General features: G+C 39.5%; 2 protein-coding genes across 3 annotated transcripts; both read right to left on the minus strand.

The window, feature by feature from the left end:
* Window positions 1-9,215: 9,215 nt before the first annotated feature.
* Window positions 9,216-34,469, minus strand: FAM161A (FAM161 centrosomal protein A). 2 transcript variants are annotated; one of them, XM_043603471.1, is made up of 7 exons: window positions 34,204-34,469; window positions 24,031-24,269; window positions 20,903-22,060; window positions 20,380-20,547; window positions 18,265-18,364; window positions 10,233-10,387; window positions 9,216-9,793 (listed from the first exon to the last, which is right to left on the minus strand). In XM_043603471.1, exons 1-7 carry the CDS (start codon window positions 34,387-34,389, stop codon window positions 9,655-9,657), a joined length of 2,145 nt encoding a protein of 714 aa, XP_043459406.1. In that variant the 5' UTR covers window positions 34,390-34,469; the 3' UTR covers window positions 9,216-9,654. The 2 variants fall into 2 exon arrangements, with proteins under 2 accessions (XP_043459406.1, XP_043459407.1); XM_043603472.1 differs by lacking the exon at window positions 20,380-20,547.
* Window positions 34,470-45,382: 10,913 nt separating this feature from the next.
* Window positions 45,383-60,514, minus strand: CCT4 (chaperonin containing TCP1 subunit 4). Its single transcript, XM_043603473.1, has 14 exons — window positions 60,190-60,514; window positions 57,448-57,500; window positions 56,584-56,673; window positions 55,583-55,691; window positions 54,334-54,476; window positions 52,565-52,686; window positions 51,747-51,879; window positions 50,374-50,513; window positions 48,511-48,607; window positions 48,317-48,427; window positions 48,095-48,225; window positions 47,727-47,961; window positions 46,189-46,302; window positions 45,383-45,953 (listed from the first exon to the last, which is right to left on the minus strand). The coding sequence occupies exons 1-14, from the start codon at window positions 60,314-60,316 to the stop codon at window positions 45,939-45,941; spliced, it is 1,620 nt and encodes a 539-aa protein (XP_043459408.1). The 5' UTR covers window positions 60,317-60,514; the 3' UTR covers window positions 45,383-45,938.
* Window positions 60,515-60,948: the final 434 nt, after the last annotated feature.

Consider the following 60,948-nt stretch of genomic DNA (forward strand, 5'->3'; position numbering starts at 1 on the left):
GTAGTCTAGTGTTTAAATCTTTCCATATCCACTCACAAACATTTTTTTTAATGTTTATTTATTTTTGAAAGAGAGAGACAGAGTGTGAGTGGGGGAGGGGCAGAGAGAGAGAGAGGCACAGACTCTGAAGCAGGCTCCAGGCTCTGAGCTGTCAGCACAGAGCCCGACGCGGGGCTAGAACTCACAAACCATGAGATCATGACCTGAGCCGAAGTCGGACGCTCAACCGACTGAGCCACCCAGGCGCCGCCCCCCCCCCCCCCCCACCGTATCCACCCATATAAACAGACAATGACAAAACCAAAAACCTTCAGCTAACATCTACAATAAAATCAGGTGATAAGATACAGTCACAGATTCCAAAATGGAAAAAGAACCTCGTGTTGTTAGGAAGACTGTAAAAGGAAGTAGAGAAGTCAAAGGCACTTTTGAAGGCACTGAGGATCTGAGAGTCCTAAAATTGCCATCAGGTACTTACCTGACAATTGAGCAGGCTGTTCTGAGAACAGCACAAGAAATGAGGACAGAATTTGCAGGCTCCCATATGAAGGTAAGTACGAAGATGACAGGAAGGTCTGAGAATGCTGGAGTGATTTGCGGGCCCGATATGACCAAAGGATCCTCCCAGGAAAAAGTCCCACGTTGAGGAGAAAACAATTTAAGTAAACGCTACCCTTGATGTGGGGCTTGAACTCACCACCCCGAGTCCTATGCTCTACCGACTCAGCCAGCCAGGAGCCCGAGGGGAAATTTTTATGAGCAGGGACAACGGGAGCAAAGGAAATAGAAGATCCAGATAGAAGCTCATGGGTAAGCAGAGTAGAAAATCTCAGAGAATTCAAGCCCTTATTTTATTTTAATAACATCATACAAACAACAGAGTTTAAATCTGTTGGAGGAGGCGATCTGCCCCGGGCCCTGAGTCCAAACACATTCTTGCTAGACATGCCAGAATGCAGCGTCCTGACCACTCTTTACCCGGGTCATTTTCTCAGGGTTTTGTTTGCAGTAAGCAACCTTGAGGGGTGAAGTAATGTCTCTCCCACCTCTACCTCCAGACAAATTACAGTCTTGTTTCCACCTACTAAAAAAGTTGCAACTCCCCCAATGTCAGTGTTTTTCTCTTATAACACGGGCTACCACAATGTGAAGGTACACAGAATGGTCCCTCTGCGTCTTCCCCGTGGAACTTGGGGACAAAGGGAGCCAGCTCAAATGAACATCATGCTGACACTTCAGCTATTGCTTGCACCATGAGTAACAGTCCATTGTCTTTGACCCAGGATTCTCATGTCTTCTGTCAACATCCGTGAAATTGTGACATGCTGACTCATTAACATATAAGAAGGGTAAAATCCTAGACCCTGCACAGTTCTTAACAGAAGCTAGAAAAGCTGTCCTGAGTTGCTTCTCTCTTCTAAGAGTATGGTATAACTCATGTCACTTAAAATATTAGCAAAGGAAAAGGATCACAATTGAATCCTATTCAAAGTTTTTTTTGTTTGTTTGTTTTGTTTCATTTTAAATAAAAGAACAAGAGAAGAATAATGTCTCTTTGGACGATAAAGGCACATGAGAAAAAAATACACATTTCATTTCCACAAAGGAAATGAAAACTATAGCCATCATATTTCAGAATGAGCTAAAAGAAAATGCTAAAAGCTATAAGAGAAAATATTAATTACAATGAGAAAAATTCTGAAATAAAGTGATATGAAAAAAGATTTTAAAAGAAAGGTTAAACACCCAGGAAAGATCAGAAGTAAATGAAAACAATCATTTCAAAAATGAAGACTAGAGAGAATAAATACAAAAAAATAATGTGTTAAGGGGCACCTGGCTAGCTCAGTCAGGAGAGCATGTGACTCTTGATCTTGAGGTTGTATGTTTGAGCCCTGTGTTGGGTGTAGAGGTTACTTAAAAATAAAATCTTGAAAAATGTATTAAAATAAATAGGAAATAAAAATGAGAAAAATGTTAAAAATAAACTGGAGAAAAAAAATAAAAAATTCATGAAGAAATGAAATCTTTAGAAGGTGTGCGCGCACACACACACACACACACACCCACACACCAACATATATAAAGAGGTTTTTTTCCCTTTCTTTTTGAGAGAGTGGGCAAGAGGGACACAGGGAGAGCGCATGAGAGAGAATCTTAAGCAAGTTCCATGCTCAGCATGGAGCCCAAAAGGGGGCTTGATCCCAAGGCCCTGGGATCACAAAATCAAGAGCAGGACACTCTACTGACTGAGCCATCCAGGCACCTGTATAAAGAGGTTCTTAAAGCAATGGAATAGAAAAAATATTAAAAACCATAATCCAAGAAAATTTCTCTGAGACAGAAGAAGACTTGAAACTAAATACTAAAAAGGTACACCACAGGGGCACCTGGCTGGGTCAGTCAGAAGAACATGTGACTCTTGAGTTGTTGTGAGTTTGAGCCCCAGGTTGGGTACAGAGGTTACTAAAAAAAATAAACTTAAAAAAAGAAAAAGGCACACCATATACCTGGGGAAACTGGGTCAGGAAGCCAACACTGAGACGCAGTATAGTAAAAGTACTGGACTTCAACGAAAACAAAAACTTTGGCTATCAGGCAAAAAGACTAAGTTATATGCAAGGGCAAGAAAATAAGATTTCTATCAGACCATATGATATTTTATTCCAGAAGACAACAGAGACATATTTAAGACACTTTATGAGATAAAGCTTTTATATCCAGCCAAATTGATTTTCAAATATGAACACCATAGACAAGCAGTTGCGAAAATGTTAAGGAATCAGAGAATATTCCCTCCATAAGCCCTCCCCTAAGGAATCTACCAGAGATGAGATCTTCAGATAACCAAAGCAAGTGAAGAGACAATGGCATGAGGAATTGTAGCAACAATCAGCAATGGTGGATCACATTGCCAAAGGAAAGATCATTAGTTATCACTACCACCTATGAAGTATTCTTGTCAAAAACATCAAATATGGGGCTTAGTCAGTAGAGCATCTAACTTTTGATTTTGGCTCAGGTCATGATCTCACAGTTCATGGGATGGAGCCCAGCATTGGGCTCTGCGCTGACAGCATGAAGCCTGCTTGGGATTCTCTCTCTCTCCCTCTTTCTCTGCCCATCCTTGCTCACGCACACATACTCTCTCTCAAATTAAATAAATAAACATCAAATACGAATCTGATCAAGCCTAGATGTAACTACTAATTTACAGGAAAGACAAAGAACAAAGGAGCAAGGGTGCCTGTGTCGCTCAGTCAGTTCAGTGTCCAACTTCATCTCAGGTCAGCATCTCACAGTCCACGAGTTCAAGCCCCGCACTGGGCTCTGTGCTGACAGCTTGGACCCTGGAGCCTGCTTGAGATTCTGTGTCTCCTTCTCTGTGTCCCTACCATGCCCATGCTCTCTCTTTTAAAAATAAATAAAAACATTAAAAAAATTTACAAAGAACAGAGGAACACATTAAATGACAAAATTCATAGTGGGATACTCTACAGGACAAAAAAGGACCTGGTCTTTTCACCAACAAAATTGTAAGTAAAAAAGAGATGTATTTAAAAGAGACTTCAGAGACTTATTAACCAACTGCAGTGTTTGGATCCTGATTCAAATAGACTATAAAATGTGTAAGACAATAGGTTAAATGTGAACACTAGTAGATAACTGGTATTAAGGAATTATGCATTTTGTATGTGTGTTAAGGCATGAAAATTATTTTACAGGGAGAGTTTTTACCTTTTCTTTTTAATTTTGAAAAAATGTTTATTTATTTTTGAGAGGGAGAGGGACACAGTGCAAGTGGGGGAGGGGCATAGAGAGAGGGAGACAAAGGATCTGAAGCAGGTTCCAGGCTCTGAGCTGTCAGCACACAGCCCGATGCGGGGCTCGAACCCACAAAGCTCAGATCATGATCTGAGCTGAAGTCAGATGCTTAACCGAATGAGCCACCCAGGTGCCCCGAGTTTTTACCTTTTCAAGATACATACTGGAATATGTACACATGAAATATGACTATGATTTGCTGCAAAACAATTAGGGAGTAGTGGATGGGAGTATAGAAGAAATAATTGTGAGTGGATAATTATTGACAATTGGCTGATGGGGATGTGGGGTTTGTGACCATTCACTCCACTTTTGTATATGCCCAAAATATTTTATAATAAAGTTTTTTTTTTTTTTTAGTACCAAGAAAAGATAGGTGTTTTACTCTTTTCTTGATACCAGGATACTCTAAATCTATGACTAGAAAATCCCTTCGAACAAGGATAAAGACTCATTTATATTTTTCTTCAACATATTTTGAAAAGGAAAACAAAACAAAACAAAAAAATAAGTCTTTCACTGCCCACACCCAGACTGTTTCCAGAGGCAAATTCTGCTACCACTTTTTGGTAATACCATCTTTTCAGAGTTAAATATAAACACGTATATTATTTCTTGACTCTTGACAGTTATATGTCAGATTTTATTATTTTTATTCTCAAACTTTTATCTCCTTCTCTTATTGAGATTTAGAACTTGGTAAACACCACAAAGTCTTGGTTTTTACAGAAAGGACAAAAGTAGATGGTGGGGGAACTGGAGAAAGCTGGTCAAAAGGTACAAAATTTCCAGGGGCACCTGGGTGGCTCGGTTGAGTGTCCAACTTCAGCTCAGGTCATGATCTCATGGCTCGTGGGTTCGAGCCTTGTGTTGGGCTCTCTGCTAACAGCTCAGAGCCTGCAGCCTGCTTCAGATCCTATGTCTCCCTCACTCTCTGCCTCTTCCCCACTCATGCTCTGTCTCTCTCTCTCTCAAAAATAAATAAATATTAAAAAAAAATTTTTAATGTACAAACTTCCAGCTATAAGTACTGGGGATATAATGCATATGGTGACTATAGTTAACAGTACTATATGGTATATTTGAATGTTGCTAAGAGGGTAAATCCTAAAAGTTCTCAACACAAAGAAAAAAAAACTTTTTTTTTTTTTTTGTATTCATATGAGATGAGTGTTAACTAAACTTATTGTGGTAGTTATTTCACAATATATGGAGGTCATTATGCTGTATACCTTAAACTTATACAGAGCTCAACATAGACCTTATTACAATAAAATAAGAAAGACTAAAAAAAATAACAAAATAACCAGAGAAGTAGATATTCTAAATATTAACATATCTGCTTTCAGTGTTAGGAAATCTTACAAACCATGGTTTTGTTCTTTCATTTATTCAATCTATATTAGTTGCTAAGCAGATTCTGGATATTGGGATTTTTGTTTAAAGTAGAATTAAAAGAACATACTGTATACTGCGACCCTGGATTATTTTCCTCTGTAGAAAGAAACAAAAAAATGTCTATGAAAGTTACCCTTTTAACTTTTCTAAAAGATGATACAGGTAAATTGGCCAACCACAGACCACATCAGGACAACTCATAAGCTGTAAAAATTGAGAATACCTAGAGCATTTAGGACAAGGTAATCACTTTCTTTAGACCTTAATATACTGATAAAATTTTGCTGACTAAAAGTTCATTTCATAAGACGTTGTTTCCTTCTGAAACAACCACTGAGAACACACATCTACAAATAGGCATATGATGGTGGAGAAGGGTAAAAAAAAAAAAAAATTTTTTTTTTAAGCAGTAAGGCAATATTTTAACACTTATGATTATAAAAAATTTTTTTTGTAATGTTTATTTATTTTTGAGACAGAAAGAGAGCATGAGCAGGGGAAGGGCAGAGAGAGAGGGAAACACAGAATCTGAAGCAGGCTCCAGACTCCGAGCTGTCAGCACAGAGCCCGACACAGGGCTCGAACTCACAAGCTGTGAGATCATGACCTGAGCTGAAGTTGGATGCTCAACCGACTGAGCCACCCAAGTACCCCAACACTTATGATTTTTATTGCCTAGGTCTAAATATTGAAATCTTTGCTACTCTCAAATTATTAGAGGTAACTTTAAAAATATTGTCCATGGATAGAATGCCTGGTATCCTTAAAGGTATGTGAATTTGTTTTATTGTATAGTCTAATAAAGGGAGTACAAGTAATTAAAAAATATATATTTTTGAGAGAGGAGAGCAAGCGCAAGTGGGAGAGGGGCAGAGAGAGAGGGGGACAGAGGATCCAAAGCAGGTTCCACACTGACAGCAGCCAGCCTGATGCAGGCCTTGAACTCATGAACTATGAGGTCAGGACTTGAGCTGAAGTGTGACATTCAACTGACTGAGCCACCAGGGGTGGCTAAAATTTCTCAATTTTTCTACATACATATACATCTACGTATGTGTGTGCCATGCAGTATACACAGTATAAATTTAAATATACTATATATTATATGAATATAAAAATTTAGTATGTATATTTAAGTATATTAATTATATTAAGTGTATATATATATATATATATATATATATACAGAGAGAGAGAATCACTTAATCCTCCGTTACCCAGATGATTTCTTCTGAAGAAATATGTGTTTGAGGTCAGTAGGTAACCCAGTAATATTCTTCTTATTTAAGGGGAAAAGATCACCTTGATGCTAGGCTAATCATGAATAACAGACAATACTATAAGTGAATAGAACTGTGGAGCAAATTCTGATGATCCAAATGCACAACATTTCCAGTTACCTACCACGTGAAAACTATATTTGACTTAATCATTAAGATTGACTCGTGGGGCACCTGGGTGGCTCAGTTGGTTAAGCGTCTGACTCTTGTTTTCAGCTCAGGTCATGATCTCACAGTTTCTGAGTTCAAGTCTCGCGTCAGACTCTGTGTTGGCAGCACAGAGTCTGCCAGAGATTGATTCTGTCTCCCTCTCTCTCTGCCCCTCCCCTGCTCTCTCTCAAAAATAAACAAACAAAATTTATATATATATATACTTTTAAAGACTGATTTGTGCCCATCACTGTGTAATGCCACACACTAAAGAAATCTTCCAGCAGCTATCAATTTGATGTCTTCTAAAAGAAAAATTGTGATTTTACAGACAGATTTGAAACTGTCAGTGTCTTTTAAGTTTGGCTCCATGTTTACCAGACTACTGTCTTTACAAAAATGGCTCAAACATTTTTTTTTCAAGTTTATTTGTTTTTAGTCATCTCCACACCCAACATGGGACTCAAACTCGTACCCTGAGATCAACAGTTGCACGTTCCACTGACTGAGCCAGACAGGCACCCCCAAACATCATTTCTAATACAATACTTAAATCATTTTGTAGCTAGTTGAAATAAAAGTATGGTTAGTTAAAGTTAAAAGTTTATTCAGGAATATTCTGTCTTCTGACATTATCATTTGAGTAGCCTGGTTTCCAAAGAGCTTTTTCCATACATGATTTCATCCAGTCCCTCCTACAGCTACCCAAATAGACATTATTCCCATTTTTAAAGAAAAGAAAGCTGAACATTGGTACTAAAACCAAGTCCCACAGTGTCCCCATGAAACTGAGAAGGGACAGAATGAGGAGAAAATCCTTGGAAGCAAGTCATGTTTTAAATATTACAACATGTGGATTGTGTTTCACAGGCTTTCAATAAATTAGAAGGGAGATGCTTTAAATCCCTTGTGTACTCATGCCAAAATAATTATAATTAAAAACCATATTCATCTACTTATTCAAGCCTTTATTAAGTGCTTACCATATGCACAATCCTGTACAAAATATTAAAGGAATACAAAATGAATTTTAAAATGGTGCCAACTCTCAAAGAGTTTACAATCTAATTATAGTGACAAATAGTTTTGGAACAAATGATAGGAAAGGGATTATAAGTAAACATGTGCCCTTGAGAAAAATCACTTTATTTCTTAATTAAAAGCATAAATTTCCAGTTGGGAATCACTGCTATTCTATACACCTTAATTAGTTCATCTTTAAAAAAAAATTTTTTTTTAATGTTTAATTTTGAAAGAGAGACAGACAGAGAGAGAGAGAGAGACAGAGAGACACAGCATGAGTCAGGGAGGGGCAGAGAGAGAAGGAGACAGAATTTGAAGCAGGCTCCAGGCTCTGAGCTGCCAGCGCAAAGCCTGACACAGGGCTTGAACTCACAGAGTGCAAGATCATGACCTGAGCCAAAGTCGGAAGCTTTACTCACTGAGCCATGCAGGCGCCCCTAGTTCATCCTCTTTAAAGGAGGTTGTTTTTAGAAAAGAAAATGTCTTATCCTATCACATCTTTATGTCTGGTTTGAAGTTTTAAAACAAAAATTTGCTTAGAGAGGAAAAATGATAGATTCATAAACTCAAGTTACCATAATTACAGAAAGACAAAATATGTCTGCAATTGTGTATATAAATTTGAGAACAACTGGGTCAAGTATTAGAGTTAAATCTGGGGGTACCTTGGGGCGCCTGGATGGCTCAGTTGGTTGAGCATTCGGCTTCGGCTCAGAACATGATCTTGCGATCTGTGAGTTCAAGCCCCACGTTGGGATCTGTGCTGACAGCTCAGAGCCTGGAGCCTGTTTCGGATTCTGTGTCTCCCTCTCTCTCTCTGCCCCTCCCCCACTCATGCTCTGTCTCTCTCTGTCTCAGAAATAAATAAACATTAAAAAATTTTTTTTTTTTAAAATCTGGGGTTACCTGGGTGGCTTAGTCAGTTGGGCGTCCTACTTCGGCTCAGGTCATGATCTCAAGGTTCGTGAGTTCAAGCCCCACATCTGGTTCGCTGCTGTCAGCACAGAGCCCACTTCAGATCCTCTGTCCCCTTGTCTCTGCCCCTCCCTGACTGTGCTCTCTCAAAAATAAATAAGACATTTAAAAAATTATTTTTTTAATAATAAAATAAAAAAGAGTTAAACATGAATTTCTTTGGAGATTTTCCTTGAACAAGTTATTATGCACAATTTCATCATATACACAACAGGGTTGATATTTACCTTCAATTAAGATTATAACTCAGAAGCTTACAATTATTTCCATCATAATACACAGAATTAAAAAAATACCTGATATAAAAACTTTTCCAATAATTTACACATCAAAAATAATTTGGAATAAGACTAGGGATAAAAATAAAAAGTAATGATATAGTGTGGATAATTTAACAGCAAACTCTCAGTGCAGAAATGTATGCAAATTTGCAAGTATGTATTTTTTCTGTATTTTATTATTTTAAAAAAAATGGCTCAGATAAGACTTAAAATACCCAGTAAAACAAGTGTGAGGATTCATTTTGTGAGATGTATTGCAGAGGAAAAGAATGGGCAAATAGTGTAATTTTAAGATATTTATTGATTCAGGCTTCCGAGAAAAATGTTTTCAAATCACCAAAAGCCAATACTTCTCTCTGCTCTCAATGCTAAGCCATTTTTTTCCACCCCATATAAGCAAGTAACATATATTTTTATAACTAATCAGTTTGTGACAGCTGTGATTCTCAAATGCTTTTTAAAAATACAAGTGAGATCAAAGTTACACACAGACTATATGTAGCGATTAAAAAACCTGAATAGCCAAAGCTTTACTCTAACTGACCCAAAAACCATTCATTTGGCTGGATTTGGCCTTTTCAGGCTATACATGACTTTGCTCAAGAGCCCTGTACATATCACAAGGTTCCCACTGATGTTCTGAACACCACGAGCATGGATGCTAATGCCCAAGACTGTAATTGACTGCAGGGGCTCAGACAGGAGACCCTACTGATTCCATGTTACTCCTTGACAGATTTCTCCTCTCCACTCTCTTCATCAGCTTCCTCTTTTTCCTTGTAAGAATCCTGGCTGTTGGTATCAATAAAATAATTTTCTTTCCCATTCTCTCCTTCTTCTATTTTTTCTTCTTCATTAAGGCTGGAGGAAGAAATGTATCAATCTTTCACAGGAAAAATGATTTGGTTTAAAGGTCAACAAACTCTTTGCAATGTATGCCATCAAGTAGTCAGTCTTCCTCAAGTGTACGAACTCCGATTTATCAAGAAAACTCTATAAAAGTGTCAACTGGGAACTAACTTATTTCAAACCTTGATTGACTCTCAAAACTCCATTTGAAAGCATCTTAACTATTTTCATTATTTATGTCAGTCAGAATTTAAATTATTCTGCTTTAAAAACAAGATACCTCATCACCATGTAATGTTCTGAATGTGTCAAATGTTAAAATATCCATGTTTTACAACAATTCACATATGTTAGGTTAAGAGATCTTTTAAAAATACAGAACAGTTTTATGCTTTCCAGTAGGTAAGAATTATTTCAAAGGTAAACCATTTAGACATCTTATATATGTTACCTTTCTTTATCTTCAGTGAAACTTTTCATCTCTTGATTGCTGAAGTACTCAAATATTTTTCTACTTTGGCCTTTCTTTGAAACAAACTCATCAGATAGTCCTACTGCTTTTAGGGTGTTAGAATAATGCTTTTCTGCTGCCATTCTTGCATTTTTCTATAGGAAAGACAAACCTTTTTAGATGAGAACAAAAGACTTTAAATTTCCATTAAAGATGTATGGGTTAAAAGCTCCAATGAAAATTAAATTCAATAATCACAGTTGGCTGGAAACAGGCAGACCCTCTGACGAGCAAACCCACTTGCAGGCATATTCCCAGAGAAAGTCCTACAGATGTGCCCCAAAAGACATGTACAAAAAACGTTCCAGATAATATAGTTTGTAACAACCCCAAACCAGAAACAACCCAAATACCTATCAATAACGGGATGGCTAAATAGTGGTCTATTCACACAACAGAGTAAAATAAAGCAATGACGATGAGTGAACTCTAGTTGTCCATGACAACATGGATTGATCTCACAAACATAATACTAAGCAAAAGAAGTAAGCCACTAGACAATACATACAGAACGTATGATTAATTTACATAAAGTTCCAAAACAGGCAAAACTAAACTATACTTGTAGGGATAGATACATAGGAAGGTAAAACTGCAAAAACAAACACAAAAACACAACAACAGTAATGACAAAAACAAGGAAATGCTTATCTCAGAAGTTACAATGGGTGGTTACCTCCAGGGGACTGGGGGAGGGTTTTGATCTGGGAAGGGCACACAAGGTTTCTGGGGTGCTGGCAACGTTCTATTTGTTAACCTGGGTGGTAGCCACATGAATTTTGACCTATAGTTATTCTTTACACTATACCTGTTTTATATATTTTTAAAAATAGGCTTTTATGTTCAAGGATATCTGGAAAAATCAGGAAGAAAAGAAGTTCATGATAGTTGTCAGAGGTTTCTTTCATTTTATGTACCTCCTGTAATTTCTACTCTTTACATGCCATATCTCTAATCCCTCAAAGATGATAAAATCATCACCGTTCTTGTCTTTACTCTGGAGGAAGCAATGGACACAGCAAGAAGGATAAGAATTCTGATCTGTGTTCAAATCTCCAGAATGTTGTTTCCTGGCTTTGGGACCCGTGGAGCTGAGCTAAGACGACCCTCTCATACCTGAAGCAAGTTAGGAAGCATCACAGTTCCTGAGACCACAGGCTTTCCAGGGTCACAAGATGATTGGGGTTCACACTAGTGCCTCAGTTTTAGTCAACTTTTACCTCCTATGAGCGGATATGAACTAGTATAGGGCCAAGAATTGCCATCTGGGGGGTGCCTGGGTGGTTCAGTCAGTTAAGCAACTGACTCTTGGTTTCAGCTCAGGTCATGATCTCACGGTTTGTGGGTTGGAGCCTTGTGTCAGGCTCTGGACTGAGAGCGTGGAGCCTACTTGAGATTCTCTCTCTGTTTCTCTCTCTCTCCCCCCTTACCCATGCTTTCTCTCAAGAAAAGAAAAGAAAAGAAAAGAAAAGAAAAGAAAAGAAAAGAAAAGAAAAGAAAAGAAAAGGAAAGGAAAGGAAAAAATTGCCATCTGGACCTCCAACTAAAGCAAGGTGACTAGGAATACACTAGTTCCAGTGGCCCAGTGGCATCCCATATTGGAAAGAGTGTGGGGGAGTACCCAGTCTTACCCCCAAATATAACAAACAAAGAAATTAAGACACTCCCTCCACCCCCACTAAGGTTAAGCAGTTTGCTTAAGGTCACAAGGATACTGAGTGATAGAACCAAGTCTCTTGACCAGTTCCTAGGTCTGTTTCACTCCACCATGCTGCTTTCTCTAAGTAATAGTGGTCATCCTGGAGTTTGAAGGTGGCTTAAACCTGACTTCAGCAATGCAGGTGTCAGTATTGATTTGCCTAATCTACGGACTCCAGCATAATGAGGGAACATGGCGTCTAGTGTTCCGTGGGAGAAACCAAAATAGCAAAGACCGATTACAATGGATAAACTACCACCAGTGATTTCCTGATGCTCTGAAAAACTGAAAAAGCACTACTAAATCCACCCACTATGATTAGCAACAATTTTTGGAAAAGTAAATAAAAATGCATTCAGAGGCTATGAATATCAACAGACAAGCCTCAAGGAACTGAAAGTCATGGCAAAGTGAGAAGATAAGAACTATGCCCCCAAGAATGTAAAGCAGAATAAGGAAACCCCAGACCTAACTTTAAATGCATTAAGAACAGTGTATGCTGATCTAAACAAATTAAATATAAGAGATATTAAAATGATACCAAAGTTAGTACTCATAAGTCTTCATTTGAATTTGGCTTAGAATTTAACATCTACTCAGTTAATAAACCCTGTGATTTCCAAGAAACAGGACAACACGGTTTGTTCTGTATTGGATCATAGGCTTACTCTGCTAGAGAATAACTCAACAGCAGCAAGACCACAATTAGCCCTAATAAGGGGATAATGCATAAAGTTGTGAGTGAATTTATGAAATAACAGCTGTTAATTAGCAGCAAAAGTCACAGCAAAACAGGCTGCGAGAAAAAAATTGTACTAATTTATGTTAACAAAACCAAAGCAATGGTGAGTCACTGCCAGTCACTCTATATATAGAATTAATTACCTTTTAATATTTTATATCATGGTGAATAGTGTATAATTATTCTTTAAAAAATTTTTTAAGTTTATTTACTTATTTTGAGAGACAGGGAGAGAGAGAGAACAGGGGAAAAGCAGAGAGAGGGAAAGAGAAAGAATCCCAAGCAGGGTCCACACCGCCAGCGTAGAGCCCAACGTGGGGCTCCAACTCATGAACCACGAGATCATGACCTGAGCTGAAACCAAGAGTCAATTAACCGACTGAGCCACCCAGGCACCCCTAGTGTATAATTATTCTTAATTGAAACAAACATTTCTGGGGCGCCTGGGTGGCTCAGTACATTGAGCGTCTGACTTCAGCTCGGTCATGATCTCGCAGTCTATGAGTTCGAGCCGCGTGTCGGGCTCTGCACCGACAGCTCAGAGCCTGGAGTCTGCTTCAGATTCTGTGTCTCCCTCTCTCTCTGCCCCTCCCCCTGCTCATGCTCTGTCTCTGTCTCAAAAATAAATAAAAACATTAAAAAAAATAAATTTTGAAATAAACATTTCTTCCTTGCATTTCACCATGCAAAAGAATTATAGACAATGAAATAAAAGGAGCAATTAAAATAACTATGATTATTTTATTTTACTACCAAATACTGCAAAAGAAAACTAGTGTTTCTTCTATAGGAAACCAAAATAACATGCAATGATGAGTTTGTCTACAAATCAGTGCCCTCATTTGAAGGGGGGAAAGTACTTATTTTTCATAACCATAAGTTTCATGTATATCAATTATGTCATTTTTTTAATTACTGAATACTTATTTTGTAACAAGTCCTCATGGAAGGTAGTGGGTATAGACACAGGAAAGTGTTTTGGACAAAGGGAACAGCATATGTTAGGGCCAGAAGCGGCGGAAGTAGCATCAGCTATGAAACTGACCTATGTTTTCAACATTTAAAACTTCTTCATGGGTTTAATTTCACATGACTACTTACTTTGCCTCATTTTCTCTGTGCTTAGAAACTGGGAATTCAAAGCATGGCAAAACGGCTTACTCACGCTGAGACTCATCACTAATAGGTCAGGGCAGTGCTCGCAGCCTGGGCTAATAATACCCCCGCCCCCCCCAAAATGAGTATTTGGCTAATTTGATCATGACAGTTCAGTTTTGGTTCAACAAATGCTTAACATCTCTGTGCCACATGTTCTCCTAGGTGCTGGGTGCTGGAAATACAAAGATTTGACCACAACCTTCAAAAGTAACTAGCTAGAAGGGAAGAGAGATCCTGAAACAGATAATTTCCCACACAATGTAGCAGGAGCAAAGACAGAGGTATGCTGAGGGTAATAAAAAAAAAAAAAAACAGAGGAAAGGGTACTCAATCCAACCTGGGAAACAATTCAAGAAGTTATTTTATAGGAAGACTTGAAAGATCAGGAGGAAAAATAGGAAGAAGCTCTAAGAGTGTTCAGAAACAGCATCAACAAAGATTTCAAGTTTGAAACTAGTAGTCTGGTATGATCTGAAAGAAAAGTTTCTGAAAGAAACTAGTTAACCTCTTTAGAGGTTAACAGGGATCAGAAAGTAGAGGATCCATACATGCTAAGATTCATGGGGTTATCTTCTGGGAGAAAGCAGGACAGCTTAGTGTTAAGTGCTTGGAAGGATTGACTTGGGTCCAACCCTAGTTCCATTACTAACTATGAATCTTACTACTTACATTCTTTGAACTTCAGCTTTTTCCTCTGTAATATAGGAATAGCCACTTTGGGAGGCCAAAGCCTCTGACTGGCTCAGGCCATGATCTCACAGTTTGTGAGTTCGAGCCCCACATCAGGTTCTGTGCTGACAGCGTGGAGCCTGCTTTGGATCTTGGGTCTCCCTCTCTCTCTCTCTGCCCCTCCCCTGCTTGCATCTCTCTCTCTCAAAAATAAATAAACTTTCCAAAAAGGAATACCCACTTTGTAATATTGTTTGAAGAAGTCAGTGACAAGATTTCTTTCTTTCTTTTTTTTTTTTAGTTTTTTAAAGTTTATTTTGAGAGGGGGAGAGGGCACAAGCAGGGGAAGGTCAGAGAGAGAGGGAAGAGAGAATCCCAAGCAGCCTCCACACTTAAGTGCAGAGCCTGATGCAGGGCTCAAACTCACAAACCAGGAGAACATGACCTGAGCCAAAACCAAGAGAGAGTTAGCCACTTAACCCACTGAACCACCAGGTGCCCCAAGATCTCTTGATACCATTCACTGAAAATGAGAACGAGTGGAATCAGTGAAAATGGATGATCATCATCGTTATCAGAGGTTATTTACTACATATTCAGGGTTAAGATTTGGCAAGGGAACGGGGATAGTAAAGTGAAGATATAATGGATGGCTTTGCAAAGAGCAAGGCAGGAAAATGAATCAAACCATTACAATAACTCACACAGGAGACAACAGAGATTTCACCTAGCATTTCACCATCGGGAATGGAGAAAGGCAGGTCCAAATATTATTTAGGAAGAAAACTTTCCAGGTCTCTCAGTAGCAACTGAAAGAGGGAGGCAAAGTGGTTCCCAATCACCAAAACTATGGTCCAATAAAAATAGGAAATCAAAGGGGAAGATCTACTTTCAGGCAAGATGAATGTAAGATACCTGTGGGAAATCTCTGTAGACAGAGCCACCAGACAAACAGACATAAAAACCTGCAGCTGGGAGCTGGAAATAACTATTTTAGGAGCTAAAAGTCAATCACTTTATGCTAAATAGAACAGCTTATGATGATTTTTCCAAGTTGAAACTAAGATTTAAAAAAAAAAAACCCACACCTTAAAATGAAAAGCATTACATAAAATTATATACAAATCTGTAAGTAAAGGGTTCCCATAACTTTGAGAGGCTGTAATGTGTAAATTCAGTTACAATACATGTCTCTGTCCTCAGTGAGTCACTGAGAAGAAGAGTCCTATAATGCTAACAGGAAGCTCCAAATGTAACAGGTTGAAATTCACGACACCTGTAACTTCCAGTGATTCTGTCTATTGTTAAGCTATGTCACCCATTAGAACACCTCCCTTTTGAGAGGGATGTGAAATTGACAAATATTTTTTAGGGAGAGATTATAAAACCGAGTACAAATTTAGTAAAATCAGGGTTCATTGTCCATACGATCTAATTATTTTTCCAGTGAAAAGGAAGTGCTTTCAGTAATTGTAGGTAAGAATGAAAATTACAGACTCACTTAAAAAAAAAATCAACAAAATGAAAAGGCAATGTACTGAATGGAAAAAATATCTGCATATCATTTATCTGAAAGGGGTTAACATTCAAAATATATAAAGAACTCATACAAGTCAACAGCAAAAAAACAAATAATCCAATTTAAAATGGGCAAATGATCCGAATATTGTTCCAAAGAAGATATTCAAATGGCCAACAGATATATGAAAAGATGCTCAACATCACTAGTCATCAGAGAAATACTAATCAAAACCACAATGAGATACTACCTCACACCTGTCCACAATGGCTATATCAAAAAGACAAGAGATAACAAATGCTAGTGAGGAGGTAGAGAAAAGGGAACCCTTGTGTACTGTTGGTAGGACTGTAAATGGAAAACAGTACAGAGGTTCCTGAAAAAATTAAAAATAGAAATATGAGGGGCACCTGGGTGGCTCAGTTCGCTGAATGTCCGATTCTTGACCTCAGCTCAGATCATGACCTTGTAGTTTGTGGGTTCAAGCCCCATGTCAGACTCTGCACTGACCATGCAGAGCTTGCTTGGGATTCTCTGTCTCCCTCTCTCTCTGCCCCTCCCCTGCTCTCTCTCACTCTCTCAAAAATACATAAATAAACATTAATAGATTATTTTTTTTTCAACGTTTATTTATTTTTTTTTGGGACAGAGAGAGACAGAGCATGAACAGGGGAGGGGCAGAGAGAGAGGGAGACACAGAATGGGAAACAGGCTCCAGGCTCTGAGCCATCAGCCCAGAGCCTGACGCGGGGCTCGAACTCACGGACCATGAGATCGTGACCTGGCTGAAGTTGGACGCTTAACCGACTGCCCACCCAGGCGCCCCATAAATAAACATTAAAATAAATAAGATAGAAATAGAAATATGATAGAATCCAGCAATGTCCAACTTCTGGGTATTTATTTGAAGGAAACAAAATCACCATGTTAAAGAGATTACCTGTGCCCTCACATTCAATGCATTACTATTTACAATAGCCAAGATATGGAAACAAAATAAGTGTCCATCAAAAGATTAATGGATAAAGAAAATGTGGTATATATGCAGTGGAATACTATTCAGCCACAAAAAGGGAAATCCTGCCATATGCAACGATATAGATGGACTTTGAGGACTTTATGCTAAATGAAATAAATCAGAGGAAGACAAATTCTGTATGATCTCACTATATGTGGAATCTAAAAGCGAAAACAGAAGAAACTCATAGAAAAACAGATCAGATCTGTGGTTACCAAGGGAGTTGGATAAAAGTGGTCAAAGGTATAAACCTCTAGTTTCAAGATAAATAAGTACTGGGAATGTAATGTACAACATGATGACTCTGTTAATACCACTGTATGGTATGTATGCTAAGGTATAAGATGCTAAGAGGGGCACCTGGGTGGTTCAATCTGTTAGGCTTCCAACTTCACCTCAGGTCAGGATTTCGCAGTTTGTGAGTTCGAGCCCTGCATCAGGCTCTCTGCTGTCATCACAGTGCCCACTTCGGATCCTCTGTCCCCGCCTCTCTCTCACCCTCTCCCCTGTTCACACACACTCTCTCACTCTCTCTCAAAAATAAATAAACTTTAAAAATATATATATTTTTTAAAAAGCTGCCAAGAGAGTAACCCCTAAAAGTTTAGATCTTAGTAAATCCTAAAAGTTTGGTGACTACATGAAGTGATGGTTATTAACTGAACTTGTGGTAGTAATCATTTTGCAATATATGTATACCAACTCACTACGTTGTACACCTTAAATTTATACAGTGCTCTAAGTCAATTATATCTCAATGAAACTGGAAAAGAAACTGGCAGAAATAAATCTGATTCCATTAGCATTTTGTTTCATTTTTTAATTCTTCAAAGACTTACAAATCGTATCATGAAGGCTCACCTTAATATCCGGCTAAGTTGGTATTAAAAAGAAAAGACCAGCCATGAAAAACAGGCTGTGAAACATTTTGAATACGACTGGATTAGCAGCATGTTATCAAGCTGACATGTCTTATCAACAAGATTCAATGCTCAGATTTGAGCAAAAACTTACTTGACTGATTTGATGAAGCTGTCACAGAAACAATATGTCTCAATAAATTGTATACAACATATAAAAAAAATGGACTGTAAATTAGGAGCTAGAGATGCTAAATTAAAAAAAAAAAAAGGCTGACAGTAGCTCTTAAATTCCAACAAACACAACCTGAGCAACTCTTTCAAATAGTAGCGGCCTGTTTTTTAATTTTTCTTCTCTCTCTTCTAGTTCTCGTTGGTATTCTCTCATCCTTTCCTTTTCACTCTTTCTAAAATCAAATAAAAGGAACAGCATTTTAAAAAGAAATAATAACTTGCACATATAACATTTAGCTTAGACGACAGATCAGAAGTTAAATTATGAGCACAGCTTACAGTTTACCACAATTCCTTTCCTAGACTGGTAAATTTTTATGGACTGCAGAATAAAAATCCTAGGTTGTGAGAACACACCTTTACATACTGGGAACAATCTGGATACTCTGATGTTTCTGAAATCTTCAAGATTTTTTAAAAATTATGTATTAAAATGCTTCAAACTGGCCTGAAGAGATGAATGAACACCCTCTTATCTCATTTGTAAGTGAAAAAGAACAAGAAAATTTAGTTCAAATTAGATATCTTTTCTTTAAGGAATTTCCTCTGAAAAACAAGACCTTGCTCCTTCTTTTTCCTCATAAGTGAGATCTCCTATAAATCGGTGGCAGAGTGAATTAAATGGGAGCAGGTCAGGGGAGAAATGGGGACTATGGGAATAGAACATATAGAAAAAAGGAAGCAAAATACATAAATCCACAATAAATGTACTTACTACTTGGATAAGATCCTATAATGAACTAAATTATGCTATTTCCTCTATGTAAAATATACTAACTTTACCAAGATAATAAGATTTCATGGATTAGAGAAAATAATTGTACTATAAAATGCTAATTATGCTTAATTATACACAAGATTGGTATTATGAAAAATCCAGTTTACTTTCTTAGGGTGAACAGTATATTTCTAAAAATTATTGCTCAAGTTTATCAAATTAAGCTCCCTCTATCACTGAATTACACTGATATATATTATAAGGGATATAAACATAATATACATTATAAAAGAATATAATTATTATTATAAATAAAAATTTACAATTAAAAAGGAATACTCATAATTAAAAGCAAATACAGGGGTGCCTGTATGGCTTAGTCGGTTGAGTGTCTGACTCTTGATTTAAGCTCAAGTCATGATCCCAGGGTTGTGGGATCGAGTCCTGCATTGGGCTCTGCGCTGAATCTGAAGCCTGCTTAGAATTCTTTCTCTCTGCCTCTCTTCCCCACTCCTGCACTCTCTCTCTAAAATAAAAATCATAAAATAAATAAAATATAAAAAATAAACGCAAATATAATTTGGGGGGTACTTATAAATCAGATTAAAAATTAATTAATCATATTACTTACCCAGACTAGGGGGAGATATTTTCCTACTTAAACATGAACATTTTTACATAAAAATGTTCCTCTGGAACACTGGTTTTCAAACTTTGTGCTGCAGAATTCCAGTGTTCGTGAAGGGGTTCTGCAAATATTTTTATTTATTTATATTCAAACTGCAACGGAATGCAATACACACCACTAAACATTTATACACACGTGTTAATTTGTGATATTAGATTTCACGCAGACCTCAGAACAAAGCTCTGTGACATATTTATTTATTGAAGAATATTCTTAGATTACATGGCAAGCTATTAAAAAAGAGCTTTGTGTGAATCAAAATTTTTCTATGTTTACTGAAATTAAAATTAAAAACTTAAAAAAAAGATTTTTCTCAATATTGTACTGTGCAATCAAAAATAGTATAAAGAAGGAGCACCTGGCTACCTCAATCAGTAGAGCATACGACCCTTGATCTCAGGGTTGTATCATGTTCAAGCCCAACAATGGACATGGAACCTACTTAAAAAAAAAAAAAAAAAAGTATAAAGTATAAAAAAAAGTATAAAAAAAGATTAGATACTAACATAAAATTATGTTAGTATCTATGAACTATGGCCACAATCAATATGAAATGTTTCAATTCATCAATATGGCTTTATGGTCCTTACCATGAGGTGAGTACATATGGTGGTTCTCACCATGAGGTGAGTGTGAATGAGAATGTGTGTACGTTGAATTTAAGTAACCGATGGCAACTTAATCCGGAAACTAAAATACTAATCAATCTGTTCATATATCGTATCCACTGAAAGAAAGTTTGAAAACCGGTGATCTGGAGGTTCAGGATTCTTTTATGATACCTGAGAGACATGACTCTGGATTTAGACATTTGAGCTAAACTTTGATGTGAGTCATAAGCCTTAGCCCGGGTCATCAGGAGTTTCTGCAATTCTTTCATCCTTTGCTTCTGCTTAGTTAGGATCCGACTTCTCTCTTCTTCCAACATTTTCTTTTCCTCAAGTGATCTCCTGAGGGCAACAAACTAAGGCTTAATTCACTTTAAGCCAGTGAGAATGCTGTTTAGCAAAAATTTAACACAGGAAAATTCAAAGGTTGAAAAAAGGCAACCTTTTGTGAAGGCTCTGACTTGCAAAACTAGAAATCAACAGGCTAACCTTTTCTATCCCCAAAGATTCATAAAATACAAAATACATTCATTTCTTAGCAGAACACCCTCTGGCAAAATACTCTATATTATACGGTAAAATATATCACCAAATATAATTTTTTCACATTTTCAAATTCACCAACATAAAATCAACAGAGTTGCAAACACGATTTTAGCAACCGCGAGTCAGCTGGTACGATATCCTAGTTATTTACCTTGTGGCTTGTTCTCTTCCTCTGGAAGACACTGTGGGCATTGGAGGGTTGCGGTTACAAGGCACAGGCTTTGCACTTGCACTTCTTGCTGGTGACTTGTGCCTTGGAGACAGATAAGCCCGTGTTTCTTTTAAATGTTCTTCATCTGCTGCAACGTCTGCCAAAATTTTCTCTCTCTGAGTGGATGCATTGGAGGCTGCGTGAAGATCAGATGGTTTACAGACAGTTAGGAATTTTGAAAACTTCTGTTTCGAGAGGTGTTTCTGATATCTCTCGGGAAGGTCTTCAAAATCAGCAGTTTGCCACCTAAAGTTGTGTTTACACTTCAACTTTTCAGCCTGCTCAGGACCCTTGAGCTTCCTTGCAGCACAACTTCTGTGACCTGATCTGCGAGGCAGAGGGGATGAATTCTGTAAAAGCTCTTGGGCTCTCAGTTGCATCCTAATGTTTCTATACGGCTCTTCTTCTAACTTTCCATTGGTAACCGAACCATAAGTAGACCGAGGTATAGGTCTGGCCTTAAATCGATTTGTTTTCTTTTTAGACTTAAACAAGTCTCTCATCTGCTTATCCCGGATTGCTTGCTTCTGTTCCTCCCTTGCGATAAACTTAAATGGCTTTTGTGAGGCCAAAAGAGCTTCTTTGTTTTTCTCCTTCATATATCTCCTGCGTTCTTCATTTTGCTTGACTATGTCATGATAAAGGGGGAAAAAGACAAATGCAGGAACTGGATTGGCTCGGAATTTTTTCTTACACTCTGATTCCTCCTCTTGTTTTTTGAGCAGTTGGTGTACCATTTCAATATCTGGCTTAGATTTCATGTTTGCTTCTTTTTTCCTCTGTTCCCTAATCATCATCTGAAAAGGTTCAGGTACTGTAACCTTTGGTACCCATTCTCTTGGTTTCTTCTTTGTTTTTTCAACTGGGAAGTCAGCATGTCCACACTGAATATAATCTTCAACAGAGAAGTTTGTCCACATGTTGTTGATCAGTTCTTTAGCATAGCTCATCACTCTCTTTTTCTCAGGACACTCTTTTTCTAAGTTGGGCAACTCATCTTCAGAGGAAGACATAATCAAGGAGGAACATTGCCCTAAATCAGGCTCTGAAAAGGATGTCATTAATGAGATATGGTGATAGTTCTTTTCTGATTCAGACCTAAATGAGAAGAATAATTAGATTATGCTCTCAGTTGCATGTGACCAAATATACAAATTAAGAACTAGATATTTTCTGTTTTTTAATTTAAAACAAAATTTTTTAAATGTTTAATTTTGAGAGAGAGAATATGAGTGGGAGAGAGGCAGAGAGAGAGGGAGACACGGAATCCGAAGCAGGCTCCAGGCTCTGAGCTGTCAGTACAGAGCCAGACGCAGGGCTCGAACTTGTGAACTGCAAGATCATGACCTGAGCTGAAGTCGGACGCTTAACCAACTGAGCCAGTCAGGCATCCTGTGCACTATATATTTTCTAAGATCAAGGTATAATCAGTTAGAAGATAAGAGCCTATAGATAAGGCTTCTAATTATCACTTTTATTTAGAATAGAGTTAAGAGATGCCTATAAATTATCTAAAATTCAACTCCCTCACATTACAGGGGAACCTGAGACAGCAGAGGCTCCTTGGGTGTAAACTTTATTCCATTCTCTACACGTTTTCCAGAGTCACCATCTTAAAACATACATATAATCATGTCACTCCGCTTCTTGAAACTTTTCTATGATTTGTCATTGTAACAAAGTCAAGTCTAGATTATAAAGCCCTTCAAGACTAGCCGCTGTCTGCCTTTCCGTTTCACCTCTTGCTTCTCTCTACTTCCAGTTTCCAAACATTTTTTCTTAATGTTTATTTTATTTTCCAGAGCGAGAGACAGAGTACAAGCAGGGGAGGGGCAGAGAGAGAGGGACACACAAAATCTGAAGGAGGCTCCAGGCTCTGAGCTGTCAGTACAGAGCCCGATGCAGGACTCCAACTCAGAAAGCGCGAGATCATGACCTGACCTGAAGCTGGACACAACCAACTGAGCCACCCAGGTGCCCCTCCAGTTTCTAATCTTAAGTTATATCCAATCACATGAAGTTCTTCACACACACCGTGATTTCTCATGCTGCCACGCCTCTGCACACATGGTTTCTGTTGCCTAGAAGCCCACTCCTGGCTTCCCGCATCTGCTACAGCTATGCCTCCTTTAAGACTGAACTTAGATATGACAGTTCTGTAGAAAATTCCTGCCTGCATCCCTCTACCAACACCATAACATAATCAATTGTTTCTTCTTCTGTCTCTATAACACTGTTACATCATGTTGTATTGTAATTTTTGGTTCTCAGCTAGTTCTTTGAGCGATTTTGGCTCCTCAGGGGCCAGGCAACGCCTGGCACACGGGAGATGCACAATTAGCACTGACCAACTGGATGAGTTAAGAGACTTGCCTCAAGTTTCAAAACAAGAGAGTTTACAGTAGAAATGGGTCCAGGAATTACAGACTATTTTGAAAACCTGAGTAAGATTTATATCTTAGATCTGAACACTTTGTACTTTATATTTATACACACACACACAGATATACACATACATATTATAAATATATATACATATATATGTGTGTGTATATATATATACATATATGTGTGTGTATATATATGTGTGTATATATATATATATATATATACATACATATATAACTTTTTTTAAGTACCAGAAGCTGGAAAGTTTATTAAAGTGAAAAGTATACTCTTGAGATATTAAGGGGAGGGGGATAAAGAGAGAGAGAGCAGAGTCGTACTTTGTATTTTTAATGATCTCATGTTAATCCACATACTGTAAACGGCTTTTAAAATTAAATTTTAATTTTTATCATTTAAAAATGGCCAGACTAAATATTTTGATACATAGCTACAGTTTTGTGAGTGGCAGGTCAGAGAGAAAAGACTAAATGACCACCAAATGACTCTCAAAACAAGAAGCCATTGGTGGATAAGCCATTACACATTTTGAATAAAATCCAACCTTTGTATATCATTAAAAGTACAAAGGGACAGTAGAGAGAAGATATTCTGAGATAGTTTTGTTCTGCACTTTTAAGTATACATTTTACAGCCCACAAATAATACATGTACAAACTTACCTGGAAGAGACACTAGAAGCTTCTTCCCTGATGATCACTGGCTGAACTTCCTTTAAATTTAATTTATTCTGGTACATTTTCTCTAATTTTGCCATAGTTTCCAAGTGGGCAGCTTTCAGCTCTTCTAGTTTCCTAAAATAGTCTTCATTAGAGTGGTAAACATCAGAGAAGTCCACAAAGTCCTCACCACTTATATGTGTTTGTCCATCCACCTCGGAAATGTTAGTGTTAATATTAGTCTGGTAGGAAGGAAAAAAAAAAAAACCTGTTACATGGTATTTCGAATTGAAAGACAAATTAAAATGACACCAATTCCCAATGCTGCTTCTTAAAGTGTACACTTAATTAGGTTATATGTTACTTGTGGGCTACATACATATAATGGATTCTAAGTTACTTGTGGGCTATGTACATTTTCCCCTAATGACATTTTATTAAGAATGAGAAAGAGGGGCACCTGGGTGGCTAAGTCAATTAAGCATCTGACCCTTGATCTCAGCTCAGGTCATAATCTCAGAGTCGTGGGATCTGGTCCTGAGTCAGGCTCTATGCTGACAGCGTGGAGCCTACTTGGGATTCTCTCTCTCCCTCTCTCTCTGCCCCTCCCCTGCTCATTCACACGCACTCTCTCTCTCAAAATAAATAATCATTAAAAAAAAAAAAGAATGAGATAGATAGATATCAAATTGCCAGAAAATAAATGCTATTTAATTCATTTTATAAATGATGGTTAGATTCCCAGGTCATGTACTAACTCATATACGATAATAGAATAGAACCAAACCATCCTTTATAAACAACCTCCTTCTGAATTATACTTTTTTTTTTCTCAAGGAAAGTCCTTTATTTATTTTTGTTTTTTAGAAAGAGAGAGAGCATGTGAGCAGGGGAGAGGAGCAGAGGGAGAAAGAGAGAGCATCCTAAGCAGGCTCCACGCTCAACACGGAACTGATGTGGGACTCGATCTCACAGGATCAGAAGCCTGGAAAGAGAGGTTAGGGTAAGCAGGAAATGGTTCATTCCCACTTCTCATGACCTGAGCCCAAATCAAGAGTCTGATGCTTAACCAACTAAATGAGATGAAGAAAAACAGTTCTTCCTGCTGCAAACCAGCCAAAACAGCCCCAAACCCTTCCCTAGCTGGGCTCCTACAGTGTTGGCCCTGAGGGTGTGCCTTTGGAGAAAAGATAGGGAAAGGGAAAAGTCAGGGAAATGAGAGAATGAGGACAGGGGAATGGAGGGAACTTCTCATTGGTTCACTAAGGAGCCAGAGAGAAGGACACCTATATGCCTCAGGACAAAACAGGAAGTGGGGGGCGGGTAGGAGAGACCATCAGAACAGCAACTTCTGTGGGCAACAAAAGCAATAGCTCCCATGGGTGACAGGGACTGTCAGAGTGACAAGAGAACAAGAGCAGTATAGTATCATAACTACACATAGCACAGCTATGCTATATACAGGTCATGCCTAGAAGGGTCTGACTGGTCTTCCTCCCTCACTCTTTTCACACACCTTCCAAAGTTCTTTAACTTCAACAACTAAAAAGGTAAAACCCCATTTTCTCTGTAAAGAAAATAATTTTAATATTTCTCAGTTGAGATACAGGTGAAATTATTTATGATGCTATGCATAAAAGACTGCTGATCATGGTTTTAAATTTAACCCAGAGCATGAAATAGACTGAAAGTGAAAAAAGCAGGTTTGCCATAGAAAACTATAGATCAAATCTGATAAGATTCTAGAAAAGCGAGTAGCTTCTCCCAACAGAAAAATTCATAAAATCAGCTGTCTACAAATAGTTATAGGTATGGGCTTTTTTTTAATGGACTAAAAACAGTATACAAGAGGCCAGTGCTGTACCACTTGGGGTAACCTAAAACAAATGAAGGAAAACAAGTTTTCTTTGAAAGAATTGGTAAGCAGAAATTCATTACCAACGAATTTATGACTCAGAGAATTGCTTTATATATGCCCTACAACTCAAGTAAGAGAGTTTTCTGATATCTTCTGCTGTTTCTGTATGTGCTCCTCACCATTACTTAGCTGTGGGGATGAGAACTTTGTTAATTTCCTCATTCATTAACTTTTTGGAGACAACCAGCATTCAGCTGGCTGCTAAAGATACAAATCAGATAAAAACTCTACCTTAGAGAAGCTTCTGGCTAGTTTACCAGAGGACATGTACACAAATCAATAGCAGACTGAATGAGACAGACAGAACTCTTGACTCCTGTTCAGTTGAACAGGGAGACAGAAGAGTCACCATGTATGTCACTCTATAAGACACCATGAAAGCTCACAGAAAGAATGCCTAATTCTGACTAGGGGGAAAGAAGAGGCAGAATTTGCAGAGGTGAGCCAGACTGGAGACATAAAGTTGGATGAGGACAAAGTGTGCCAGAGACCAAGGAAGCAGTGAAAGACAAAGAAATCTGAGGCACAGTGCTAGAACATTCATTGTATATTATTATACCCTGTGGCAATGCAACTAGCAGGTAGTATGATCTCAAGGAAACCAAGGCTCAGAGGTGTTAGGTGACCTGCCTGCAGTCACACAGCTAGGAAGTAGCAGAGCTGGTATTCAATCCCAAATCTGTGGACAGTGAAGGGGGAAAAAGGAAAGGGGAATTCCAGATGAAGTTAAATGACATTAGCCAAAGCAGCAGGGGTAGGTGACATGGTGGGGAGCAAAGTGCAGGATAAGAGGGGAGTAAAATGCATAAAGCAGTTTTGGGGACAAAGCCTGAAAACGGAGGTTAGGGTAAGCAGGAAATGGTTCCCACTTCTCATCTAACTACTGGCTCCTAAACCACTCACTGGTCACCTGGTTTCAGCCCCCCTATAATCCTTCAATAAGAAACAGTTGTATGGAAGTTAAATAACTTCAGTTTTATCATGCCTTGGGAGAAAGATTATAGGCACGGTGTCAGAATTCTCATCCAAGCCTAGGTTCTGCACTTCTGTGACATGGGCACTATCAGTTTTATGATACATAAAATAGATGTGCCAGGTGTTAAAACTATTGTTTCTTGGCTCCAATGCCACCCAGAATTCTATACCCTGTTATGTGATGCTGGGGATGGGACTCCACAAAGAATGTTTCTGCTTTGCCAGCTGTTCCCCAGTAGACTCTAAAAAAATAAATAAGTAAATAAGACTAGAGGGAAACTGCAAAGCTGGAGGAGGAAGAAGGGACTGTATCCCTTTCTGTTAGTTCTCTGTCTGCTGAGTCTCCCTACCAGCAGTTCATTCTAGCAGCGGTAACTGACTCCAGTTTGCAGTTTTTCCAATGTTCACAGAATCAGCAAAATCACCTCAGGACCTTTGCACTTGGTGTTCCTTCTCCCTGGGATGCTCTTCCTTCAGGTATTTGCACAGCCCACTTGCTCACACCTTCAGGTGTTAATGAAATGTCATCTTCTTAACAAGATTTCACTGACTACCCTATTTGAAATTACAACCTCTCCCCCCCACCCCATCCCCACTCATTGTCGGCCTCCCTTTTCTGCTTTATTTTTGTCATAAATATTCACCTCCAACTGACATCTACATGAAGTTGCTTATTTGAGTACCATATACCTTGCCTCCCTACCAAAAAATAAGTATCACAAAGGCAATGATTTATCTGTTTTGTTTGTGGCTGTGTTCCCAATGTCTAGAAAAGTATTTGGCCAATGGCAGATACTCAAGAAATATTTGTTGGATGAATGAATATAAGCTAAAAAAAAAGTTAAGTTTACACAGAGGGAAGACAGGTATTCCCTCACATAGGACTGAATCATTTGAAGAAATACTGGCTGCCCTAAAGAGTTATATTCTAATCCACATTAAGGAAAGGGCTTATTTTCCAAAGACTACAATCAATATTCCAAAGAACTATTTTTAGGCAAAAACATCCTTGTGCTCTTCATTCATTCTTTTAGAACGTGCCTTAAAAGGAGGCCTTATAAGAATCATTTTCACAAAAAGGATAAAATGTATTTGGACCTGGAAAAACTATTTGAAAAATTATAGAAGGATTAACTAGCTTCTAACAAGATGGAACCGTAATCTCTACAAAGTAATCTCTACAAAGTATACTTAGGCATTGACTTTGGCATACTATCCACTCCATTTCAGCTTAATACTTCAAACTTTTCAGATAAACTGATCTCAAAACATTTTATCTAAAACAGACAAATGGTGGGGCGACTGGGTGGTTCAGTAGGTTAAGCATCGGACTTTGGCTCAGACCACCATCTCACAGTCCATGAGTTTGAGCCCCGCATCGGGCTCTGTGCTGACAGCTCAGAGCCTGGAGCCTGCTTTGGATCTATGTCTCCTCTCTCCACCCCTTTCCCAGCTCACACTGTCTCTCTCTCTCTCTCAAAAATAAATAAACATTAAAAAAATTTTAAGACAAAAACAGATGAATGGTTAATAAGCAACTTCTAATCATCTCCATACAATATTTGGTATAGAGAAAATATTTAGTACGTCAAATAACCTAGGCCAAGGACATTATTTTCCAAGAACCTAAAATAGTACCCTTTCCCTTTAATTGTTCAGCTTTCTATGGAATGTTGTACATGCAGCAGCCACCAGATTAGAGGATAATCTTCCCTAGATTGGCTTGACCTATTTAGATGATGACTCCTTGTAGCACATGTTGCTTCATTAGTAACTAGCACTGTCAATTATTTTTGTGCTATAATTCTATCTAGTATCATCTGCAGTTCCGGAATTTTTACTTAAAAACTTTTTTGCACTGAAAAGATTTCTAAGGGATAAGGTAGATCTATATATGCTAACATGGATAAACCCCCCAGTAAATGTAAGAGAAAAAGCAAGCTGCAGAACAATATGTATAAATAAAACGTGACCATATAGGGGCGCCTGGGTGGCTCAGTTGGTTGAGCCTCCGACTTCAGCTCAGGTCAGGATCTCACCGTCTGTGAGCTTGAGCCCCGCGTCGGGCTCTGTGCTAACAGCTCACAGCCTGGAACCTGTTTTGGATGCTGTGTCTCCCTCTCTCTTTGACCCTCCCCCATTCATGCTCTGTCTCTCTCTGTCTCAAAAATAAATAAACATTAAAAACATTTTTTTTAAATGTGACCATATATTAAAATAATATGTACATAGGAGATAGGAGAAAGCCCAAAAGACTCTACATCCAGTTTTATTTTTTAATTTTTTTAATGTTTATTTTGACAGAGGGAGACAGAGCGTGAGCAAGGGAGGGCCAGAGAGAGGGAGACACAGAATCCAAAGCAGGCTCCAGGTTCTGAGCTGTCAGCACAGAGCCCGACCCAGGGCTCAAACCATGAACCGTGAGAACATGACCTAAGCTGAAGTCAGATGCCTGACTGAGCCACCCCAGGTGCCCCAACTATACATCAGTTTTAAAATAGTAGCTACTAATGGGGGTTGGGGTGGTCAGATTTTCTTTTTGGGGGGAGAGGTGTTAAAAGGGCCTACACCTTATTTGTAGCATTTGATAGACATATTTTTTAAGATATTATTTTGGGGGCACCTGGGTGGTTCAGTCAGTTAAGCATCCAACTTTTGGTTTCAGCTCAGGTCCAGATCTTGTGGTTCGTGGGTTCAAGCCCCACATTGGGCTCCCTGCTGCCACTGCCGATGTGAAGCCTGCTTGGGATTCTCTCACTCTTCAGTCTCTCTCTGCCCCTCCCCTGCTTGCATGTGCTCTCTCTCTCAAAATAAATAAATAAATAAATAAACCTGAAAAAAATTTTATTTTTAAGTAATCTCTACACCAAACATGGGGCTCGAACTCACAACCCTAAGATCAAGAGTTGGATGCTCCACCGAATGAGCCAACCTGGTGCCCCTGTAGCTGAAATTTTAAAAGGAGAACGTGTTCATGTATTACTTCCATAATTAAAATGTAACTTAAAAAAATAAAATGAAGGTTTTGTGAATACTAATACTAGAGTAAAAGTGGACAATTTCTAATGGATACTTGATGTGCCTGGCACCTCCACACATACTCCTGGAGCAATACTCCAGCAATTGTCCTCCCCCAGCAATACTGCTTACCTTTCTTTCCCTTGCTCTTCTACTACTCTCACACCCAGCCCCCAACTACCCATGATAAGTCTTCTATTTCTTTAAGAGGACAGAAACCATCAGAGGGAAGTTCACTCATCTTCCCACCTACAAAACTGCCCACTTTTGTGCCCTTTTTCTCCTTCGCTCCTGTTTCAGGGATGAAATTTCCCTTCCCTTAGCAGCATTTAACCCTTTCCCTCATCACCAAAGCCAATGAATAGGAAACTTGCACACCTTGTTGACCACTGTAGCTGGTCCTTAATCTCTTTTGCCCCCCTTTTCTCTACCTATCAAATGCTAAGTTCTTTTTTTTTTTTTTTAAGTTTATTTATTTATTTTGAGAGAGGCAGAGACAGCATGAGTCGGGGGAGGGGGAGAGAGAGGGGGAGAGAGAATCCCAAGCAGGCTCTATGCTGTCAGCGCAGAGCCCAGTGAGGGGCTCGAACTCACCAAACTGTGAGATTATGACCTGAATCCAAATCAAGAGAGTCGGAGGCTTAATCAACTGAGCCACCCAGGCACCCTTGTTTAAAAAAAAAAAAAAAAAAATATATATATATATATATATATACACACATATATTTTTGTTGTTGTTGTTGTTTTATACAAAGTCTGATTTATTTGAGAGAGAGAGAGCATGAGCAGGGAAGGGGCAGAGTGAGACAGTGAGAGAGAGAGAATCCCAAACAGGCTCTGCGCTGTCAGTGCGAATCGTTGAGATCATGACCTGAGCTGAAATGAAGAGTCAGATGCGTGACGGACTGAGCCACCCAGGTGCTCCTTAACATATATATATATATATTTTTTTTTTTTTTTAAGTAGGCTTGTGAGAAGGGAGATGATTCATTTTCAGAAATACCAAATAAAAGCTGAGCTGTCTAGTTAACAGTAGGTTTACAACCTATCGAAAATATGTGCGAACCCTCCCCCACAATGGAGTCCCAAACCTTCACTTCACTTCATGGTTCTTTTTCCCTTCTCCATTTCATGGGCTTATTTTCACAGGCTTTACAGTGAGTATGTGCCAAAGAACAAAGGGAGGAGGGACTGAAAGTCTCTGTGTCACCTTAGGGAACGTGCATTTGCCCCTCCCCTGGTGGCACTCTGTCCCTCTCTCTCTCTCTGAGGGGCAGAGAGAGAGGGAGACTTAGAATCCAAAACAGGCTCCAGGCTCTAGGCTGTCAGCACAGAGCCTGATGCAGGGCTCGAAGTCACAAACCGTAATATCATGACCTGAGCCACTTGGATGCTGAACTGACTGAGCCACCCAGACACCACTTAAATGCTAGGTTCTTAAGAGTTCTATACTAGGCCCCTTCTCTTCTTTCTCTGTACTCTCTGCTTTAGTGACTTCATCCATTCCCATTGTCTTTAAAATGCTGAAAACTCCCAGACAGAAATCTATAGTGCAGACCCCAGGACTATGGTTTCATAGGCCCAATTGCTTCCTACACATTTCCACTTGGTAGTTTCATAGGCATCTCAGAATCAAGGAAATCCCAGTTCCCACCCAGCCTGTACACCTATTCCTCTCCAGTTATCCCCAATTAAATAATGGCATTCCTTTTTATACACCTGGTCAAACCAGAAACCTGGGAATGAGCATTCTTGATTTCTTCCTCTTCCTTAGCTTTCACATCCGATCTAACACTAAATCCTATCCATTCTAGAGAAATCTGTCCACTTCTTGCCATGTCCCCTGGCCTAGGTCCAAGCTACCACCTTTGGCCCCTAAATCACTACAACAGCCTCCTAACCAATCCCTTACTTCTGTTTTGTCAAAGTCTCCAATCATTCTCCACAAAGCCACCAAGTCATCTTTTAAAAATGTAAAAAGAAACATGCCAGATCTCTTAAGTCTCATAGGACATCCTGCTGTACCAACAATAAACACTAAACTTATCTTGGTCTAAAAGGCCCTGAATGATCAGGCCCAGCTAAACTCTCCAACCTCATCTCTCCTTGCCTCTCCTCTCCTCTCAGCTCCCCTCCCGTCTCCCACTCTCTCTTTTCAGATCCTTAATCACACAAAGCTCTTTCTCTTTCAGTCTCAGGGCATCTGCACACGCTGTTCCCTCTGCCTGGAATGAGTGCTTTTTCTGCCCCTACTCTTCAAATCGTTGCTCTTTCTCATCTACCAGGCATCAACTTAAATGTTAACTCATTTAAGCAGAAGCAGGTGCCCGGCTACTTCTTTTTTTAATCATAGAAGCCTGTTCATTTCTTAGCTGGTATTTCTCATCTTATAATCATTTGACTATTCGTTTTGTATTTGTGACAATGTGATCTATGTCTGTTTCATTCACAACCAAGTAGTCAGTGACTAGCACTTAATAACTGCTTGATATTTTTTGAAAAAGGTTAAATGTGAATTAAAGAATATTGTTTTACCCATGTCATCATCAATCACATAACAGGGCCTATGAAGTGCTATCTCCAACTGAAGCTAGATTCAGAGAACTGGCCTCAGAGCCCAATATGGGCACAGGAAGTATACCTGCAACTACAGAAATGACTGATTCCTATACCACAGCAAGCCAAAGGAGAATTTAATCTTTGGGCAAGTTGTTCAAATGACAGTCTCACCGGCAGTTGTTATTATTAATACAAATTTACATAAATCATTCTTTAGCTATGACACACATTTTCTCATTTGGTTCTAATATCCTGGTGAGACAAAAGAGATATTATAGTTTTTTTACATACAAGAAAGTAAGTTACATCGTAATATCACTTAGCAAATGGCAGAGAATGGATCCTAATCCGACTCCCAATCCTTTTCCTCTATTCAAATCTTTTCCCTCCATCACTTTGCTCCCTTTGCTGGCTACTGAGATTTGTGTTGTGGGGAAACTTTATCATGAGTGAAACTGTTCCCAGGACTCTGACGCTGGTTCTTGTTCAGGGTCTTAATCTGCTTTACTTTACACCTCAAGTAGTTTATCTGTCGGTGAAATACTGACCATAAAAGATGTTGCTACAGATTTTCTTTTTTTTTTTTAAACATTTTATTTTTTATTATTTTTTTAACGTTTATTTATTTTTGAGACAGAGAGAGACAGAGCATGAACCGGGGAGGGTCAGAGAGAGGGAGACACAGAATCCAAAACAGGCTTCAGGCTCTGAGCTGTCAGCACAGAGCCCGACGCGGGGCTCAAACCCACGGACCACGAGATCATGACCTGAGCCGAAGTCAGCCGCCCAACTGACTGAGCCACCCAGGCGCCCCCAGATTTTCTTATTAACAGTTTTAGTGTAAAAAGGTTAGAATTCCAAAATATCCAGTGATTTTCATTAGTCATAGGCCATAATGTTTTGTATCTGAGAATCTTTAGACAAATAGTGCTAAGAATCATTAATTGGGGGTAAGGAAGTTAATATCTGCACATGAGAATTAAAATTCAATGTTCCAGTCTTTTAAGCGAAGAGAATAAATGGCAGACTCGGCCCTCTACCTGATGGGCAGGTTCAGGACACATGTGACGCTGAAAATTGGTCAGTGAAAAGCCTGTCTCACCCTGAGGAGTTGTTTAGGAAACTAGAACCTCGGTGTTCTCGGTGTGTTTGCTTCTCTGGATGCTTAACTTTAATCTGTATATGATCTGCCCACTGAACTCTTCAATGGTTTTAAACACCGCCTCTCATGGGCAGTGTTACAATGCACTAATAACCAAGGCTTTAAGGCGACAATTAAACACACCTGACAGCACAGCGGATTCACCTGAGTTATATGGGTTAACTGCTATTGCGGACATCAGTTTTCCCCAAGTTGAAAAGAAAAAGAAATAACTATGCCCAACAGATGCTGGAGCAAAAGGAATCAACTTCTGTACTTTGTACTCTCTAGAAATAAAGTAAATGCTCTCCAAGAAATTTTTACAACAACCTCTTCGGTGAAAATTAAAAGATTTCCCAACGCCTCAGTTTAGAGTATTTTCCGGGGGGGGGGGGGGGGGGGGGGAGGGGCAGAAAGAAGGTGGCGGGCCAGATTTACTGTGTAGGGAGGAGCTGGACAGGGCGCCGCGTTTCCCAGCTTGTCCTTCACCTTGCCCGAACGCCAACCAACCCCCACCTGCACCAGGCGGACGCCCAGCCCCCGCCACCTCCCGCCCCCGCATTACCCGCGCCCGCGCCGGTCGCACTGCCTTCTCCTCCTCTTCGTCTTTCTCCTCCTCCACGGCCTCCGCCCCCAGAGCCTCTAAAGGTTCTTCGCGTTCGTACTGGGCGACCTGCGCTCCGGTGCTGGGATTTACCGGGGTTTGGAGACTGGAGGCCGCCAGCTTCGCCGCTGGGTGTGAGGCGGCCATTCCCTCCCCGCTGAGGCCTGTGCGCCCGCGCGGGCCTGCAGTGGGGAAGCTGGCGCGGCCTCCGGCAACCGGGCGGCTCCTTGGGGCGGGCGGTTACTAAGGGCTCGGTAACTAGGGACGCTACAGGGACCGCCAGGGGCCAAAAGTCCTTCAAACTCCCCTCTGGCTGCGGGAAACCCGAGACGAGCGTCTCTGAATAGTGGGAGTGAGTAGTAAATCTTTGAAGGTTTAGAGGGTTGGCGGGCAGAACAGGGCACCTCTTCGCCAGCTTCGCGCTTCACCGCCTAAATGCACACTTCTCACATTACACCAGTGAACCAGCTCGTTTTGTAGGGAAAAAAAAAAGCGCATTTTCATTCATTGAAATAACACTTTAGGAGGAGACGGCGTCTGAAGGGGAAAGCAGAAGATGTTATTGTGTGGCAATCTCAGAACAGAGGCAAGGTTTGCATCTGTTAATCTAACATGGCTCCCCTGGGAGCCAGAGCCTGGGAAGGACTGAGGTATGTTCTACTTTGATTGACTTGAGCGCTAGCAACAATCAACCAATCCGAAGGAGGCTTCTAGTTATCACATGGGTTTTTTTCTTGGTCTGACCAATAAAAGTCCAGAGTTGGGTGGGGCCTGGCCCACCCAACAGTGAGTGGTAGTGTAGGTGTAGGAACCAGGTGTTCGCTGGTTGGTTCCATCCCCTTCATCGTGGTGGGGTTGAAGGGTGCAAACGCCGAACACTAACCACAAACACACCCCATCAACAGCTCCCACTTGGTATTTGGGCATTTCGAATGGTGACTTCCCTCTACGTCAGGTGGCTGTAAGAGAGGCCTAGCCTTAACATAGCAGGTGTGTTGAAGTCTAAGTCCCTACTACCTCAGTCTGAGGCTGCTCCTACCCTCACCTCCTATCCTTCAGCCTCCCTCAGCCCCAGCCCTACAACCAGCTATAGCCACCATGAAGTTAAGGTATAGTGATATCTAGAACCTACGTATCTCTAAGGTCTGAGCCCTGTTTTTTAATCTTTCTTTCCTTCATTCCTTCCTTTTTCTTTCTTTCCTCCTTCCTTCCTTTCTTTCTTTTTCTTTCTTTCTTTCTACCAAGCTTTACACCCATCGTGGGGCTTGAACTCATGACCCCAAGATCAAGAGTGGCAGGCTCTCCTTACTGAGCCAGTGCCCCTGAACCCTTTTTTACCAAGCCTTTCTTGTTGATGGGGCTGGAGTGTAAGCACCTGCAAAATCCCCCACTTTCCCACCTCCTTCAGGCTGTTCTTTGTTTTGGCGAAGACTTGCTTTGCACACTGGAACAGATGCTGGCTGGATTCTGAGTGGAAGCCTGAGCTAGAAGCTCATAAGGTATGGACGCCCCAAGTGACCAGAATAGGGACTTCTAGTCATTCGCATGCAGATGGTTCTATGGCCACAGGTGCCCCTTTCGGGATTTGGTGTAAGCCTGACCCCAAACAGCAAGACAAGACTCCATACCGAAGCACGGCAAGTGGAAGATTAGAATATAATAGAAGGAATGAGTGTGGAGGACACTATCATGTAGCTAAGTAGAAGAGCGGAAAAGTTTCCACTCACCAACAATATTCTAAATTTGAAGATATCTAATGATATAGCTGCAAAGTATATAGAGCAGAAATGGACAGACAGATCTACAAGAATAACAAATCTTACATCATCACAGGAAGAACTTTCATACTTTTGTATTGAGAGGTAACATACCTAGTGAAGAGAATAGATCTTAATGCATAGTTGGATGAATTTTGACAAATGCATACACTCATGAAATCATACCCCTATTAAGATATAGAACATTTCCATCATCCCAGAAAGCTCTCTTGTGCCCCTTCCCAGCCTATTGTCCATTCCATCCCCTTGACTGTTCTAGAACTTCATATAAATGGAATCATAAAGTATGTACTCTTTTGGGCTTTCAGAGTTTTTGCTCAGCATACTAATTTCTTTTTAAATTCATTCATGTTGTGTATGTGAGCAGTCTGTTCCTTTTAAAGTGCTGAATAGTATTTTTTACTGAAAGAGACAATAGTTTTCCAATACTGGAAGTATTTTCATTTTTAAATTTTTTTGTGCTGTCCATAATGTAATAGTTACAGATAAGGAATATTCTTAAATTTAATCTGCACTATTAGCATTGTCTTTTTTCACTTTTTAGGGGTTGTTTTTTGTTTTTTTAAAATAATTTGTATGCTTTTCTTTTTTTCCTAAATGTTTATTTTGAGAGAGAGAGCATGAGCAGGAGAGGGACAGAGGGAGAGAGAGAGGGAGAGAGAATCCCAAGCAGGCTCCTCGCTGTCAGCGCAGAGCCTGACTTGGGGCTTGATCCCCCAAACCATGAGATCATGACCTGAGCTGAAATCATTCAACAGTCAGACCCCCAACCATCTTAATCATCCAGGAACCCCTCTTTTTCACTTTTTAAAGTTTATCCATTTACCTGTTGATGGTTACTTGGGTTGTTTCTTTTTTTTCTCTCCTAGTTTGGTTCTTACAAGAAGCAGACACCAAAAAGGAGTTAGAAATGCAAGAGATTTATTTACTGGGAAAATTCCTATGAAAGATAAAAGAAGGAGTAGGAAAAGTCTTCAGGCCAAGATACAATCTGATAGGCCAAGATGCAATCTGATACTTTAGGAAAGAGCAGGAAAGGAGAATAATTATGTAGGAGGAGTTTAAAACTGCAGTGTAATGCTGAGAAAGTCTTAGCCAGATAAAAAGAGAGCTCCAGCATAAAGATTGTTCATGGAAGAGTTCTACAATGGTCAGAAATGACCAGACCCCACTAGTCCTGCCATCTCAATCATTGGCTAGAGCTCCCTGGAAAGTGCATGTTTTGGGATTGAACACTTTGGAGAATCGTTAAGTGCCTTGGCTGGCTCCAAGCTGTCAGGAGTGGAATGCTGATAAATGGTTAATGACTACCTGTCTGGGGGAAGGTGAGTAAGTGAATGAGTGTGTGTGTGTGTGTGTGTGTGTGTGTGTGTGTGTGTGTGTGTTTTACAACTTTTATAAATTACAGTCCTGCATTGAGCAAGTCTGTCAGCCATCTTCCAACAGCATTTGCTCACTTCCTATCTCTATGTGTCACATTTTGGTAGTTCTCACAATATGTCAAACTTTTAAAACTATTATATTTGTTATGGTGATCTGTGATCAGTGATTATAACTCCATGAAACCTCAGATGACGGTTAGCATTTTTTAGCAATAAAGTATTTTTTAATAAGGTATATACTTTTTAAAAGACATAATGCTATTGCATACTTAATAGACTACAGTATGGTGTAAATATAACTTTTATTTATTTATTTAAATAAAACTTTTATATGTACTAGGTAGGAAACCAAAAAATTCATATGACTTGCTTTATTTTATTTTATTAAAAAATTTTTTAACGTTTTTATTTATTTTTGAGACAGAGAGAGACAGAGCATGAATGGGGGAGGGACAGAGAGAGAGGGAGACACAGAATCAGAAGCAGGCTCCAGGCTCTGAGCCATCAGCCCAGAGCCCGACGCGGGGCTCGAACTCACGGACCGTGAGATCGTGACCTGAGTTGAAGTCGGACGCTCAACCGACTGAGCCACCCAGGCGCCCCGCTTCATTTTATTTTAATATTTGCTTTTTGCAGTGGTCTGGAACCAAACCCCCAATATCTCCAAGGTATGCCTGTATAAAGGGTTGTAGCCCATAACTTCTAAATAAAATACACTATACTCTTTAATATTACTTTCATTTTTTTTCATATTGAATTCTTTTTATTTATTATTATTAGCATTTTTAAATTTACATTCAAGTTAGTTATCATATAGTGCAACAATGATTTCAGGAGTAGATTCCATAATGCCCCTTACCCATTTAGCCCATGCCCCCTCCCACAACCCCTCCAGTAACCCTCTGTTTGTTCTCCATATTCAAGAGTCTCTTATGTTTTGTTCCCCTCCCTGTTTTTATATTCTTTTTGCTTCCCTTCCCTTGTGTTCATCTGTTTTGTATCCTAAAGTCCTCATATGAGTGAATTCATGTGATATTTATCTTTCTCTGACTAATTTCACTTAGCATAATACCCTCCAGTTCTATCCACGTAGTTGCAAATGGCAAGATTTCATTCTTTTTGATTGTTGTGTAATACTCCATTGTGTGTGTGTGTGTGTGTGTGTGTGTGTGTGTGTGTGTGTGTGTGTGTATACACCACATCTTCTTTATCCATTCATCCATTGATGGACATTTGGGCTCTTTCCATACTTTGGTTATTGTCTACAGTGCTGCTATAAACATTGGGGTGCATGTACCCCTTCGAAACAGCACACCTGTATCCCTTGGATAAATACCTAGTAGTGCAATTGCTGGGTTATAGGGTAGTTCTATTTTTAATTGAGGAACCTCTGTACTGTTTTCCAGAGTGGCTGCACCAGTTTGCATTCCCACCAGCAGTGCAAAAGGTATCCCGTCTCCCCGCATCCTTGTCAACATCTGTTCTTGCCTAAGTTGTTAATGTTAGCGATTCTGACAGGTGTGAGGTGGTATCTCATTGCGGTCTTGATTTGTATTTCCCTGATGAGTGATGTTGAGCATTTTTTCATGTGTCTGTTGGCCATCTGGATGTCTTCTTTGGAGATGTGTCTATTCATGTCTTTTGCCCATTTCTTCCCTGGATTATTTGGTTTTTGGGTGTTTGATAAGTTTTTAACAGATTTTGGATACTAACCCTTTATCTGATAGGTCGTTTGCAAATATCTGCTCCCATTCCGTCCGTTGCCTTTTAGTTTTGCTGATTGTTTCCTTAGCTGTGCAGAAGATTTTTTATTTAATGAGGTCCCAATAGATCATTTTTGCTTTTGTTTCCCTTGCCTCTGGAGACGTGTTGAGTAAGAAGTTGCTGAGGCAAAGGTCAAAGAGGTTTCACGTGCTTTCTCGTCAAGGATTTTGATGGCTTCCTGTCTTACGTTCAGGTCTTTCATCCGTTTTGAGTTTATTTTCGTGTATAGTGTAAGAAAGTGGTCCAGGTTCATTTTTCTGCATGTCGCTGTCCAGTTTTCCCAGCACCACCTGCTGAAGAGACTGTCTTTATTGCATTGGATATTCTTTCCTGCTTTGTCAAAGATTAGTTGGCCATACATTGTGTGTCCATTCCTGGGTTCTTTATTCTGTTCCATTGATCTGAGTGTCTGTTTTTGTGCCATATATTTAACTCTTCTATATATCTAACTCTTCTATCTGTAGCCTACCTACAGTTGCAATTGATCAACAGTGTAGTTCCAAAATGAATGTTGGTTGTGAGAACTTCTTTGCTGAAGTAGATTAAATACTTTTCTAATACTGGAAGAATTTTCCTTAATTTTGTTTGGGCTAATCACAATGTAATAGCTGCAGTCACCACAGACTTTTAAGTTTTTCTGCATTATTAGCATTTTCTCCATCACTTTAAGTTTAAAAGACCAATTCATAGGGGCACTTGGCTGGCTTAGTCAGTAGAGCATGCAACTCTTGATCTCTGGGTTGTAAGTTTGAACTCCACATTGGGTATAGAGATAGATGGGTGTAGATTACTTAAAAATACAATCTTAAAAAAATTAGGGGCACCTGGGTGCCTCAGTCGGTTAAACATCCAAATCTTGATTTTGGCTCAGATCATGATCTCATGGTTTTTGGGTTTGAGCCCCAACATTGGGCTCTGCACTGACAGTATGCAGCCTGCTTGAAATTCTCAATCTCTCTCTCTGCCCCTCCCCTGCTGATGCTGTTTCTCAAAATAAATAAACTTTAAACGAATTGTTTTTTAAAAAAAATTAAAATTGTTACCATAAAAATATGTTACTGTAAGTTAATATATAATTATATTAATATATTAAGTGGCTTTAAACCAATTAAAATATACACTAAATAAATAAAAATTATATATTAAGTATATAAAATAACTTCAAAAAGATCTAGCCTGGTGCACTTTGGAATAGGGGAGTGGTGTCAGAACAACATGACCCTGCAATTCTGCAGAACAAGTGCAAAGTAAGATCTTTGCTTCAGCAACAAACAGAAGCTACTAAAGTAGCTGAAATGTGCAATATGCCTAGAAAAATTGGCAGATATGAGCAAAATAAATTTGGAAGTTACAAAGGCTTGGAGAACAAAATGAGTAAAAGAAATCCTTGGGTTTGATGAGAATGTTGTAATTGAGTTGAGCCAATCGATTGGAAGTGAAGTACTGAACCAAAATGGAAGATATTCCTTGCACCTGAAGTACATAGTACCGTCACTTTATTAGGTTATAGCAGAGTGAGCATCCCATTGTGGCTCTGGCCCAACTCCCTTGGGTATATTTGGAGAATCCAGAACCCAGAATTATGAAAATCAACCTGATGGAGCTTTTGAATGGAAAATAAAGTGCTAGAGAGTTAAGTTTATGGGAGAACTGTGGCCCATCATCCTACAAGACCATCTGCTTTCCCAGACCTAAAGAAGAAATAAAAGAGACAGAATGAAAAACAGGCATCTATGAAAAAGCAAGATGAAAACAAAGATAAGAGAGCAAGATGAAAACAAAGATAAGAGATAAGGAAGAAAAAGCAGCTGAGGGACGCCTGGGTGGCTCAGTCGGTTAGGCACTCTACTTCAGCTCAGGTCACGATCTCACAGTTCACAAGTTCCAGCCCCACATTGGGCTCTGTGCTGACAGCTCAGAGCCTGGAGCCTGCTTTGGATTCTGTGTTTCCCTCTCTCTCTGCCCTTCCCTAACTCATGCGCGTGCACGCGCGCGCACACACACACTCTCTCTCTCTCTCTCTCCAAAATAAACATAAAAAATTAAAAAAAAAGAAAAAGCAGCAGAGAGAAAAGGGAGAGAATGCTTCTTGAAACCCAGAAAGACTCTAATCCATGTCTCCTTTCCCTAGAAGACAATCCTGCCCAGTCATGAGATAACGTGTAGTCATGTTCAATCTCCCCATCAGAACCAAGAGCCAAGGACCAAGAGTCCTTCCTTGCTCCAGGAAAATAGAAAACTCCAGCACTCTCAGAACCTTTAGGAACAATAAAAAGAACCTTCAGTACAAGTCACCACTTCTACTGGTGACATCCTAAAGTTCCCCTGCCGAAACCTGTACCAGAGCCTATGAAACTTTTCAGAGGGGTGGGGGAGGAAAGGAAAAGGAAAAAAAGACGACTTGACCAAGATCTCACTCTCCTCATACTCCACCTAGAGGGTGCACAGATCCCATCACGATTATATTCATCTAGAAGACCGCCATGCCTGAGGAGGTGGCAATCTATTTCCTTGAAGAACTCCACCAAGGCTTAGAAGGGAAAGCTCTCCAGTGAGACACAAAAAAGGATTCATCAGCATCCTTGTCTAGGAGTAGCTCATTGTCCACTTTGTCTTGTCCAATCAGAAAGAAGCCTCCCAAGAGAGCATCCAGGTCTCTCAAAAACTTGTAGGTTATATCCTTCAGCAAGCCCTCCAACGTGAAGACACCGGCCAACACCTCCAGCAACTCCACCACCAAAAATTCATCATTCTCCAACACCCCAGCAGCCAGCCTATATCAGAAAAACTCGTGTTTCTGTATCTCCAAGGAGAACTTTAGGTAAAGTGACAAAATATAAAGGTAATAAGCAAAGAGGCCCTCTCGCCAGCCCCGAAGTGGAGAAAAGTAAAATTTTCTGAATCTAAACACCGTAACCGTGGCGAAACGGCTGCTGCAGATTCTGTGCAGTAGAGACACCAAACCAGATGACAAAACCAGCAGTCTTCATCTGACTCTGTTCCTCCTCTTCAGAAAATAATGAGTTACTTACTGAAGAGGTCCCATTTGAGAAATGGTGAGGTAGGTAACTTCGAGGAAGGCCTTTCTCACCACGAAAGCAAAAGGGGAAGAGGGTTTCCTTGAAGTAGAGGAAGTCCCTCCTCATCACCCAGTAAAGGAATCCATTTTCCTTCTCTCTCTCCTCCTCCTCAGAGGTGCTGGTCTTCATAACACTACCAAGGGAAGCACCCCCTTCTCCTACCCCACATCAGTATTCAACATTCCCAAGAATGGTCTCCTCTAAAGCACAGGAGATACCCTTCTTCTCCACATCTTAAAAAAGGGCATCACTATGTCCGCCCAAAGCACAGGGGCTCCCATTCTTCACCTCTCAAAGAAGTCACCACGAGACTTTGCATTGGTAACAAAGCATAGGAAAAGGTCTTCCCTGAGCCAATCTACCTGGGAACAGCATTCCATCTCCTGGTGGTCTCCAGCTCTGCAGACCTCAAGTCCTTACCCCCATTTGGCTCAGTCTCCTGAACCAGTAGCTAAAAACCCCAAGCACCTCCATTCCCTGTCCAGTCTTAGTCACCCTGTCTAAGCACGTCACCTTTGTTACGGATCAAAAAGACTAAAAGCCTACCATCGGACCCATCACTGGCAAGGAATTCCAAAGAAGGGTATAGAAAGAAAAAAAAGAAAGCGAAAGAAAGAAAAAAAGGACAAGAACCACAAAAGGATAAAAGGAGCAAAACAAGTAGGAAAAAAACAGAAGGAAGAGGCTATGGCTGCAGCTGCTACAGCTATTTTAATTCCTGCAGCCATTGCTGTTCCCACAGCCACATCAGCACAGGAAGAACGAGGAGCAGAGCCAGAGACTAAGGAGACTTAAAGCTGAGGATAATCTTGATAACTTTAAAATCACCTGTGTAGGCCCTGAGATCAATGTAGAAGGCTCAAGTGTCTTCAGTCATAGATGGAAATGTCTGTCATTATGTAAAGTTTATTTGGTCTGTATGCAACTCAATAGTGAAATAGCAAAAATGTGTTTGAACTTTATAACATTTGTTGTAATAAATGCTAAGTTGAAGTCTGCGATGTTAATACGGGGGGGGGAGAGGGCTCCTGGGTGGCTCAGTCCGTTAAGCCACCACTGATCATGACCTGAGCTGAAACCAAGAGTTAGATGCTTAACCAGCTGAGCCACCCAGGTGCCCCAACATCTATATATGTTTAAAATGAAACTCTAAAGAAATTAGGAATAAAAGGAAATTTTCTTAACTAAAGGAATCTAACAAAAAATAAAACAAAAATAAAATAGCAATTATATTTGATGGTGAAAAGATGGATAAAACAAAGATGCCCACTGTATTAGTTATTTGTCATGCTGTGTAATGTACTACCCTAAAACAATAAACATTTTTACATCACCTAGTTTCTAAGAGTCAGAAATTTGAGAAATTTGGCTGAATGGTTCGCGCTCAGGGTTTCTTGCAAGGGTGTCAAGTTGTTGATCAGGGATACAATTATCTCAAGGCTCTATTGAGACTGGAGAATCTGCTTCCAAGCTCACTCATGTAATGGTTGACAGGCCCTAGTTCCTTGCTAGCTATTGGCTGAAAGCCTGTGTCCATAAAGCTTCTCCATAACATAGCAACCTGTTCCTCTCAGATCAAGTAATTTAGGAGAGCAAAAACCAGAGTGTCCAAGGCAGAAGCCACGGTATTTTATAATCTAATCCTGGAAGTGACCTGTCACTTCTGTTCCATGCTTATTGATCATATGCTATCGTTAAACCCTGGTACAATGTGGGAGATGGTGGGGGTTACACAAGATTGTGAATACTAGAAGGCAGTAATTATTGGGTGCTACCTCAGAGGCTGGCTCTCACACCCACTGTGATCATTTCCTTTCTGCATTTGTACTCTAGGTCCTAGCCAGCAAGAAAGGAAAGAAAAAAAGAAACGAAAAGGACGGACTAGAAAGGGTAGGGGGGACTCTCAATACTTACAAATTTATATATCAATACATAATGGTGTGTATAAATAAATAAATAAATAAAAGTTGGGGTGCCTGGATGGCTCAGTCGGTTAAGTGTCTGACTTTGGCCTAGGTCATGATCTCCTGATTTGTGAGTGTGAGCCCTGCGTTAGACTCTGCTGATGGCTCAGAGCCTGGAGCCTGCTTTGGATTCTGTGTCTCCCTCTCTCTGCCCCTCCCCTGCTCATGCTCTGTCTCTCAAAAATAAATAAATTTTAAAAAATTGAAAAAAAAAAAGTTCAAATATAAGTCATTTGGATTAAAGAAAAAGTGTTTTTAAAATTTTTTAAATGTTTATTTTTTTTTTAATTTTTTTTTTCAACGTTTATTTATTTTTGGGACAGAGAGAGACAGAGCATGAACGGGCGAGGGGCAGAGAGAGAGGGAGACACAGAATCGGAAACAGGCTCCAGGCTCTGAGCCATCAGCCCAGAGCCCGACGCGGGGCTCGAACTCACGGACCGCGAGATCGTAACCTGGCTGAAGTCGGACGCTTAACCGACTGCGCCATCCAGGCGCCCCTAAATGTTTATTTTTGAGAGAGGGACAGAAGACAGAGTGAGGGGGTAAGGGGCAGAAAGGAAGGGAAGACAGAATCCGAGGTGAGCTCCAGGTTTGGAACTGTCAGCACAGAGCCCGATGCAGGGCTCAAACCCACGAACTGCGAGATCATGACCTGAGCTGAAGTGGAACACTTAACTGACTGAGCCACTCAGGCAACCCTGGATTAGAGAAATTTTTTGACTTAACTAAGACTTACCATTTATCAAATTAGTTACTAAATGAGTTACCAGATGTAAAACATACTTCAGACTGGTTGGCTGCAATTACTTCTCCACAAATATGGAGGGCCCCAGCTGTTTTCATAATAATCCTTATGAAATACAACACAGGAGATGGTGGGCCAAGTGGTACCAGATTGTGTAGGCGCAATTTATGGTCCACATCAAAGGTCTGGCCTTTATCCAAAGGTAGACGAAGTGACGAAAACTTATGAATGTTTTAAAAATCACTAGAGTGAACACACTAACTGGAAGAAAGCCAAAGCAAGGACAGAAACTAATTTAATTTGGAGATTTTACATGGCTCATGGCAAGAGATGATGCTTGGATCAGGACAGAGGCAATAAAGATATTGTAAACCACTGAAGAAATGACATTATGAACCCCTATGTATAAATAAGATTTGATACATATATGCATATAGTTTTATTTGTAAAAGGAATCCCAATTTTCACAATAATGGTTATATTCTTGGAGGAAGGGATTAGGATAGGCTAAAGGGACTTTTCATTTTTCACTTTGTATCTTCTTACACTGTTATCTTTTAAAACAGCATATACAGGGCTTTGATATTTTTGTGTAAATGGGGATTTATCAGGGTGATGAGCATACTGGGCCATTTAAAATTCTCAATACTTGTTTAAAACAAACAAACTTCAAGTACCCAGGATTGAGACCTAAACGAATCCATAAGTGAATGTGAATTCATTTTCTCTTCTTATACAGGCCAAGAATATCAGAAGTAAGACTGTTGGGGGTAGAAGGGACGATAAATTAATCTGCCTTTTGAAACCAAACATTTAATACTTTAATTCAATTATGTCAATACAATTTCAAGCAAGTGCCAACTGGAAGACCAGGCCTGGGAATTTGTAGAGGAAAACAATCTTCCAAACAGCAAGGAGATCTTCCACTCCAGACACACTGTTAGTGGCTGTGATGGTGCCAGTTGGCCAGTGTTACTTGATTACCGAGTGTTTACCTGACAAGAAAAAAACCTGAGTTCCACAACTTGTAATGATAAAATTTTAACACTGGTTTAGGGCAATTACCAAATCACTCCTATTTTTACAAGTGAGAAAAGACTGTAAAAGTATGAACTGTTACCACCTGAGGACCAACAAAGTATCATTTACCACCCTGCTCCCCTCCCAAAACTCTTTTAAAAATATGCCTTTTTGACCTTATAGGGAAATCCACAATCTATTTATACTTACCACATCATCAATTTTCAGAATGCTCCGGACAGTTTCAGTTGCTAGAGTCAGTGCACTGACTGAAACCAACAGAGGCTGGACAACCAATTCCTCCAAAATGTTGGAAATACCACCCTGCCAAATAGCACAGATTGCTTTTAGTGTACTTATTACTTACATCACCAACTACACTGTTACAAGTTTGACTTAATAAGGCCTTTTAAACCTCATTTTCCCTTGCCCTAGTCAAAAGTAAAATATTCCCTACTAAGCTCTTCTCTGTATTGTAGGTTGTATTTAACTAAAACTTGGAAAAACTAAATTAATGCTAGATCCCCCCAATCCTAATCCCAAAATAACTCCTATTATCTGGGCAAAAATTAATCATACTAATTAAAAACTGTAAGATCTTTAATGCTTAAACCATCCCTGAATCCTAATCCTAATCTGGCCAAATCTGGTCTGCTCTTCCTTTACATCTCTCTTAAACCCTACTTTTAAATTGTTATTGCCACTATCTCGGTCCCCTTTCTCTCAGGATTACTGCATTAATTTACAATGGCCATAGCAGGCCACCGTGCCTCCAGTCTTTCCCCCTTAAAATACTTTTACATCATCTTAGCTTCTTGATTTAAAAAAAAAAAAAAAAATTAGTAGCTCCCAACTATTGGAAAACAACCCCCCTCCCACATACCTGCCCCAATACTCAAAGGCATATTCTAGCTCTTATCTAAGCTTCCCAAAGTTAAATTCCAGTGTATCACCAACATATAACCCACAAGACAAAATGAGTCACTTCCTGGTCCCTTTCACCTGTAAACCATTTGCTTTTCCACCTAAAATCTCATTCCCTACCAATCAAAGTTGTGTCTTCATGAAGTTTCCCCTAACCAGGCAGTGCCCTCCCTTGGAGTTTTGTATCATTCCGAAAATATTACCTTGGATCTTCACAGTTGTTTTTCCATTATATATTAATTTGTCTCTTCAATAAAAGGAGACATTAATATAAAAAGGGAAATTATTACTGTTGTATTTACCCTATACAACCATACTTGGCTGCTGGCCACAACGGCAGCAATGGTTAACATTTACATAGTGTTTATGCTAGGCAATTTAGTAAAAGCTTTCTAGTTGGTAATACATTCAATCTTCACAACAGGCTTTTGAAGAAACTATTAACTGTCTTTGTTTTTACAACTGAGGAAAGTGAAACACAGGCCAATTAATTCACTAACAGTCACACAATCCATAAGTACCAAATAATTGATACTTTTCAGTTAAGGCATCATCTTCATTCTTACTCAATGGCCTAAATTAATTAACATGCAGATCTCATACTTAAATCCAAGATTATTTTTTTAAAAAGTAATCTCTACACCCAATGTGGGGCTCAAACTTACGATTCAGAGATCAAGAGTCACGTTCTCTTCTAAGCCAGCCAGGTGCCCCAAAATCCAAGATTACTTTTCATTAGAATGCTTTTCATTCAGTAGATGATTATGAAGCTTTTAACATTTTAATCAACATTTTCTGCAATAATTAAGAGACTAAATTATTACCTTTCGGACATTAATGCCAGTAGTTTTTTCTCCTTGGGCATGGCGGTTTCTTAGTTCTGTTACTGTAGAAATGGGATTCAAGCCAGCATTTTCAGCTAGTGTAGATGGAATGACTTCCATAGCATCTGCAAAAGCACGAACGCAGTAGGATTCCATGCCACTCAATGTTCGTGAATATTCAGTTAACCGTAGGGCCAATTCTATCTCTGGAGCACCACCTCCTGCAATAAGAGCTCTGAAATTCACAAATACATTTTTAGCTTATTTTATCCAACAGAAAGTTATTCTTAATAACTTACTATTTATACCTTAAAAAGTCAAAGTAAAGAAATTTAACGCTCAAAATATTACTCAGTAACTTCTATTACCTCTTCTTCACTAAACAGCGAATAACACATAGAGCATCATGAATGGAACGCTCAGCTTCTTCAATCACCAATTTGTTAGAGCCACGAACAACAATTGTAACTGTTTTTCCAGGGCTTGCACAGCCTGTAATCTTTAGTAAACAAACTCCAAATTAGGTATTTGAAATAAGGGTGAAAACAAAAAATCCAGATAGATAAAAAGCTTTATTATAATACTGTTACCTTGAGCAGTTTGCCAGAACCATTTAAATTGACCTCCTCAGCTAACTCAGCTGATCCCAGCATGTCGGCAGTGAACTGGTCAATATGAGCAACTGGCTTGGTTCCAATTGTCTGGGAAAAAAATATCAAATCCACAAATTAAGACAACATTTGATTAAGACAGTATTTTCACACAGATGCTAGGAATATTTTACCTTACAAATGAATTCAATGTCTTCTCTTTCAATATCCTTAACCACCATAATCTTCATTTTGTTCAGGAAATGTAATGCAAGATCACTAAGAGCATCTCTGAAATACAAATCAGGGATTATATCAATGCTAGATTAAAATAAAAACCACTTTGCCATTCAACTGCTTTTTGTCATTTTTTAAAAAGATTTTTTAAAGCTTATTTATTTATTGGGGTGGGGGGGGGTACTGTGTAGGGGCAGGGAGAATACCAAGCAGACTCTGCACTGTCAGCATGGAGCATGATGCAGGGCTCAAACTAATGAACTATGAGATCATGACCTGAGTTGATAGCAAGAGTTGGACACTTAATCGACTAAGCTGCCCAGACACCCCCCAAAATTTGCATACAACTTTTGACTCCTCCTGCCCTTTTTTAGAGAGAGCACACAGGAGAAGGGGAGGGGGGGCAGGTAGAGGGAGGGAGGGACAACCTCAAGCAGGCTCCACACTCAGCGCAGAGCCTGATGCAGGGCTTGATCTCACAACCCTGGAATCATGACCTGAGCCAAAATCAAGAGTCAGACACTCAACTGAATGAGCCACCCAGATGCCCTGACTTCCCCAAAACTTAACTACTTATAACCCAAAGATCAGAGCCTTATGGATAACATAAACACTTAATCAATATTTTGCATGTTACACGTAGCATATGTTGTATTCTTTTTAAATATCTGAGAGAGAGAGAGCGCGTGCAAGCAAGGAGAGGGATAAAGAGAAGAGAGAGAATCCTAAGCAGGCTCTGCCCTGTTAGCACAGAGCCCGATGTGGAGCTCAAACCCACGAACTGTAAGCTCACAACCCAGGCTGAAATCAAGAGTCCGATGCCAAATTGACTAAGCCATCCAGGCACCCCTATTCTTATGATAAAAATAGAGGAAAGAAAATGTTAAGAAAACAATGAGGAGAGGTGCCTGCCTGGCTCAGTCAGAAGAACATGCAACTCTTGATCTCAGGGTCATGAGTTTGAGCCCCACATCGGGTGTAGAGATTACTTAAATGAAACTTTAATTAAAAAAAAAATTTTTTTTAAATGTTTGTTTATTTTTGAGAGAGAAAGAGCACAAGCAAGGAAGGGGCAGAGAATGAGACACAGAATCCAAAGGTGGCTCCAGGCTGTTTGTTTATTTTTGAGAGAGAAAGAGCACAAGCAAGGAAGGGGCAGAGAATGAGACACAGAATCCAAAGGTGGCTCCAGGCTCTGAGCTGTCAGAGCTAGACACGGGGCTCAAACCCACGAACTGTGAGATCATGACCTGAGCTGAAGTCGGATGCCTAACCGACTGAGCCACCCAGGTGCCCAAGATTACTTAAACTTTAAAAAGCCAACAGGAAAATACACCTGACAGCACTGTAATAAAAAAAAAAAAAAAATCCATATATACGTGGACCCACACAATTCAAACCTAAGTTGTTCAAGGGTCAACTGTATATCCCACATATTTAAATCATCACAATGGGAAGAGAACCTACTTTAGAGAATGATCAGAATACAGTGCTGTCCCACCAATGCAGTTTCATCCTAGATTTCCAGTGGTTTACTCACTTTGAAATGTTTCTTAAACAATTGCTATAAGGGATCAAAAATAAATGTCATTAAAAAGTGAACAAGAGAGGGTCGCCTGGGTTGCTCAGTCGTTTTGAGTCCTGGACTTCAGCTCAGGTCATGATCTCATGGTTTGTGAGTCTGAGCCCCCACCTTGTGCTGCCATCAGCATGGAGCCTGCTTTGGATCCTCTGTCTCTGCACCTCTCCTTCTCACACACTTTCTCTCAAAAATAAACATTAAAAAAATAAAAAAGTGAACAAAAGAAATAGCCCCACACCTCAGAATAGACTTCTGTATGAGAAGGACATTACATCCTGTTTTTTTAATTTGCTTCACTAAATTTAGAATATAGGCTCTCTCCTCTCGCAGCACTCGGTCCATCTGGACATAGTCAGAAACTACTATTTGATTATCCATCTGTTGAAAAAAAGAATAACATATTAATAAATTGCCTTATAAGAGCTTTTTTTTTGCCTTTAATTTTTTTTTAGTGAGAAAGACAAACTTTTAATGCAAATATCATGTATCATGTATATTCAACCCAAATCATACCAAGTAAGATATCATACTGTCACCCCAGAAAAGACCTAGGAAGACCAACATTAACTCAGGTCATTAACCAACATTAACTCAGGTCTTTAACTTTTATCTATACACCTTGCTGTCTTATATTTTTTGCAAGTACATTTTTGGTAACTGTGAAATGATTATCCTATTTCCTGAATATGTCAATTTTCTTCATACAGATATATGCATTCCTGAAATAATTTCAGTTGCGTCCTTTTAACTCTATGGCTTGTTAAAACAAACAAACACAAACAAAACTGGCATGCTGTAAGGAGGTACCAGGGACAAATCTTGTTAATCAGTGGTGTATAAAACAAAATTGATTTTTCTATGGGTTAAACTTTTGGGAAACACAGGACTAAAAATGTGTAATGCAATACACTGTAAAGAAAACAAACCTGAGCGAAGTGACAAGCTCAACCACCCACTTTTGGAAATAGCACTTATGACTAAAAGATATGAAAACACCTTTAAAAACATTTCTTTAGAGTATAAACAGTAACGTGGTTTAGTTTCATTTGTGCTAATGTAGGACAAAAGATCTGTCTGTTGCTATAGGGTGGGTGGAGGTTTCTCAGAAACCTAGAAAGAATTTAGAAATTCTACTTACACTGTAACTTTTCCATAACCTATTTCATACATAGCCTCTATTGCTATTTGCCTTATCTATGAAGTCAACGCTTAGTTCAATGACAGTCAATTGAAGCTACAGATTTGTCATGTCTGTCATCAACAATTTCTACTTTTGTCTCAATTTCACTAATTCTTTTTTTTTTTTTAGTATTTTATTTTTGTGAGAGAAGGAGAGTGGGGGAGAAACAGAGGATCCAAAATGGGCTCTGCGCTGATAGCAAAGCCTGATTCAGGGCTCAAACTCAAGAACCGCAAGATCTTGACCTGAGCTGAAGTTGGATGCTTAATCGATTGAGCCACCCAGGCACCCTCAATCTCACAAATTCTTTTGAAACCTATGGTTTTTATTACTAGTGTATTTTCTGTTTTTGTATTAACAAACAAAAATCTGAGCTATTAAAAAGTCGAAACACGTGAACAAGGAACCAATTGCATTTGGCTCTTACTTACATCAGTTTTGGGAGCAGATAAGCAAAACTGAATAAGCCCAATCTTAGCCTTTTCAACTCTGGTTATGCCAGAATTTGCCACCTTTTGAGTAAGTACCAGCCCTTCTACCAGCTCACAGTCATCAATTGTCCCACTAAGAGAAAAGAAAACAAGAAAACGACAGTTAACAGGTGGAAATCTGTTAAGTTTAACAGATTGCCAATCAGGGCACGCCTGGGTGGCTCAGTTGGTTGAGCGACGGACTCTTGATGTGGTATCAGGTCATGATTTCACAGTCATGAGATCGAGGACCCATGTCAGGCTCCACGCTGAACATGGAGCTTGCCTGGGATTTTCTCTCTGCCTCTCCCCCACTCCCTCTCTCAAAATAAACAAACATTAAAAAAAAATACAGTGAGCCAAATAAAATCTGGGAGAAATAACTATTAAAAAAATAGATCACTAACAGATTAAAAATCATCAGTCGAATAAAACAGGAATCATTTATTAGTGCCCTATTCCTGAACTCTGATCACACTACTGCCTTGCCATCGTAAAAGGATATAAACAAACTCTTGAGATTCCCATATTAATACAAGTTCTTAAAATTAATTTTTCTTTAAAAAGCTTATTTATTTTTGAAAGCAACTGAGGGAGGAGCAGAGAGAGAGGGAGACAGGAGAATCCCAACCAGGCTCTATGCTGATGTCCTCAACATAGGCTTGAACTCATGAACCATGAGATCATGATCTGAGTCGAAATCAAGAGACAGATGCTTAACCAAGTGAGTCACTGAGGTACCCCTTATTTTTACTAAAGTTAAAATCAGACATGCTTACCCAAGTTTCTTAACTATTTTAATGTCTCTCAGATCCACACTAGTAGCGGTGGCTGGGTCAATCACTTTCATCACTGCATTTACACTCATTGGAGAAAGCAGACTTGAATACTGAGAGACAACCTAGAATTAAAAAAATAATAATAAAATCAAGTTCACAACAGAAAAAAATCCTAGTTCTTTAATGACAAAGATATTCAAGAAGTAATCTTAACCACTTTTCTTGGGTTGCAAAGGAAGAGTGGGAACATGAAGACAACATTCCATACAAACTGTCTTGTCCACTCATGTTGTCAGTCACCAAGGGCACAAAATGTCTGCTTGCTTTCCTGTTTTATTAATTTAGTAAACAGACTGTCTGAATTACTAATAATTCTATAGGAAATCCAAAAACCAAGTTAACTTTATGCAGACAATTCTTATCTAAAATGATCTTAGCCCTTATCATTTATATACTCATTCAATCTTCAGATGAGGAAATTTGAAGAGTCACACAGCTTAGTTTAGTGATGAACCCAGCACTAAATCCAAGTATTCTAGACTCTATGACCAATGTCTGTAACCACACTATTCTGTGTTACAACTATGGACATTTAACAGTATCATGTATGTGACTAACACTAGCTCCCCATATAACAAACATTGAAATAAAATGAATGTATTGATATAAAGCTGATGAAAAAAAGGGGAAAACACAGGAGGGATGAAGAGAATGTGACAGAAAACAATTAACATTAAATGCACAAGAAATTCTTAGAAAAAAAATAAATGCTTGGGGCGCCTGGGTGGCTCAGTTGGTTGAGCGTCTGACTTCAGCTCAGATCATGATCTCACGGTCTGTAAGTTCGAGCCCCGCATAGGGCTCTGTGCTGACAGCTCAGAGCCTGAAGCCTACTTTGGATTCTGTGTCTCCCTCTCTCTGCCCCTCCCCCACTCATGCTCTGTCTGTCAAAAATAAACAAACATTAAAAAAATTAAAAAAAAATGGGGCGCCTGGGTGGTGCAGTCAGTTAAGCGTCCGACTTCAGCCAGGTCACGATCTCGCGGTCCGTGAGTTCGAGCCCCGCGTCGGGCTCTGGGCTGATGGCTCAGAGCCTGGAGCCTGTTTCTGATTCTGTGTCTCCCTCTCTCTCTGCCCCTCCCCGTTCATACTCTGTCTCTCTCTGTCCCAAAAATAAATAAACGTTGGAAAAAAAAAAAAAATTAAAAAAAAAATCAATGCTTTAAATTTGAAAACTAAAAAAAGCAGCATTGATTATTAGTTAAGAGGGACTATGGATGGGCAAACCTGTCCTGGGTTCCAATCTCAACTCACCCCTTATTTTTTACTTATTTAGGAGAGAGAGCATGAGCGGGGGAGGTGCAGAAACAGAGGAGGACAGAGGATCCAAAACAGGCTCTGTGCTGACAGCAGAGAGCCTGATTTGGGGGCTCAAACTCAACAATCATGACCAAAGCTGAACTCGGACACTTACCTGACTGAGCCATTCAGGTGCCCCTCAACCTACCTCTTACTGATAGGTCTTGGGTTAGTTACTTAACTTCACTACATCTATTTCCCCATATGTAAAATGGGGATACAATTTATTTGAAAGCTTTGAAGGAGGAAATTTGACTTTAACTAATTTAGTTGTACAAATTACTTCAGTTATCTAGACACTCCAGACCTAACATTTATGAACTGTTTAACATCAAAAATCACAATGTAAGAGTTGCAATTCTTAAACTTTAAAATGTGATTTTGCAATGATCCCTTAGTACTGGACTCACCTTTGAGTTCAATGAAGTGGTAGCACTATTTAATAAAGTTTCTCTGTCACTCAGTTCCACAGGTCTAGACATGTCAGTCAAGATTTCAATACCCTTTTCCAAAGCCTTCTGGAATGACTCAGAAATGATGGTCGGATGAATCCCTGTTTGTTAAAATTTCGTTATTATAACACATGAACTACATATATGGCACATGTTAAAAACAGAAACTTTCCACTCATAATTTCAAAGCAGTCATAATTTAAAAAATTTTTTGAAAGTTTATTTTGAGAGAGAGTGAAGAGAGATAAAGAGAGCACAAGAGCACGTGTAAGCAGGGGAGGGGCAGAGAGAGCAAGAGAGAATCCCAAGCAGGCTCCATGCTATCAGCAGAGCCTGATGTGGGGCTTGATCTCACAAACCATGAGATCATGACATGAGTTGAAATCAAGAGTTGGATGCTTAACTGACAGAGCCACCGAGGCGCCCCAAAGCAGACATATTTTTTAAATTATCGAAACTGAGGCTTCATGGGGCGCCTGAGTGGCTCAGTCAGTTAAGCATCTGACTTCGGCTCAGGTCATGGCCTCACGGCTTAGGAGTTCGAGCCTCACGTCGGGCTCTGTGCTGACAGCTCAGAGCCTGGAGCCTGTTTCAGATTCTGTCTCCCTCTCTCTCTCTGCTCCTCCCCTGCTTGTGCTCTGTCTCTCAAAAATAAATAAACAAACAAAAAAAAAAATTAAAAAAAAAAATAAACTGAGGCTTCAGTTATAAACAAAATAGTCTGAACAACTTAGCTGCTATTATGGCTAATAATTTATTTCCATTTAATTTGGAACAGATCAATGCTGCACTCATGATACTTTAAGACTGAAGCCAAATTATATACTTTTCAAAACATCACAATTCTAAGTAGAATAAGTGACTGGAGAGTCACTACTATGATTAAGCACTATTTATCAGTAGAAGAACCTATACAATCTCTCCCAAATCACCATTCTCATTTAGAGCCTAAGATTAATAACACCACCACAGCTTATTTTAGAAAAGCAAAATTCTATCAAGTTTCATTCAAAATAAAGCTTGGTTTAAAAAAAAAAAATAAGAAAAAAGAAAAAAAAAATCTTATTCATATGATAAACCAAGCAAAATTTAACCTAAAAATTCCTAATAATAAGATTCGTTATTCCAAATCAACTATCATATCTCCTATTACTTAGTATTTTTTGGCCTTTATTTAGGAATAAAACATGTCCCAAGTCCTACCTACCTTTCTGAAGAAGCTTGGTACAGGAATCTAAGAGAGAGCCAGCAATGATGACCACCGATGTGGTGCCATCTCCTGCTTCTATATCTTGCGCCTTAGATAGCTCCACCAGCTAAGGAAACAGAACATGCTAAGTTGCTCAATGAGAAATGTGAGGACCCAATAACATCTAACTGAAATATAAAACGAATGGCTTTCTGATCAGTGTCACAAACAAGTTGACTACTGTTATCAACACTCTAAGATTCAACAAAATTTTTGACTTCTTGGGTTTCATTTTAAAATGATTGATATATTTGTGACACAAAAAATTCTGCTTAGGTATACTCTCTATAAGAAGCTGTATTATGATTTCTGGTTCAGACTATGGGTTGTAAATTTTTTCTCCCCAGCTATTAAAAAAGTTCCTGTCAGAAAGCATAAATAATGTTGTAGAGTTGGAAGCTAAAAAAAATGCAGCATTCTAGATGGCACAAGTGTCAGTTTGGAGTCCTCTGGAAGCTCATCTGAAATGACTCTGTGTAAGTAGAATCTGATTCACTTCAAAAGTCAACTTTACATAATTAAACGTAACTTTTTGATGAAATTTCTTTTCTCACTTGACACTGGAATCATCATCACACTTAGCTGAATTGGTAATTATTTCTAATAAACACCAGTGTAAAGTTTAGACATGTGATTTATTTTGCACACAATCAAGATTACATTGCTCCCTTCCAACTAACACCCACTGAGCTAATAATTCACGGCATTTCATGTTTTTATCTCCTTTTTCCTCAACTACCTGGCACACTCCTGTGGACAAGGAGATTCATGTTTTATTACAACCTTGCACTGAAGAGCACAATGCTAGGCACACAATGCATCCTAAAAACATGCCTGCTTAACCTAAACAAAGTAAATTCACAATGCTTAAATACAATGGGATCAAAGAAACAAATTTAACTCTTTATAAATATCAAGCAATACACTTAAAAAACCCACTCATCTAAAATTATACTTACCATTCTGGCTGCTGGATGTAACACCTGCATTTGTTTCAGAATGGTGGCACCATCATTTGTAATGGTCACATCGCCTTTTCCATCTTGAATCTGTAAAGTTTTGTTTTTTGAAAACACTGTACTTCAAAAATTTTGTTTTCTTTACCCAGCACTATGACACCCTAAAGCTCTAACTTTAAAACTTCTTAGTAGAGAAGTTAATTTATGTTTGCAGAGCTTACAACTGTGCTTAATTTTAAATTCTCTTCCCTTATGTTAGTATACTGATTTAAGAATATACAGCAACAGCTTAACTTTACAAGTGCAATACTTGGCTTTACTCTAGCTATTTTTGTTTGTTCGAAGTGAAGGAATCTAGACACTGGATATAATTACTATTATTCCTGGGTTCATATCCATAGTAACAAATGACACTATGGATCTCCAAAAAAGATAGCATCAAGAACATAATGTACACACTTCTCACAGTTGAAATAGTAACTTATTTCTTGGTATTCTCAACTTAGCTGTATTCTCTTGCTGGAAGAACAAGTGAAATTCTACAGACCCATAGAGGGTCACAGTTATTTACCAATAAGAAAACACTGAACTCAAGCGCTCATAGCTATTGCCTTACTGTACTTTCCATGTAACAAAACGACAGAGAACTACTCTGGCGGACACGCTTTCAATGTTAAAAGCGTCAAATAAAATATGAATTATAGTTAAGTCCTACTCATTCCAAAGCAATCTTTTATTCTTCTAAACTTTCAAAGTACCTTTCTAATACTTTTTATTTTTTAAGCAGCACATCCTAACCCTCTATTGAGATTTTGCAGTGTGGACAATAGCACTCAATATGTAACAAACAGTTCAAGTTTTTACCATTTTATCCATTCCTTTAGGTCCAAGGCTTGTTCTAATAGCATCAGCAACAGCTGTAAACGGAAGGAAGAAATCAAGGCTCTTAAAACAAAATGAAACAAAAAAACCCACGAAGTATTTCTCCTTTCAAATGATCATTCTGTCCTTATTAGGATATGGTATACAACTGTTTATACTGTGTCCACTAAAGAAAATTCATTGTCTGATAATAATCTACTGGAAACAGTAATTCCTTTAATTGTATGACATTTCACCTTTTGTTGGTACAAGTCCCTGTAAATAACTTTGTGCCCTACCTATGGCAGAACACATTTTAAGGATTTACCTAATCTTTCTCTAAATACCAAAATAAGTACAATGTAGTCTGAATGAAGACTGTATTTTCTCCATTCCTTAAGACTTCCTAATATGCTATATAATTCCATTTATTTGTCTATTCTGTCTCTCCTACCTATAGACAGTAATTTCTGAGGGCAAAGAGTTTTGTCCGCTAACGTGACGCCAGTATATATATATGGCCTACAGTAAAATACCCTTTGGACACCTTCCAACCCTGCCACCAAATAAACCAAAACAAACAAAGAGCCCAAATCTTAACCCAAACAAAAACCCCAGCTTTCAGTCATCATCAATACATTATGAAATATATCTGGGGCGCCTGGGTGGCTCAGTCGGTTAAGCGGCCGACTTCGGCTCAGGTCATGATCTCACGGTCCGTGAGTTCGAGCCCCGCATCGGACTCTGTGCTGACAGCTCAGAGCCTGGAGCCTGTTTCGGATTCTGTGTCTCCCTCTCTCTGACCCTCCCCCGTTCATGCTCTGTCTCTGTCTCAAAAATAAATAAACGTTTAAAAAAAAAAGTGGATACTTGAAATATGTCTGGATATACAGTCTACTGTTCCAAAGTTACTTATTATTTGTCCCTAAGAATGTTTGTTTTAAGAGTCCATTTACTATTTTCTAAGAAAAACTAGATGTGATGAACAGTCAAGTCAAATCCCCTTTTCTTTGACAAGCCTAAGACAAATAATTAGGCCTTCCCCTTCCTCACATACCACCTCACCCCATATACACAAGGCTGAGATTGTGACCTAATCATTGTATACGCCACAACCAGCATAATACTTCCTCCTTTATTATGTGAATGATAAAGATCTTTAGAGAAAATATTTGCTATAATTTAAAATTTTATTTTGTAATTTTAGGCTGCTGTTCCTAATTATCCAGTCAATATTATGCTTTCAGGCTACTGTAGTGTACCCACATGGCCATGATTCTAGAAGCAGACCAATTCACTTTAAGAATGCCCTCACATTCAGGACACCTGGCTGGCTCCGTATGGAGACTATGTGACTTTCATCTCAGAGTAGCGGGTTCAAGCCCCACGCTGGGGGTGTTTACAAAGGCAAAAAAAAAAAAAAGGCTCTGACATTCACCTGCGAAAAGTCAGATAACACACACATTATCCAAAAAATAAAAGATTTTTTTTAGACTGCTTACATTTCCAAAACTGTCAGATGTTTAACATACTGTGTGGCACACAGTACAGTCTGTTAAATGACTCATGCTGAATAATACTAGACTTTTTTTTTCACACTATCAACCAATCTGGGTGGGTGGGGGGGCATTTTTTGGATAACATCTAAATAAAAAACTGGCTCCCTGAATTAAACCGAAAATGCACCTAACTAAAGCAACTTTCCTCGATCAAATTTGTTGAGTTTTGTCTGACTTGGAAAGACTAGTACTCTGTTCTGAGTTCTCTTCAAGGTCAGGTTCACAGATAATTCATGTGGCCTCTTCTCACCGACCCTTCGAGATTGGCCCCATTTTACCCTTCCAATCTCACCTCTCGCTTCTTCATGCACTTTATGCCGTGATGGAATGCTCACTGTGTTTCAATATTCAATACACATTGGGTAACATCTCTAAGCCTTTGTTCTCATTTTTCCTTACAGATTCTTCTATCTCAACTCGACTATTCTTAATTCTCACAATTCTAAAAAAAAAAGCCTCAATTTTACGGGTGAGAAAACCCTGGCTAGAGGTCGAAGGTCACAAAGCCACCGAGAGAATTGTAACTCAGGTCTTCATTTCTACCATACACCAAAATAGTCTATAAAACGAAACACCAACAAACTGTCCATGTTTCTAGACTTGTTTGTGTTTCGTTGCACATACAGGGAGAACATAAAAGCACAGCCTAGATCTTTCCATATTCCCAAACAGGACGGATAAGTCTTTCCCACAGCGCAATACAAAGGTCCCCGCCCCAATATAAGCACTAAGTTCTCAATTCGTTTCATTAGTTACGCCAAGAGCTTACTTAAATGGTACTTTTACAAGGGCAAGAAAACTAAAATGGATTATGCAAACAACATTCTACCAATGGAACCAATAAGCAGATAAGCGACAGGGCTCTTGTGTCAGATCCCAAAGGACTGCAGCCGCACGTGCGGGCCTCGGCTGCTTTCTACTGGAGTGTGATGAGCGACCGAGGATGAAAACTTATGGGCGTCTGAGACCCAGAATGGGGCCAGTCCAAAGGTCTCCATACTAGGCACTGGGAATTACCGGCAAAAAACAGCACAGATCCCTCCAAAGAGGGATCTTTCCATCTATCACTGGAAAGACGAGATCATCTCAAGGAACAGAAAATGTGCCTTGGCAACCCAAGATCAGAATGACAGTGCAGACAGAACTCGACCCCGCACGGCCGCAGGTCAGACCCTGGGAGCGATACCTTTGGCCGCGGAGATGTTGCTGAAGCGGATCTGGGCCGGCTTGTCACGGTCCTGATAGGCGCTTTTGTTGCGGCCGCCCGCAGCCCCGGCGGGCGCCCCGCTCCGGGGAGCCACGTTCTCCGGCATGGCAAGGTCGGCTGGGTCTGCGTGGGCTTGGGGAGGACGGATGGAGCCGGATTCCGGACGGCCGCAGACTAACGGAACGCGCCCACCGCCTTCACGAACCTTCCAGAAAGCGGCGAGAGGGGGAGGACGTGGAGAAGGGGGCCTGCCAAGTGGCGCGGCGCCGACGTGACGTAGCAGGCTGCCCGCCGCGCGCCTGTTGAGGCAGCTGCGGCAGGGAGCTGGGGGTTTACAAGGAGTGTTGGCCCCGGGCCCTGGGGGTGGAGGCATGGTGGGGGAGGACCCTTGCGAGGCCGACCGATCATCCCGTGATTTTAAAGGCAGGTGTTGGGCACCCACGTCGCCGGTGGCTCTGTGCTCGCCTGTAAGGTCCCTTCCGTTAACTCAAACTAGAAGCGTCTGCGAGGTGTTGTGGTCTCCCTGGTTACTCCTGAAAGGGCGGGACTGAGCCCTTTTTTGCTGGGTCGCTTAGTCTTGTATTTTATTCATTTTGAAATAAATGAATATTCGGTTTTGTTCATTTTGAGATAGAGTCGGAAGAGAGAGATTTAGAATGGGTATCTGTTTTCATATGCTTGAAGTGTTGTCTCCTATTGATTTATATTGAGTGGTAGAGATTAAGTGTACCGTCATTA

The sequence above is a fragment of the Prionailurus bengalensis genome, chromosome A3 (assembly GCF_016509475.1).
Source record: "Prionailurus bengalensis isolate Pbe53 chromosome A3, Fcat_Pben_1.1_paternal_pri, whole genome shotgun sequence".
Classification (NCBI taxonomy): domain Eukaryota; kingdom Metazoa; phylum Chordata; class Mammalia; order Carnivora; family Felidae; genus Prionailurus; species Prionailurus bengalensis.

Bases quoted from the DNA above. Each gene is read 5' to 3' on its own strand.
- FAM161A (XM_043603471.1), bottom strand. From the start codon at position 34,389: ATGGCCGCCTCACACCCAGCGGCGAAGCTGGCGGCCTCCAGTCTCCAA. The intron at 24,270-34,203 runs GTAATGCGGGGG...CCTTCCTACCAG, and splicing joins TGCGACCGGCGCGGGCGCGG to ACTAATATTAACACTAACAT. The intron at 10,388-18,264 runs GTTGTGTTTGTT...TCTTTCCTATAG, and splicing joins TATTTGAAAGAGTTGCTCAG to AAAAATGCAAGAATGGCAGC.
- CCT4 (XM_043603473.1), bottom strand. From the start codon at position 60,316: ATGCCGGAGAACGTGGCTCCCCGGAGCGGGGCGCCCGCCGGGGCTGCG. The intron at 54,477-55,582 runs GTAGGTAGGACT...TTTAACAAACAG, and splicing joins TACCAAGCTTCTTCAGAAAG to GGATTCATCCGACCATCATT. The intron at 52,687-54,333 runs GTGAGTCCAGTA...TTTTAATTCTAG, and splicing joins CCACTTCATTGAACTCAAAG to GTTGTCTCTCAGTATTCAAG.